The sequence below is a fragment of the Thermobia domestica genome, chromosome 4 (genome assembly GCF_964235325.1).
Source record: "Thermobia domestica chromosome 4, izTheDome1.hap1.1, whole genome shotgun sequence".
NCBI lineage: Eukaryota > Metazoa > Arthropoda > Insecta > Zygentoma > Lepismatidae > Thermobia > Thermobia domestica.
Window position 1 is genome coordinate 32,512,398 of NC_137457.1, and position 72,089 is coordinate 32,584,486.

The following is a 72,089-nucleotide window of genomic DNA, read 5'->3' on the forward strand; positions in this document are numbered from 1 at the left end:
AAAATATAACTTCTACAAAGTAAGATTGTTTATGACAATACAGTGTATTATTTTCTTCTTCTTTTCCTATTGTATTACAAGTGCATATCTTGAAACACTTTTGCCCTACATACTTTTTTTTTAATCCTCCACTTTCCCCTGCATTTGCCATTTCATATGGTCTTATTAAATGGCAGACGCTACTGCCTCTTACTCGTAATTCTCTCTCTACTACTTTTTTTTTTTTTCGTATGATTTCTCTCCTCTTTTTATGATTGGCCTCGGTTAGGGTGAGGCGAGGCTTAGCTTTTATTGGCATGATACCTAAAACAAAATTTAAATCATGCCCAATTCTTTATTTTGTCTTTCTTTTTTCTTATTGTTTTATTTCCTTTTTTAAAAAAAATTGAAAAGATACACAAAGACGCATACACACACACACATACATACATACATATACATGAGCAGGAAACACCTTTCATGAAATGTAAAGGTAAGCTGAAAAGAGAAAAGAAATAATTAGTAAATAATTTAAACAAGTATTATCAGGATCTTTGTTTCTTTAAATAGTTATCTCCCCTGTATGAATTTATTTCTTGATGTTATTCATATCTGTCTTTCCCACTAAAAAGAAAGTTCTTTGAAAGGAAATCGGACTTCCAGATTTCCAATTTTTCGTTAGTTGTTAGTTCTGGAAATCAACATCAGAACTGTTTTGGTCTGTCTGAATTTCTCTCACCAGCTTTGTAAAGTCTTCTTATTTTCTTTCTTCTTCTAAATCACTTGTTATATTTTAATATCCTGCCACCACTAGCAAAACACTAAACAAGGCACTATACACTAACCCAAATAATTACGTGAAGGTTTAAGTTCTGGAACTGTCATCAGAACTTAGTTTTTTTCTGTTTGATTAGTTTTATTTTCTTCTAATTCTTTATTTCTTTGTGTTTACAATATAGGGTGTGGGTCTTGTTAATTTCTTCTTCTTTCATCGTTTCTTTTCTTCCACAAGTTTCTTGATACATGTCTTGCAACAAATTGTAATTTTCCTAAGGAGGTGGGCGGATAAGGGCCATTTTTCGCCCATCAGACAACGGAAAAATGAAGTGTCCGATTCCGACAAGTTTGCAATGTATTTGTATACTAGAAGATCTGTTGCATATGTAAAAATAATAGATACGTGATAAAGAAAATAGTAAGTCATAGAAATGAGAGCCCAAAAAGAGTTCGTTTCAGCGTTTTGCGACATTTTGGTAATGTTTGCTGTCTTTGATGGAGGCTTATCGGAAGAAGGAGTCGATGAACCAAAATAAATCTGACTCGTCATAATATAACGCTGTGTAACCTTTGATATGAGTACTAACTGATTTTGGTTCAGTGTGTCCTTCTACCTATTAGAGATCAAAATGTATTGCGCGAGAGTATAGAGCGATGAATACCGTTTATACGCTGTAATGTACGAGTTCAACTGGAGACTCCAGCTCTGATGTTAGTTACCGATTGTGACTGAAAATACATGCTCAGCATGTCAATAAAATATATAAAAAATGTATTGTTTGCGCGGATATGTGTGTAGGGCAGCAAAAATAGAGACAGCACGTTATGGAGTATTGAGAAGGCGTTTCATTTCTGAAAGTATGATATGAGTAAAAGTGCGAGCAGGAAAACCAGTCGCAGAATGGCATAACATTCTGTAATAGATATACATATCGAAGAATCATACATACCACGCGTCAATGAAGTACCGATGGGAAGTCATTGATACGTTATATTGCAATACTGAATGAAAGATTAAAAACAACGACCAACAATAGCCGATCCTCCGATCCTTATCCTGATGTATCCGATCCTTACACTCACGAGCACTTAAGTGACAAAGGTATGTACTCTCTGTACATACATCATGACGATGCTTCTGTTCTCCGAGTTCAGTGGTACTGTCAATGTAAAGTAGGCGCACGGGTCGTCGGATGTTGTGGGCATGTTGCTTCCGTACTATGGTTTCTGGCTTACTGGCGCCACAATTCCACCGCAGTTAAGAAACCAAGTCTAGAATATACTCATACACTACAAGATGCCGCAGCTGCACGATGGTCCAGTGGCGATTCGGATGACGACAGCAAGGACGATGCCTAATCTGCAAACTAGCTACAAGTGTCTCTAGCTATCTGATTATTATCTATGCCTGATTATTTCCGATGTAATATATTGATCTCATAGTCGTAGTAGACTTCATTCTTCTTATTCTTGCCGTTAGTGTTCTATTTACTATTGCTTTCTCGGATTCCAACTCATGACATTAGTGTTTACGTTCCTTCATTAACACACGGCTTACGTCTTTGTTTATTTATTTATTTATTTCTTTTACCTCTCACTTACAGCGCTTTCCGTCAAAATATATTTGATTTCTTATTTTTATGAGGTATACTATTGGAAACCATGCATTTCACATCTCGGGCCTGATGGGCGAAAAATGGCCCTTATCAGCCCACCTCCTTTCATTTTATCTTTTATTAAAGTTTGTATATTATCCCTTTTTAATTGGTCTCTTATTTCTCTTATTTTGTTATTTGTTATATAATTATTGCAATTCCAGAATACATGTTCTGGTGTTTGTACTTCATTACATGTACATTTATCGTCATTAATTATATTAAGTCTTCTCAGATAAAATTTATACGGTCCATGTCTAGAGATGTATTCTATTAATTCACTACTTATTGTCCCCATTTCTTCTCTTATTTTTAAGTTTGGGATAATGATTCTTGTTCTTTGTCCTCTTATCGAATCCATCCATTCATCTTCCCACTTCCGTTTAGTCAGTATCGTCTTCGGTGCTTGGCAATTCTCCCGTAATTTCCAATATCTTCGTTCTCTCATTATTCTTTAGCCACGTCTTAATACATCTTCTTAATATCTGAAGGTGTATGGGTTCTTCATTGGCCAAAAGTTGTATTGTTTCTGCAGAGATAGTTTTTATGATGCCATGGGTTCTAATTAGAATTAATCGCTGCGCTCTTATTAATTTTTGTCTTAAGTTTTTGTTTAGAAACAGTCTATGACCCCAGATTCCGGCACAATATTGTGCAATAGCCATTAAAATAGCTTTGTTATACAATTTAAAAATTTTTCTGTCAATTTTAAAATCTTTTATAGCGACTGTTAAGAGTTTGTTGGCTATTTTTTCATCTTCTCTGTTGTTTTAGTTATATGTTTTTCGTAGTTTAGCCGTTTGTCTAGCCATACACCTAAATATTTGAATTCATTCAAAATTCCTATTTTAGTGTTCCTAATTTTGATTATGGGTTCTCTCTGTAGAGTTTGGCCAAATACTGTAATTTTCGTTTTACTAACCGCATAGAGTTAATTTATTTTCTATACACCATCTTTCTAGATCTTCTAATATTATATTTCCTTTTTGCTCTATTTGTCTTCTTGAGGATGCTGTCATCACAATTGCTAAATCGTCCGCATATCCAACTACACCTAATGTTTCTTTTAGATTATTTAGTTTTCTTAAACATGGTTGGAAAGTAATGTCCCACATTGTAGGTCCGCATATTGAACCCTGTGGGCATACTTTGGTGCTTATTGTTGTTATATCTTTTCCTGGAGATTTTAATGTAATCGTCCTGTCAGTACAGTAATCCAGCATGATGTTGTAAAAAGCTTTACTAATTTTTAGTTTTTTGAGTTCTTTAAAAAGTGCGGGCCACCATAGATTGTCAAAAGCACCACTAATGTCGGCATAAATAACAACTTGGTACTTTTCCAGTTTACCTTCTTCTATGAGGTCAATTAGTCTTTTTAGAGCTGTTTCGGTGCTTTTTCCTTTTCTGAAACCATATTGCAATTTGTCATTATTTAAAATCCTGTTTTTGTTTAATCTTTCCACAAGGGTCCGTTCTTAAAGTTTACTTATTACATTTAATAAGCAGATAGATCGATAAGACTTTGGATCGTAATTTTTCTTGTCATCTGACTTTTTGAATATGATTAAATTTCCTTGTTTCCACCCTTTTGGAATTCGTCCGTTTTTAAAACACAAGTTGAAGAGTTTTGCTAGGTATGGTGCCCATGTGTCAGCATTATGTTTAAAAATTTTCGATTTTATTCCATCCGGTCCAGGAGCTTTTCTGCTTTTAAGTCGTTTTATGTGATTTATTATTTCTTGGTTTTCTATTACTTCTATTCTGTCTTCTAAAGGTGGTAATTGCATTTCTCTTCTTATGAAACTTTGTGAGTTATTATCTTCTTCAGTTATATCCTGTGGTAATAGAGATTTTATTAGATAGTCTATTGTTTCTTCCCAATTATTTGTATATGTATCCTCGTCGCCATAAGTGCCTTTACATCGCAGTGACGGGTATGTGACCGCGCAGTACTCCAAGGAAGGGATGGTTGTATAAGAATTTTTTTATTAATTGTGAAGAGTTTTTATTTTGACTAGGGAATTAACATAGGTATAGGGAGTAAAGACACAGATTTGAAGCATCAGTGCACGAAAAGATCCGTATTCTCAGTTTTTCTATTTATTGCTTTATATGTTAAGTTAAACACCACAATATGTATCACTGATATCGCAGAACGAATTATTTTGTAAAATCGTGTCTGTAACCTATTGTCAAAACATTCATCTCAAGACATAATGTAGAGAAAAGAGAAAGAGATAAGACATCTGTAATATATGTATAATTACTCAATAAGTAATTATAAGTAAATTAGACTCAATAAGTAATTGTAGAAATTAGTTAAAGGACACGTAAGAGAGCGAAAAGGAGGTCTAGAAGTCTGAACTTTTTAGAAACGTCCTAGATGGGTAAAAATATAGTTAAAAATTGCAAAAGGTATCATGTAATTTATCTTTCTTTTCTTATATCCTAGTATACTTTTTCTTTCACATCCAAACATCTCTATTCAGAATTACGAGATAAAGATGAAGAGAGAAACATTTCAATCTCAAGAATTATATCAGAAATAAATCTTTTGACTTAGGCTAGATTCGAACTCGTAACCCTTGAATCCATAAGTCTGCGCTCTACCGATTGAGCTAACAATTGCTGTTGCGGAAACCTGATTTCTACAACTACCGGTTGCTGAATGGTGTGTATTAACGAAATTGGCCGAAACAATTGCTTCATATAGCTATTGCAATAATAATAATAATAATAATAATAATAATAATAATAATAATAATAATAATAATAATAATAATAATAATAATAAAGAAAATGATGAACAGAATTTAAAAAGTCGCATTGTTAAAAGTTTAGTGTGCGAAGTTAGTCCTAATATAAGACTTTATTAATTATATATAATAAATGTAAGCGTGGTTTATTCGTGCGTGCTACCCAAACTGCGCAACTCATAAGGGTTGTACGCGTATGGTACAGCAGCCTTGCGTCCTCCAACCGTGAAGAAAGATTCGGTTTGAACCTATGCGTGTCCTAAGAGGAAGGAGGAGATTCAAAGAAAGAGAAGTGGTTTAGAAATTATGCAAAAATAGAATATCTCACGAGGTGAGGTGATATAGAGTTCAGCGTATCTTTCAGCTGTGACTCTCTACAAGATATGAATCTACGACGTAACGTGGAACCCGAACCACACGACTCCTGCCGGGAATCGAAACCCATATCACCTCTAGCTGTATCATGGGAGACACAGGGACATGTAAAAATAATCGAAAATAAACGATATTAATGTTAAATCCATATAGCTTTCGAGGCCTAAAAATTCCTAATTGAAAGATATGAGTGTCTATTCAATAGTTTTCGGGGTCGCTGAAGTGAATAATGACACTCCAGATACCATAAAAGCCCAAGTTTTTATTCTTCGTTAGCGGCAAGTTAATTCATTTGCTCCTGCTGGAAATGGATTCGTACTATTTCATTCCGATTCAAATATGTATTCTACTGGGAAAACTAATCTCAAATATATCTTTGAAATATAAACCTATTCTTCCCGTGCAACGCGGGGTATTTCAATTAGTAAATAAATAATTTAAGAAACAATGAGTATATTTAATGGAAACAGACATATGTATTTTTGAATGTTGTATATGAATTGCTAATTCATACTTTATCTAGCAGAAAATGGTGCATCCATTATATATTCTGAAGCAATAAGGAGAACTATTGGAGGTGTATTTTATTTATCTACTGTCGAATTTAGTGTGGAATAATTTCAAATAATTTATTTCGGAACTATCGAGACGAGACTGAGACCGTTATTTGTCGGTTGAAAGGAGACTAATACTGTAAATAGTCTCGTATTGTCTCGTTTTGATAGCAGTCCTACTTCGGGGTTTGTTCTCTAGTAACTGGTTGCGTGGTGCACCTACAGTATATAAAACGTCGTATATTTAAATGTTTGAGAACTTACCCCACCTCCACTTGACGGATCGTTCTAACTAAAACTACCAGACCGTTTATGTAATTTTGCGTTTAAGTACAGGTCCTATCCTTATGTCAATTATTTTCTTGCAACAGAGAATGAAAAATGTAACAGTTATAATGTTGATCGCGCATAATCCTGTATAGATAAAAGGCACTTTATAGAGTGTCTGACTCCGTGGTGTAAATACAGTAGTTACTGGCTTGGTAAGTTCATCACTGAACGCGTTTCCGTCATATCGTGCAATGACGTCACCTTTGACACATGCTCGGGACAGGACCACAGGAGGAGTAACGCTGTTGTTTGCTTACTCGGTGCTGTTTATTCTCTTTGGAACCTGGTGTGAAATTACTGCTTTCTCCTTACTTTCAGCTGTTTTTGCTATTTCTAATTTAGATGTCTATTATATTAGTGGAATTTTATTCCATCATGGAAATATATTTTATTTCTTTTTAAATGTAAATAAAAAGAAAAGTCTATTTGGACAAGTTTCTCCACAACTCTAGAGGTATTGTCTTGGGTGCGCTTTTCTTTTCTTTTCCTTTAGGGCCGCGGTGGCTCAGTGGCAGAGCTTTCACCTCTAGTGCTTGGGGCCTCGGGTTCGATCCCAGTCCCCGCCAATTGAACTTTGTGGCGGACGAACACCGTGTGCGTCGGTTTCCTCGGGGTTCTTCTATTTCCTCCCACTCTCTTCATTTCATTCATTACTCATCATCACCGTCTCCTTTAGCCTAACCGGCACAACCGTGGGACATAAAACTTAAAGATTTCATTTCATTTCTTCAACACAAATGCAATTAAAACCTGACTCTGAGAGCGCAACAATGTTATCTTGTTCGAAGGGTCAGTGATTTTGTGTCGAAGGTAATGCCACGCGAAGAGACAGGCTGCGCGTGGGCTTACATTGTCTTACGTTTAGCAACATTGCTCTTGGTCAAGTGGTCTATTGCTTATGCCTTTAGGTATTTGCCCTAAAGCCATACAGCGAGCTGTGTGCGTTCTGTTACTCCCTCCCTGCCCCTCGCGGTGTTTGCGAAAATATTATTTGCTTTTCATGCATTGGGATAAGGGGTAAGGCATAGCGTCGGACAATGGAAGGAAGTAACATATAAAATGATCGAAAACGACAACCGATGTTAATGTAGAGTTCATAGTTTCGAGGTCACTAAGATGATTAGGCGTAAAGCTATCAGCTACTTTCTGTTAGTGGTTTCTTCATATACGTCTACCAAGTTAACAAACCTAGACTTATCCGCGTACAGTAGTTGGTTAGTGTGTCCTCGATGGCTATTTTTACTTTTTCCATGATCATCCCATACCATACAGTATTTTTTTATGTTTTGAAAAAGCTTGATTTTATCAATTCGTTAAACAACAATGTTTCTTTTTTTCTAACCATGTTTCTTAGTATTATCCTCTTCATTCTAACTAATTTAAATATTTTCAATAATTCAGAATTTTGACTAAAAACGTTACAATGATCAAGATTTGTATAAGAAGAGGAGCCTTCATTTCTAATCATTGTCATAAACGGAAAGGAAAACTTATAAAAAATTGAAATAACTTAGTAGACGTAGAAAATCGATAGAAATAATGAACATCAACTATTAGTTGACTGTTAGAAGTATAGTAGATATAGTTCTCAACTCAAGTAGAAGATGCACTCTTTGCTTCATGAAAATAATAAACATTTTTGAAAAATAATTACAGAAAAGTAATTTGAAGACATTTACTGAGCGAACGAAGGTTACTGGTTAGTGTTGACTCTTCGTAATTGAGAGTCTCCCGGTTCAAATTTCGATACGAGGCATCCTGACTAGTGATTTTGCAGTACCACTGAGCGAATACCAGGATACCTTTAATACATAAGCTTTGGCAAATTTTCTTGAAATCTTTGTTCTTATGTTGTTAATGTTTCAGTGTGAAATGGCATTTTGCTGCATGGAAAATATTTTTAGTAAACAAAATATAGTAGATGAATGGTTAGTGTAAAGAACTTCTACTTGTATGTCTTAGTTTCAAATCCCGACTGTTCTTATTGATTTTTTCTTTTAGCTACGCTCATATGTTGCTCTCCAGAAGTTTAATTTTGAATTAAATGTAGTCGCAGCTAGTTTAAACTGAAATTATTTTCAAAACTATTTGCTATTACATGTTTTTGTTTTACTTGCGATGTTTCAACTTTGATATTAGATCTTAGAACCCTAATGTAACTCATTTCCCTACGTCATATCATGATGAATGTTTCCACAACAACGATAATCGGGCGGTAATACAGAATTTCATTGTTACTGCAGGGTCGGATCTTGAAGCCTGCGAACTACGCGTTCGCAGGAGGTGCCAGGTGAACAGGGAGCCAAATTAGAAAAATGAATTTTGTTTTAAATGTAAATATATTTTTTTTAAAAAATGTTATGATGTAAAATTTTCCTCATATAGCTTCAAATAAATATTGTACAGACTGAGATATGGATAAAATACATCAAAAGGACAATGTCCTTTACAAATGAAATGGACTCGTACATCAATTGACGCCAATACCACACTCACAAGTGATGCTAGTTTGAGGAAAATTTCCACGGCACAGGATAGACCTTTTTAAAGAGGGAAAAAGAGATATTTTACGAATATGAGATAAAATGAAGGTAAATTTAGCTTTCCAATAGATGTTGTATTAAGCACTATGACCGTAGAGCTAAAGACAGTGGTATTCTTTCCACAATCCCACCATATGCACAAAATACAAATATAACAGACTCTTCATTCCTTCCTCAACAATTCTTTCCTACACCTTGCTAGAGAATATCATTGCCAAATATGTCTTTAAAATCCGAATGGATCAACAAACGAAAGGAATTCAACCGCAAGTATTGCTTATGGATTTGGTGGCATTATCACAGTAAAAAGAAATGTCTCCAAGGGTGCTCCTCCATCTTGTCTTAAACAGTGTCTTCGCATAGTACTTTGGTTCAATGACCTCAGTTAAGGGTTGAGAAAGATCACCGTAAATGAAATTCACATTATCAAAGTTGAAGCAAGTATGGGCGCCCAAAAGGGGACTAGGGGGCCGGGCCCCACCTGGCTTACGACAAGTATAATATATATGTATAATTTCTTAAGATTTTCTTAATACCAATAAAAATACCAAACGTAATATACCAACCAGGAAGATGACCCCTCTAAAAAATTCTTCGGGCCCCCATGCAAGCAAGTAGGCTTTTCTTGTCCATTCGCCCAGGGAGTGGAGCGAATACTAAGAAAAGACGGGCGGTACAAATGGATTTTTTTAAAAATCATTTCTGAGGGAAATTTTAACTTAAGTTCCTAATGGCTCAAATCGCTGTCCACTGCTTAATGCTCACTTTGTTTAATATCTATTAGTTCATTTGTCGTTCGTCAAGATTTTCATTTCTATCATAAGTCATTTCGTTTTTGTTTTATTTTTTAAATTTATAATGATGTGCTTTCACTTTTTAATAGTACTTTGTTTTTCATGTAATAATAATGAGCAACGATATAAAACCAAGTGAGCATTTTATCGAAAAAAAAAGCTACAAAACATGAAAGAAGATAAGAGGCAACCGAAGGCTCTAAAAGGTTTCTTTCGCGTTCTGGACAAAATCATACAATTGTTGAGGTGGGGAGTTGTCAATACCAGTCACTGTTAACGAAGCATTTGCAGGTCGACATTCTTTTGAAACTGTAAGGTTATTTTACCTGATTGCAGTAATTTAATTGTTGAATTAAAATGGGACGATACGGTCATTCTGTTACGGGTCTGAATTAAATTTCATGTATTTCAAAATATGTTTACACGCGGCATATAAGTATATAACTTGAAAGGATATAATCGAAAGCGATGAAAGGTCATTTGGATGACAAGTAGGTTTTTTTTTAGTACTCTCACTTTCAATCACAGCAGCATATAGAGATGCTTGTTTTATTATAACAGTATAACAATAATTATTAATCCATTCTCTGTTATTAAATTTAGATGGAGCGATATTTTAAATTAGTAATAATTCTAATGCAAAGTAGAGTTTTGATTATTAGTTACTTGTGTTCAGGGATGCACCGACATAGGTGCTAGGGATGCGCACGAGACGAATCGAGACAGGATTTTCCAGACAAAATTCGAGTCGAGACACGGTTCTTCCAACAGAGAAATATATATTTTTCGAGTCGAGACATCACTTTTACAAGACATTTTCGAGACGAGACAGCTACACATCTTTTCTCGTGTGCATCCCTAATAGGTACAGTGTTCCTTTCAGAAAAAATCTTCCGGGGGTACACTTAGTATTCAGAGAGCCACTGCTGCTACTCTTTTAATTATTATTATATTACAGACGTATTATTTTGATCTCCTCCCGGGGGAAAGTGGCCCCCTAAAAATATGTGTGGACGAAACACTGCACAGGTAGTCTGAGTCTGGATCCTTCAATTAGCACAATTTCAGCGGCAGATACAAAAAATTATTTGCATTTGTAGGCTATTCCGAAAAATCTTCGAACCCGAAAGAAAAATCTTGGGTGCATCTTTGCTTGTGTTTACATTGTGTTACTGCCTGATTTCGTACGTTTATGTTGGAAAGAAACATGAAAGAATTGAATTGTTCTATAGGCCTAAAGGGCCCTGAAAAGAATTTTTGCGAAGGAACCTGATTTTAAAGTGCTGCCACGGGATCGAGGACAAATTAAATATCAATTAAGACACACACTTTTGTCATTTGTTGTGTATTGAACTAGTTTAACTAAAATTAATAAAGAATTATTTGAAATCAAGTATATCTCAAGAACGATTAAATGGACTAGCTTTGATGGCCATTGAAAATTACATTCTGAATGAAATTGATATTGATACAATAATAAGAGATTTTGCCAAATTGAAAGTCAGAAAAGTGTCTTTATAACATGAACTTTACAGTAACAAAGAAAACGAGAAATTAAGCTAACTACCATATTTGTATCACTGGAAAACACTACTTAAATTTGCTTTTAATGAAGTGTAAGAGCATATCTCCTTGTCAAAATCAAACCTGTGATAATGTTAAACTTAAAGCAAATTAGTTTTATTCTGTTTCGACTTTTATGTTTCAACTGTATTTGCCAAAATACATCTTAGGTATACATTTTAGTTGTTTCCTGTGCTTATTTAATAAAAAAATATATAAATTATTAAAACTGGAACTTTGGTCATGATTCATCCACAGTTAATTAGGTTTAATTTCGCCATTTTCCTTTAATACTCACAGGAAGACTGAATTATTATATATTGAAGAAATTTGTAATTGTAACAATTATCTGAAGAATTTTTGTCCATTACAGCATTCTATTCTTTTATTATCATTTAGGCGGGGGCGACTAAATATTGTTTATTTACACTTACAAAATGTCTACAACCGATTATGTTACTGTTTTATATATATATATATATATATATATATATATATATATATATATATATATATATATATATATATATATATATAGAAAGAGAGAGAGAGAGAGAGAGAGAGAGAGAAAGTTTTGATTCAGAAAAAGTACAGTTGAACGTACGATGCAACATGGGCTCCTGGAGGGATTTCAAACGAATTTAGTATACGTATACATTACCATCTGAACAACTTAACCCTAAAAATGCTTTCGATCACTGAAATAAATTCCTGCCTACGCTCCAGTAAAGCAGTGACAAGAATTTTAGGGACTGATCATGGGGTAATGCCTCCCTGGAGCAACGACAGTTCCCCAGAAATCATACCTCTGATAGGTCCGGATGTGACACCAGTATTTGTGTATTACCACTCCTCACTCCTCACTGCGAATGGGGCCAACCTTGGTCATATACCACATCTGGAATATTACCGTTTATGTCAGATATCCCGAAAAATATATATTCGACACAAATAAAAAATGTTTTCGATTTTATTTTATTTTATTTGTTTGCCTGTCACCCTCCCACTCTGACCTTCATGCCAACCAAGGCTTAACTTGAACTTAAGCAACATCGACAGCGTCATTATTCATCTGCGACCACGAAAACTAATACCATAACGATTTCGATATTAATATTGTTCATATTGAGTACTTTTACATGCCACTTGCCCCCTTATTACGGATGGCTTCAGTATCTCACCCCCACAACTATGGAGCAATTTCAACAAACTTACGTATAGCTATAAACCACCATCTGTAAAATAAATGTGCGGGTGACCTTTTTCGGGGAGGAATTCATTAGCTACTTTTCCAATGTCAATGTGGTGGCTTTTTTTTCTTTCCATGCTAAAGATTGCCAAAGAGCTCAACTGCATTTGCACCACTGTCCTATGAATATAGATTTTAATGGCATTTACTTTACTAAGTGTTTGCTTAGGTGTTACAGGAAAAGTGAGATTCTGTTATAAATGAGTAGGGGTCTAAACAAATACGGAAAACTATTAGCAATGACACTACTCGAAATGAGATTTCGCAATATAATGGAACATTATTTTATTCGAATGTGAAGGAAATCATTGCATAAATTGGCCCTTCCCCTCCTTAGAAGTCTAAGCTACAATACGTATCTAATAATTTTGAATTAGAAATATATGCATCGAGTTTCATATCCTTAACTTTAAGGTCTCCTGAGTTAAGTAAATGAATAACCTTCCTGCTAACGAAAGAGTAAAGCTTTGGGCTTTAATGGTATGTGGAGTGTAATTATTAATTTCAGCAACCCCGAAAACTATTGAATAGATACTCATATCTTTCAATTAAGAATTATTAAATTTTCACCCCTCCCATTAAACCTCCATGCCGATAATGCTAAACTTTGATGTGAACGATATAGAAGGTTTCATAATTAATGTACTCAAAAGCTATGGATTTAACATTAATATCGTTTATTTTCGATTATTTTTGCATGTCCCTGTGTCTCCAGGGGCGCCCATTAAGGGAGTAAGAGGGGGCGATTGCCCCCTCTAGAGGAAATTATACTTTGCAAGATCGAAAACCCAAAAATTGTTTGAATATTTACTACAAAATTTGGAACTATATTTGAAATGTCGCTTATACTTACCCCTTTGAAAACCTCAATATGGGCGCCCTTGTGTCGGCAGGAGTCGTGTGGTTCGGGTTCCACGTTAAGTCGTAGATGCACATCTTGTATAGAGTCACAGCTGAAAGACACGCTGAACTCTATATCACCTCACCTCGTGAGATATTCTATTTTTGCATAATTTCTAAACCACTTCTCTTTCTTTGAATCTCCTCCTTCCTCTTAGGACACGCATAGGTTCAAACCGAATCTTTCTTCACGGTTGGAGGACGCAAGGCTACTGTACCATACCCTTATAGTTATGAGTTGCGCAGAACCCTTATGAGTTGCGCAGTTTGAGTAGCACGCACGAATAAACCACGCTTACGTTTGTTATATATAATTAATAAAATCTCATATTAGGACTAACTTCGCACACCAAACTTTTAACAATGCGACTTTTTAAATTCTGTTCATCATCTTTATTATTATTATTATTATTATTATTATTATTATTATTATTATTATTATTATTATTATTATTATTAATATTATTATTATTATTATTATTATTATTATTATTATTATTATTATTATTATTATTATTATTATTATTGTTATTATTATTATTGCAATAGCTATATGAAGCAATTGTTTCCGCCAATTTCGTTAATACACACCATTCAACAACCGGTAGTTGTAGAAATCAGGCTTTTACAACAGCAATTGTTAGCTCAATCGGTAGAGCGCAGACTTATGGATTCAAGGGTTACGAGTTCGAATCTAGCCTAAGTCAAAAGATTTTTTTTCTGATATAATTCTTGAGATTGAAATGTTTCTCTCTTCATCTTTATCTCGTAATTCTGAATAGAGATGTTTGGATGTGAAAGAAAAAAGTATACTAGGATATAAGAAAAGAAAGATAAATTACATGATACCTTTTGCAATTTTTAACTATATTTTCACCCATCTAGGACGTTTCTAAAAAGTTCAGACTTCTAGACCTCCTTTTCGCTCTCTTACGTGTCCTTTAACTAATTTCTACAATTACTTATTGAGTCTAATTTACTTATAATTACTTATTGAGTAATTATACATATATTACAGATGTCTTATCTCTTTCTCTTTTCTCTACATTATGTCTTGAGATGAGTGTTTTGACAATAGGTTACAGACACGATTTTACAAAATAATTCGATCTGCGATATCAGTGATACATATTGTGGTGTTTAACATATAAAGCAATAAATAGAAAAACTGAGAATACGAATCTTTTCGTGCACTGATGCTTCAAATCTTTGTCTTTACTCCCTATACCTATGTTAATTCCCTAGTCAAAATAAAAACTCTTCAAAATTAATAAAAAATTCTTATACAACCATCCCTTCCTTGGAGTACTGCGCGATCACATACCCGTCACTGCGATGTAAAGGCACTTATGGCGACGAGGATACCATTTGTTCTTTTTAGAGTTGAGAGGGTGGTAGGTATTTTAAATTTATTACTTATAATTTTGTAGGGTTCACCCCAGGGATCTAGATTTAAATTAGTTTCAATGTATGTTTCCAGAATTTTTCTTTGATTCTATTATTTTGTTTTCATATTTTTGTTTTAACTCTCTATATTTGTTTAATCTGTTTTGTCTTAGATTATTTTCTGTTGTATGTTGATAAAGTTTCCTAACTTAACGTGTTTTTCTTTTCAGGTCTTGTAGTTCATTGGTCCAGAAGGTATCTGTTTTAGTTTGTAATCCTTTATTTGTCTCTTTTGTCTTTGTTGAGTTTTTAATTGCTAATTTTATTGTATCTTCTATTTTCTGGGCTAATTCATCTAAGCTGCTCTCTTCTTCTATCTGTGGTAGATTTATCATTTGCCAGAACTTTGTCCAATTTATCTTCTCTGGGTTATATATTAATGTTTCGTCTGAAGATTGAAAATAATTTGTTTCTTCTTGTTTGGTTGGTTTTACGATATCAAATATTATTATATTATGATCGCTTATTGTTGCTGAATCGAGTACTTTCGATTTTTTTTATTTTATTACCGAATCTTGTATAAGGTATTGTCTGATCAATGTTTGATTCCCCCTAAATGTTCTTAAAAGTTGGTGGATTCCCTTACTCATTTATTGTTATTAGGTTATTATTCATGACCAATTCTTCAATCCTTTCCCCTCTATTGTCCGTTTTATTGCCGTGCCATAGTGTTGATTTGGTATCTGAATCCATACATATTAAGATGTTTTCTTCTTTATACATTTGACAAAATCTTTCTATATTATCCAAAACAGGTTGTATGTCCATGAAAAATTGACAATAACAGTTGATTAATTTAATATTCCCTAGATTCGTTCTCAATTCCACATATACCGTCCAATTATTTCCAAATTCTGTTATATTTAATGTTTTGATGATTTTATTTCTGTTTATGATTGCAGCTTTTGGTTTCTCACCTACGTTTTGAGGAATCTGCATCTCTCCTGTGTGTTTTTTCGCAATAATTGTTTCACGTCTCCCATGTCAATCAACTTGTCATTTCTTGTGTAAGGCTCTTGTACAACTATTATGTCTGCTTCTACTTTATTTACTAGTTCTTTAATTTCATCCATAGCCGTCTTTGCTCCCATAGCGTTGATATGAATGACTGTTAATTTTTCTTCCTTTAAGAAATTTGCCATAAAATGCTTTTGAGTTTTTCATAATTTATCTTAAAATTGTTTTATTTTCTTTTTTCTGTTCTTTTTCTTTTCTTTTTATTTTTTCTTTTTCTTTTTTTTTTTTTTGTATTTAAAAGTCGATTTTTGCGATTGTGCGTTCGTATAGCATTTTATATGTTGCACACTCTTGTTCGGTTTTAGCATTGCACTTTTTCTTTCTCTTGGAGCATGAGATACAAACCTTGGCCTTGACTTCAATCGTACATCCCGACTTATCGTGCCCCCCCCCCTGTCCACAGAAAAAACAAACTTCTTGTTCTTTGCAGTGTTTACTGATGTGACCATAATCAAGAAGAATATTGCATTTTGAGACAGTAATAATCTTTTATTCTATGAGCTTCGAACATTAGATATACTCGTCCTTCTTTCAAAAGTTTTCTTCTGATTTGGGAAGTTGCTTCACTAACTAGATGGCATTTACTTTGGTTTTTTGGTCCGGTTCTAAATCTAGGTTTAATATCTTTGATTGCTTCTGTCATTTCTTGCTCTTCAAAGCTTTGCTCCACTAAAGTTTCGACGATCTCTTCATCTTTGAAATCAGCTGGAATGTTGTATATAATCAATAATGGTTTCTTCTTCTTCGGTTTTAATATTACAACGGTTTCGTTTAGGTTGTTGTTATTTACTAAGCTTCTCATGTCTTTTTCAGTGGCTGTTTTTACAATGATTGCATTTTTCACTGTTTTGACCGATGAAATTTTGATTTTCTCTTTAGCTGGATTGACAGAGTAGTAATTGCCCCACCCTATCGAACTGGACCATAGTCAATGAATCAGGGATGTTTTGGCCCGGGATTGCGTCACCTATTGAAATTTTGCTTATGCTTATTCAGGGGCCGCACGCTGGTACGAATGAGTCAGAGGTACTTTGGCCCTGCTATGACGTCATTGAATTGGGAGTTTTGGATCAGAGGGCATGATGATTCTTTATATTTACTAAAAATACGGTTTTGATGATTCATTACGTTATGAAATAGTACAGGTTTACGAATGCTTTTTATTTTTCGTTCCCTTTTATGGCATAAAATTTGGAGATTGTTATATCTTTGATGAGATGGACTAACACGGGTGCAAATGAAATCTTTAGTTTTACGTCCCACGATTAGGCTAAAGGAGACGGTGACGATGAGAAAAGAATGAAAGTGTGGGAGAAAATTGGAGCATAATGTTGTCCACCACAAAACTGTTTTGCGGGGTTTGAACCAGGGACCCCATACAGCAGAGGTGAACGCTCTACCACTGAGCCACCGCACCTCTACTGGTATGAATGAATTAGAGGTAGTTGGTTCGAGCTAATATGTTCGTTTGACGTCACTGAACTGGGATTTTTAGCTTGGAACTTTTGATGGATTGTTTCGTTCCCTTTTATGGGTATAAAATTACCAAAACAAGGTTTGATCTCTTTCTTGATGACCTATTACATTATGAATTAGTAGACCCCAGTAATAGTATAAATTAGTATTAGTATAATTATGAAACTCGAAAAATTTGAAGTTGCTTTGTGGCTAACCGGTTAGCGTATGCGCCTTTGACGTGGGAGACCAGAGTTCGATTCCCGGAAGGAGCTCATGCGGTTAATTAGTTAATCTACGTTAATTAGTAGATTCTATTTTCGCTGCTGAATTTTGGGAGGAATACTTGATTTTTGGTTCTTATCCCTTTGATGAGATGGACTAACACTGGTGCAAATGAAATCTTTAGTTTTACGTCCCACGCTTATGCCGGCTAGGCTAAAGGAGATGGTGACGATGAAAAATGAATGAAAGTATGGGAGAAAATTGGAGTATCCCGATCATAATGTTGCCCACCACAAAACTACTTTCGCGGGGTTTTACAGCAGAGGTGAACGCTCTACCACTGAGCCACCACGTCCCTTATTGGTGCGAATGAAGTAGAGGTATTTGGTTTGAGCTAATATGTTCGTTTGACGTCACTGAACTGGGACTTTTAGCTTGGATGTTATGATGGCTTTTTCGTTCCCTTTTATGGGTATAAAATTACTAAAACAAGGTTTGATCTCTTTCTTGATGACCTATTACATTATGAATTAGTAGACCCCAGTAATAGTATAAATTAATATTAGTATTAATATGAAACTCGAAAAGTTTGGAGTTTCTCCGTGGCTAACCGGTTAGCGTATGTGCCTTTAACGTGAGAGACCTGAGTTCGATTCCCGGAAGGAGCTCATGCGGTTTGGATTTCACGTTAATTAGTAGGTTTTTATCCTCGCTGCTGAACGGGACGTTAAACTCAAAATCAACTTAACTCGAAAACTTTGGGAGGAATACTTGATTTTTGATTAAGGTATAGTTTTCATTCACGGGACTTATGGGACTCGAACCACGATATTCAATTGTCAAAAAGTGTTTCCAGGAAAGCATACATTTATTGAGACGCATAAAAGAGGGGGAGGGACGATCCCGGACCTGGTTAACAACAATAATTTATATCGTATTCGTTTGTGGGTTAAATAAAACTGTTGGAAAGATTTAAAAAGTTTCTTCGTGTATTGACTTATAATCATATGTTGAAAAAGGAAACGTCAGCTATATCGTGTTACCTATGCTTACGTATTTGTTGTCACAGTATCGTTGGCATTGTTTGTTCGAACAAATACGGTGTTTAATTGTCAAATAGTGTGTAATGGTTTACTTTGAAAGGATATATTTATTCTTTGAGAAGGATAAAAGGGATGGGATGATGTGATTTTGGACCTCGTTAGTACTTCTCGTTTTCGTTTGTGGCGTCACATTTACTTTTCGCTTAAATCTGATTGGTTCATTGTAATAACGATTAATCTACTTATGTAACGAGATAACATTGAGGAGTTCTTTCTTGTGACAAAACAAGAACATATATGTGTAATGGTTTACTTTGAAAGAATACATTCATTATTAGAGAAGGTAAAAGAGGGAAGTGATGAGCTAACTTTGAATCTAGTTACTACCTTTCGTTTCCGTTCGTGGATAAATAATAAGGACGTTACATTTACTCTTTTCTTAAATCTGATTAGTTCATTGTAATAACTCTTACAAAACATTGTTATTGGTTTGAACGATTTAAACGTTCAGCGTTTGTGTTTGGTTTAATTAGCAAGGGCTTAGCTGATGGAAAAGTGTTCCGACAGCACTTGTTATATGTTGTTTAGGTTCATGATTAAAATGTTCTCAATATTGTGTAATATTTCTAAGCTTGATTGGTTCTTTATTACAGTATATGGATGCGTATAGGCTTTTATAGAGCAAGGGTACATGGACGAACGTGATTGGTACCAACTTTTTGTGGGTTAATTTGGCAGAACCAAAGTCATGGTCCCCAGAACTAATGTTAGTATTTGATCACCTAAAATTGCTAAAGATATACTTTGGGAAGCTTTCTAGCCTCATGTATTCTCTTTATTACGTTATAGACATGCACGGTCTATATTTAGTCTCCGAAGGTCATGAGTTTGATTCTCGATGAGAGTTTATATGACTTTGATATTAACCTAAATTCTTGTGCTGTTTAGGATTTATGTTCACATAGACGTTATCTGAACTCTTCAAAGTAGAGTTTGCTGTTGCTTTATTTACATATAATGAGGATATGCGTACCTAAATGCACTCCTCTTAAGCTTTTTGATGAGGGAACCACGATACTTTAAGGTCATCTTCTTGGTCCTGGTGTTATTTCGTGTAATTTATATCTTAAATAAAATTGACTGTTTAGTTTAAATCATCATTTCAAAAATATTTTAGTATGTGCCAAAAATTTTCAGTGAATGCAAAGAGGGAATCGTTTCACGGTTAACCGCCAAACGTTATCCGGTTTTTAATTATTCGATTAAACAATTATCGGTTTTTAACTATTCGATTAACAAATAAACGGGTTTTAACTATTCGATTAAATTTTGAGTCCACTAATTTCCAGTTATTACAAAAGTTCAAATGAAAATTTGAAACTCAATTTTTTTTAACTTAAATTTTTCAAATCTAAATATTCAAACTGAAATTTTCGAATTAAAAAAATCAAACTAAACTTTTCGAACAAAAAAGTTGAAATCAATATTTTCGAATTCAAATTTTCAAACAAAAGAAACAAACAGAAATTTTCGAATTATAAATATCGAACCAAAATTTGAAATAAAACTTTTCGAATTCAACTTTTCAAACCAAACAATTTCACACTGAAATATTTTGAACTAGAAATTCTAAACCAAAATTATTGAATCAAAACATTTCAAACCAATTTTTAGAACTAGAAAGTTGAAGCTAAAATTTTCGAACAAAAAAATGTAATAAAACTTTTCGAATTCAAATTTTTTCAAACCACATAATTTCACACTGAAATTTTTGAACTAGAAATTTTAAATTAAAATTTTCAAAAAATGAAATCAAAATTTTCGAACCAAAACATTTCAGTCCAAATTTTTGAACTAGAAAGCTGAAACTAAAATTTTCGAATTCAAATTTTTGAAACCAATTAGTTTCACACTGAAATTTTTGAACTAGAAATTTTAAGCTAAAATTTTTCGAAAAATGGAATCAAAATTTTCGAACCAAAACATTTCAATCCAAATTTTAAAACTAGAAAGTGGAAACTAAAATTTTCGAATTAAAACTTTCAACCTGTTTTCGAACTAAAAATTTTTATAACGAAATTTTCAAATCAGTTTTTTAGGACCTAAAATTTCAAACCAAAATTGTCGAACTGAAAGTTAAAGTTTCGAACAAAAGAAATAATTCGAAATTTTCAAACAAACTTCTTGAAAATATTTAACCATAGTCGTTTTACTGATTTTAAAATTTTAATTGTCTTGAAGAAATATTTGGGACTAAGTTTCTAGAGATGAACCGTTTGGTAAGCCATAGCCAAACCGAGACATTGATATTGCTTGAAATAAAGTTTAATCAACCTTTATTTCATTAGACAGTACTAACTTACGATCCGTTTTAGTGCATTTTTGTTTCAGATCAACGGACAGCCATAAACGGACTTTTTTGTTCGTATCATCATGAAAGCACGCAAAGCTTTTTCCGGTCATAGCCGCTACGCTACGACAAACCCGAATCCCTACCACAGAACAAACATAAACGCATATTTTTCAAGACCTTGAATCGAACCTGGGACCATTTTAAGAGAAGGTTACTTATCACAGCGATTCCCATCTGATGAGATCAAGAAACCTTAAAATCAATCAGGCTTGGTACCCCTTATAACAAAACAAAACAAAATGCTAAGATGTACAAATTCTTTCAGGTGACAATCATCTACCGCTCTCTCTCTCCCTCTCTCTCTCTCCTGTAATAAGAAAGTACAACTCAAGATAAGTTGAATGGTTGGATTTCGTAATGAAAACAAATGCGACTTCCTGCGGCAAGGTCGGTTAAGATGATTTCTGCAAGTGTCAGCATCAGCTGTACGATAACGTTTCATGGAAAGACTGACGAATGAAGTTTACGCACTGTTGTGAAACAGCGATCCTTAATAGTAGAACGGCACAACACTGGTATCGTACCTGAGGGAAGAAATCAAACTAACATCACAAACACGTTTTCAAGACATCCTACTGCAGAACACGAAGCAAACTGAGCTTTGAATGATGTCGCAAAACAAAACTGCAAATGCTGCATTCTTTACCGGTGACAAAACTGAGTGATTTCAAATGCAAAAATCAAGATTTCTTTAAATTGAAAGTCGATCAGTTTACAGTATAATACTGTTTCAAGAGATTGGCTGGGTCGATTGATCTCACCAGATGGGAATCGCTGTGGTAAGTAACCTTCTCTTAAAATGGTCCCAGGTTCGATTCAAGGTCTTGAAATATGCGTTTATGTTTGTTCTGTGGTAGGGATTCGGGTTTGTCGTAGCGTAGCGGCTATGACCAGAAGAAGCTTTGCGTGCTTTCATGATGATACGAAAAAAAAAGTCCGATTATGGCTGTCCGTTGATCTGAAACAAAAATGCACTAAAACGGATCGTAAGTTAGTACTGTCTGATGAAATAAAGCTTGATTAAACTTCATTTCAAGCAATATCAATGTCTCGGTTTGGCTATTGCTTACCAAACGGTTGATCTCTAGAAACTTAGTCCCAAATTTTTCTTGAAGACAATTAAAATTTTAAAATCAGTAAAACGACTATGGTTAAATATTTTCAAGTTTACTCAAACCTTGTTTTAGTAATTTTATACCCATAAAAGGGAACGAAAAAGCCATCATAACATCCAAGCTAAAAGTCCCAGATCAGTGACGTCAAACGAACATATTAGCTCAAACCAAATACCTCTACTTCATTCGCACCAATAAGGGACGTGGTGGCTCAGTGGTAGAGCGTTCACCTCTGCTGTAAAACCCCGCGAAAGTAGTTTTGTGGTGGGCAACATTATGATCGGGATACTCCAATTTTCTCCCATACTTTCATTCATTTTTCATCGTCACCATCTCCTTTAGCCTAGCCGGCATAAGCGTGGGACGTAAAACTAATGATTTCATTTGCACCAGTGTTAGTCCATCTCATCAAAGGGATAAGAACCAAAAATCAAGTATTCCTCCCAAAATTCAGCAGCGAAAATAGGATCTACTAATTAACGTAGATTAACTAATTAACCGCATGAGCTTCTTCCGGGAATCGAACTCTGGTCTCCCACGTTAAAGGCGCATACGCTAACCGGTTAGCCACAAAGCAACTTCAAATTTTTCGAGTTTCATAATTATACTAATACTAATTTATACTATTACTGGGGTCTACTAATTCATAATGTAATAGGTCATCAAGAAAGAGATCAAACCTTGTTTTGGTAATTTTATACCCATAAAAGGGAACGAAACAATCCATCATAAGCTCCAAGCTAAAAATCCCAGTTCAGTGACGTCAAACGAACATATTAGCTCGAACCAACTACCTCTAATTCATTCATACCAGTAGAGGTGCGGTGGTTCAGCGGTAGAGCGTTCACCTCTGCTGTATGGGGTCCCTGGTTCAAACCCCGCAAACAGTTTTGTGGTGGACAACATTATGCTCCAATTTTCTCCCACACTTTCATTCTTTTCTCATCGTCACCGTCTCCTTTAGCCTAATCGTGGGACGTAAAACTAAAGATTTCGTTTGCACCCGTGTTAGTCCATCTCATCAAAGATATAACAATCTCCAAATTTTATGCCATAAAAGGGAACAGAAAATAAAAAGCATTCGTAAACCTGTACTATTTCATAACGTAATGAATCATCAAAACCGTATTTTTAGTAAATATAAAGAATCATCATGCCCTCTGATCCAAAACTCCCAATTCAATGACGTCATAGCAGGGCCAAAGTACCTCTGACTCATTTGTACCAGCGTGCGGCCCCTGAAAAAGCATAAGCAAAATTTCAATAGGTGACGCAATCCCGGGCCAAAACATCCCTGATTCATTCGCTATGGTCCATGTGGCCCCCAAATTGGATAATCGACAGTTCGATAGGGTGGGGCTATTACTACTGACAGCTTGAAACAATTTTCTCTTTACCTCCTTTATTTCCTCATTCCCATTCGCTTTTAGAAAGATGGTTGGCTTTTGTTTCGTCCGTGCTGTTCAATTTCCTGAGATCTTTTACTTGTTTGTACTTGTTCCTTTGATCCTGCAGGAATTGCGGAATACAGTGGCCTCTCTTCTGTGGTTTTTCCCTTGTCGTTTTGTAATTTGGTGATTTCGATCTTTAAATTTTCATTTTCCTCTCTGAGCTTTTTTATTTCGGCCCTTATGTATTGGTTGACACCTTCTTTTTTTGATTGTTTCATTAACCATTTGGCTAAATGAATCTTGATGCTTTTAGCTATTGTTGAACTGGCTTTGCTTTTTCTGACTGCTTGGTGAACAAAATCCATGGCCGTTTCGTAGTTCTTATTAATTTCAACATCGTTGTCTTCTTCTTGATCCTTTTCTCCTTCGACCTCACTTCCAGAGATATTTCCCCCTTGCTCATTTAAATTCATGCTGACATTGAGTTTGCTTGGTGAAATTTCTTTTTTCCCTTTCCCACTCTTTTCCTTCTCAGCTAGTGAATCTACCTTTTGTTTTTCACTAAATGTCTTTCATTTATCTTCTGGATTCTCTCTTTGAGTTGTGTTTGATCTGTTTCTGTTCACTTGTGCGTTAGTGTTGGTTGTTTGTCTTTGTTCCTGTTCGTACTTATCTAGCATATCCTCATAAGAACTGCCAGAAAGGTTTGGCCTCCTATCCATTGGAACTTTTGCTTGTATCTTTGTTTCCTTATGATTATATTTAGTTTAGTTAGTGTGGAAAATAACACCTTACTATTATGCAACCCGCGTGCCCATTAGAACGTAGTAGCCACATCTCCTGTATGTGTGCTAGTTTTCCCGCCAATTTCCCCCCTGACAACAGCAAAAGGGGTTATATGTTTAAAGGTATTACTCACTATTGCACCAGTTGCACCAAAACTAAAACTTCAACTCACACAAACACTCACTGTTGTTTCTGAGGAACCACTAATTATACCCTGTGCCTTTGCATGTATACAAAAGCACATGTTTTTACTCACTCATTCACAAGATACTATGTAGTACTATAAACTGCACATGTAGCATTTTCTTCCATTTACACTTCACACACAAACTAAAAAGAAAAAAATGTGTTCTAGAAGAAAGATGATTCTGCGTTTGTCGAACGATAAAAGTCTTTGCTCTTCTTTTCAGCAAGATTGCAGTTTTTACTTTCTAGAGGAAGGAATTTCCTGACAACTTATCGACAGAAAATGTCTTCAATATTGCACTGCAACTTTTTGAAATGGTTATTGTTCTTGTTAATATTTTAAAAACAAAGTTTTTTCTCTAGATTTCACTACACGTAAAGGGTCACTTGATGTTCACGAGGTTGTGGGTCAGCGGATTATAGCCTGCTTCCCCTACAGCCTCTTTTTTCGATATATTCTTCCAGAGCAACATAGCACACGTCACTCGCGGTTGGTTACACGTTACACGCCCTACATTCTAAATAAAATAAACAACGTAAATACAGGTTATGGTTGTAACAGTCTGTTTCCTATACTGAGAAAAGATGAAGTTATTTTCTTCCCCGCCAACAGCCCGCTCGAGCCGGCTACTGGCGGGGAGATCTTCATAGCAGCTTAGAGCCATGCCTCACTTGCACCGAAGCGCGTGTGTGAAGGTGTGCATTTAAGACAATGTAAAGCTAGCAGCTGCAGCTGTATATTTCTGTGTCAGTCCATTTCAAATTCATATGTGAGAAAACTCTTTCCACAAATGAATTTGACGGTGGGATAGTTAGGCAAAAGGAGACGACTTTAAATCAATTTGTTAACTCGAGCTTTTCTCAAATAGCATTTGCCATTTGCTGACCACACTCATGACGACTCATTAAAAATTGCAGGCTTTAAATCGTCTGAGGTAAATTTGTCATTTGGACAATATACAGGGCGCGAGGGATAGCATGAGCTATGACCTTGAAATCCGCCACCAACACACTTGAAAGGATCAGGCAATCGTAATAGTGTTGCTAACTGCCACAGCGGTGAACTAGAATGTGGCGATTTGAAGCATTTCTGGGAAGGGATGACAAAGACACTTTGAATCAATCTGCAGCCTGCATTTCTCATCTTCATTTAGAAAATCTGAACAATAAAGAAGCATATTTATTTAATAAGATGTAAAAGTGCACTCGGTCCGTTAAAGGTTTCCTTACTCGTTTATTTTTTTAATACATGATGATCGTAAAGTAAGCTAAAATAACTAAAAATTATATCACATAACACCACCTATATTTGCAATCCATTCATTCTGGGAACCACGACTCATGTCCTAGCCTTAGAGAAATCGTGGCTACAGACCTGTCAACTCCTTCCCCTCTCATACAGGGAAGTTTGTCATTTTCTCTGGTAAAACAAGTGGTCCTATTCGTACCCTCCCTCCCGGGGTGGTTATTTATGACACAGATGGGGGCGTCTTAAGAGACACACGCAGAAGCCGAACTGGACACAGTGTTCTTGTGTTCAGTGAAGAGTGGTTCTTTGTGCATAGTTCTGTGTTGTTTTAGTCTGTGTTGTGTGCTGGTTTGTTCCTTTTTTAAAATCATAATGGAGGGTAAGAAGAGTGGAAAACTTGGAGGATCTAAAGTAATTCACAGCCAAAGAAGAGAGATTTTGGTTGTTTATGATTTTATGAAGAGAGAGGCTAACAGTGGAAATCCAATTAATGTAAAACAAGTGCAAAAGCGAGTATCTGAAGCTACCGGTGTTTCAGTAAGTACACTAAAACGTGTTTTGAGTGAGAAGGGAAAAACTAAATGACGGGAACGAGCTTTTCTACTCCGAATAAGAAGCGAGCAAAACGTAAAACAAAAATCTCAGTGGATGATTTTGACAAATGCGTTATTCATCGAACAATTAATGAATTTCATATTGTTCACGGTCTTCACGTTGTTCACGACCTTCTGTAAAATCACTGTTGCGGGTACTTCGAGAAAATATTAATTTTAATGGAAACACTTGGTTTCTACGGAAAACAATCCGTTCCTTAGCATTTAGATGGATTAAGGCTGAAAACAATAGACGACTACTTATTGAAAAAGATGAATTTCGTCAAAGAAGTTGGCTTATTTGTGAGCTATAAATCATTACAGAACGCAGAACCACCCCATAATTTACATGGATGAGACGTACTTGCATTCATCGCACACAAAACAACACGCGTGGAGCGATAAGAAGAATACAGGTTTACTCACACCCATATCTAAAGGACAACGCGTAATAATCATGCGTGCTGGCGGAGAAAACGGTTTCATTCCAGACGCGTTAGTTATGTTCAAATCTGGAACGAAATTTGTCGATTATCACGACGACATGAATTATGAAAACTATGAAAAGTGGTTGAAGTCACGGCTAATTCCTAACTTGCCAAGTAATTCAGTTCTTGTGATAGACAATGCACCATATCACATGTCTGTTTAGATCCTTCACCGACATCATCATCTCGTAAAGCTGTAATGATCGATTGGCTTGTAAGACACAATATTCCTTTCAGAGAAAATATGTACAAACCAGAACTTTATAATTTAATCAAAGCCAATAAAGCTCGTTTTCGGACATTTAAAGTAGATCCGCTCCTTGCTGAATATGGACATACAGTTCCTCGTTTGTCCCCGTATCATCGTGATCTAAACCCGATAGGGTTGATTTGGGCTGCAGTCAAAGAATATGTAGCAGCAAGAAATACCACTTTTTCCATTATCGATGCGATGAAACTCGCCAAAGAGAAATTTACAATGATAACAGCGGAAGAGTGGAAGACTAGGTGTGATAAAGTACGAAGATGTGAACAAGCATATTTGCAAATGGAACCTCAGTTAGACGTTCTTACTGAAAACGTTACAATAAACTTAGCCGAGGACAGTGACGGTAATAGTGACTCTTCTGAAGAAAGTGACGACGAGATGGAAGACGATGATGATGAGATGGATTGTATGGACGGTATTGAGCCTTTATAAATACCTGAAGCTACAGGTAAGCGTATCATAAGAAATATAAGTTGCGTTAAGTAGTTATTATCCATTGTTGTTACTTATGTTGGAGGTTAGTATCGGCATGGGTTAGAAACACGACCAAAAAATCTTCCCTCTCTCTCCACTGTCACCCTCGCAGCGATTAGCGTTCTTCCTACCTCCCACTTCTCATAGCTTATGCTATCTCTCGCGCTCTCTACGGGACTTTTCCTGTCCCGTATCGAAGCTCCCCGGGACGCGGGACAAAATCATAAAATAAGGGACTGCCCCTTAAAATATGGGACATTTGGGAACCCTGAGTATGGTGTTTTACGTGATTTTTCCCTTGCTAAAAAAAAAGAAGTCACGTGGCGTGTGCAGGCTCTATAGTTGCATAGTACTTGCAGTATCTTTATGTGGTAAAATTAACAGCACAAAAATTGTTATTTTATTGTTTTAACTATTGTATATTGTTGTGTATCCTTTTGTCTGGAAGCAATGATATGTTGGTTAACAGAGCCATTGTATATACAATGAATCGTATTTTGAAAACTGGATTGCAATCGCTGCCTTCCACTGCAAATTGTACTACTATTTCAAAGGAAAATATTCCCGATCACTTTCCTGATTCTGAAGCAGAGATCCCCATACCATATACAGTTACATAATTGTTAACTGGTCTTCATACTGATCCTAGTAAGTGTTGTTTTTTGCTTGTGTAATTAATTTTATTTATTTATGTTTCTGAGTAGTAATGGGATCTATGCGTAGGTTGGTTCTTTTCTAAAGAAAAAAATAGACCTAAAACCTTTAGCTTATGGGCAAGAGTGCAGATTTCTCTGTAACTGGGGGAGCCCTATGGCAGTTACGCTTTAGTAGAACAAGAAAATGAAATACCATGTACTGTAGAAATTGGAGAACCTACTTCAACTTAGCTTTCCCCCCCCCTCATTAGGGAAGCCAATTTCAACTTCGGGGGGCCCGGCCTCCAAAGCTTCCCAAGATTGAGGCCCTTGCTAATGAGATAGAAGAAGAACCCAGAGCCTTTATTTCAGATACTATCCCAATATTTGGTGTGCAAGTGGTAACCCCAAATTTCCCTAATATTTATCTAGATAAAATGATTTTATTTACTTTTGTGAAATATCGTAGTAATATATTAGTAGACTCCTATTTACATCTTACTAAAACAGATAATAATAATAATATACAAAGATCCCATGTTTTCGAAAGAAATTTATGTATTTCTGACAATCTACAATATGAAACCTACTAATACGATAGTGCCAGGAATAAAATAGTCTATAACCATTTTGCACTAGGAGAAAAATAGACACATTCATTAAAGTGTAAACTAAAAGTGAAATTCAGTTAAATCATAATGCAAGTGAAATCCAATCCTTAACAATTCAGACTGCACACACTATATGCACAATAAGAAATTAGTCAACTCATAATATTTTTAAGAAATTAGTCAATTCATAACATTTTAGTCTATTGTTCACTATTATTGTCACAATTTGTATAATACTTTAATGTTCCCATTTATGGTTTTCTTTTCAGACATTTTATCAGGAACAGTGAAATTAGCTTCTACTGCCTTCTTAGGAAGTTTTGTAGATCGGAAAATTATTCAAAGTATAGATTGTGCCTCATGTCACAAACTTATCAATCATGACAAATACAATTCCACGCTTATGAACTTGATATATGAACAAGACAGTAGAAACGTAATGTGCTGGGTGATTTGTGAACACCCGAATTTCGGAAACTCTTTCCTCCTATATTGTTTCCTTTCTGCAACACGTTTGGTATTTGCAATGCCTCTTTTCGGACAATCATTTATTCAAATTAAGTGTAAAAATTTGCGATGTAATAGTTCCAGTGTTGCTGAAGAAAGCAGATGTTGAAACAGAATGTTTTGAACATGCAAAATTTCTAAATGCTTAGTGAACAAAATCCCACAGATTTCAATGTTATAGGAAGGAATGTCTTTCTTCCTTTAAAAACAGGAAAGTTGGAATGCGTGTTTGCTCATTCTTATTGAGGAGCTTATAGTCAATAATTCACGTCTCTGACTTAGGTGAATCCTTATATTCAATATTATGTGCTTATGAGATCTGAATTTAGAGCAGTATAAGAATTACTGTTTCTTACTTCATGAGCGAAGTGTTTGCATGCTGGATTTCACACATCCAACTCAGGCCCCCAACCACAACATTAAAACAGGGGAGGGAAATATAATTTTGGACGACTAACTCGAAATGAAATCTTTCAGTATTACGTCACGTCCCACGATTATGCCCTGTAAGCTAAAGAAAACGGTGACGTTGAGAATGAATGAAATGGTGGAATGAAGTAAGTGAGGGAAACTAGAGAACCACGAGAAAGTCCACACACACGGTGTGTCTGTGCCACGAAGCCCACTTGACACCAGCTGGGATCGAATCAGAGTCCTCACACACCAAGGGTGAAAGCTGTGTCACTGAGTCATAGCGGCCCCGGGGTTAGGTTGATTCCAGTTTACGTTCATAGTTTCTTAATACATAAATGTTACGATTATGAAATAGATTTTCCTTAATGAACTGTATTAAAACAAAAGCCTTCGAAATTCATTAAACAATTAGCGCGATTTGTTTGTGAACTTATATTAATAGTTTCTGTAAATTTGAAACTGATTACAAAATGAACCCGTAATTTTATTAGGTGGATATAAAATATACCTCCAGCACAAAACAAAACTATCTGGAATTGTCATGAAAAGAAAGATAAAAAAGAAATAGCGTTGCAAAAAGATTAGTAAGTGAAATACATTTGAGACGTGAATTTCGGAAAATAAAAATTACTAAACCCATCCTTCCTTCAGCAGTGCACAGAATCGACGTCTAGCGAATGAACACCTCCATGATAACAGAGAGAAATCGGTGTTAAGTCAATAAGAAAATAAAGCTAAATAAATTCATATTATAAGTTATATCAGTGTGTAAATACGGATACGTACCAAAGCTCCAAAAATTAATACACTATTATTCCTATATAGTCATCATGTATCAAGCAGTTTACTATATGTTCAGCTTCCAAGGATGGAAATCCCGGGCTCCTGAACAACTATGTTAGTAGAGTAAAGTGAGAAATGTATCTTACAGTGAACTGCTTTGATGCCAAGTGGCCTAACTCCAAAATTGAAATTTTCCAGGAGTGAAAGTTAAAGTTCAATATCTCATCCATATTTCTTTATGTTGGGAACCAAAACCATAACTACTGTATGTAGTTTATTGTTTTATAATTTAGTGTTTACAAAAATCCTTTTAAAAAATACCTATCTATAGAAGTGAAAGGTACCTATCTGTACTAGTTTTTGTCATCCAAGCAGTACATTTATTGTAATATATTATGTAAAATAGTCTCGTATCATAATGTGTCATGTACAACAAATGTTACATTATCCGTAACTCGTGATTAAAGCCTCAAAATAGTTGGGGAAGCGAATAATCCAGAAGTTACGTAGCCCTATTGCGTTCATGGGAACGCAAACATAATAATAGCTAGACATCGGATTTTTATGCACTTAAAATTCATGAAATATGCATGCAATTATGCGGTTAAATGTGTTGAAATATGCACTTAATGTTATAGTCTAATGGTATTGGCTCATGTCCCTCTGAAGGAACAGCCATTCTATGACGGTCTCTAGGTTTAGGTGCTATAAGGTTCGTGAAGGGGGGGGTCGACCGTGTACCCACTGTCACTGATGAGTCCATCGTATCATAAAAACATGGATAGAACTTTCCTCATATAAGTTATGTTCGTGCTTTTGGACGTCTATTATGGCCTCAAAAGGAAGTTCGTAAGAAGCATACGACGTAACATTGAGCACCTGATGATTGTACAGAGAAACAGATGTACCCTTGCACTGCATTATCAATATGGCAAGAATAAAATATTAAAACACGCATGCAATACACGTTATTATTTATCCTCTTGAAGAAAATATCGCCATAATAAACGCACAATTTTACTATTAGTATATCACTTAACACAGAAATCACACGATAAATATTATCAATGCATATATTTTAATCTTTAGGAATCACAAGCACATTCGTTTAACACAAAGAACAATATATTCTTGTAAAGGAAATATTGGTCCAAGGCCACGATTTGCGAAGTAACTCGCACGTAAACGATACCGATTAAAACGTACGAATACCAACGATTTCGAAGGATCGTTCAATGCACCCATTATTCAAAGTAAGAGCCTATTGGTTTGTATCACCACTGGAACACACCGGTTTCATTGATTGAGTATTCCTTTAGAAGAGTCCTTAGATGCTTTTCGCTCACTTCGTTGCCTTAGAAGAAGTTGAGAAAAGAAGGGGATTTCATCCATCATTCTCCTTAGTTGATTGGTGATTTCATGGCCACATTTTACATATAAAGTCGTTAGGATTTTCACTTTGAACATATGTAATATTTCTATACTTTACAAGTGTATTTTCAAAGTTCTGAAAACATTACTAATTTATGTGTCATTGTATAAGATATCAAATATTCGGTGAGAATATGCACTAACAATACAATTAAAGAGAGCATTTCCAAGCATTCAGCCAAGTTATGACAGATGTTTTGTAGGTGGATATAACATTGAAAATATACTTTACCTTCCAGGGGCTCCTCTTCAGAACTTATTGTTGTGATATTTATAGTTAATACATTCCAGAACGTTTTAAAACAAACACATTGCGAGATTACAATACACAGTGAGTGATGTGGGAACTTATATCTCTACTAATTTCTTCATGAATTTATTTCAAATTGCATTATATTTACACAAAATCACACGAGCCTGAATTTTCTACATGGTTCCACTGTACAAAAAAGTTTGAGTTTGAAAATTTACTTCTTCCCGTAATTAGCCTTGCAATAAATTACGAGATGCTTCTCTACATTTTCTGGTATCATTTTGTGACTTTTGTCCGTTAGAATGTTTGTAACCAGAAAATGACCTCTCAACGTCAACAGACGTTGCTGGACAATATTTATAGAGAGGACAAAGTTTGGTACGTACAATTTCTGGCAGGTTTGAATCTAACCCTTGAAGATAATTTGCTATGGCTCCAATAGTTTTGTAGTGAGAGTTTCGAGAAAGAATATACCTCAATTTATTTTCCACAGAGCGTCCGAGCTTACCAGGAACTGACCGGAGCTCGTGCTGAATTTTTTAACTAGAGATAAGCATTGACTGAGTAGCACCCCTTGCGTCTCTGATTTCTGAATTGATGTCAGAACAATCTTAAAATAGGTTTCTCCTAATTTCTTGGCAGTTGAAAGCGTCTTTGCTCTGTTGAATGACTTTCGCATCAGAGGAGTCAAATTCTTGTGCAATGTTTTTCTCTTCGTCAAAGTGTTCGCAATAAAACATTGTAGCCTCAAGCCAAGTTTCCCAGCGGGTATGAATTGATTCAGGGGGAATCGAGTATGAAGAAGTGCTTATCGATACGCTAGTATATTAACAGGTGCTTTCACAAACAATTTCTTTGTATTAGATATTAAAGAATTGACGACCGGAAACAGAGATCGAATTTCTTCTGCTACCCTACGAAGTTCATGAGCCAAGCATGTATTGAGGATCATCTGGGGATAACGAGGTATTGTTGAGTAGTTCACCCTATCTACAACTTTCGACGCAATAAGATAAGGCGAACCGGGCTCATCTTCGCAGGGCTTCTCAACAGCCATGTTTGTAACATATCTACCGCAAGCGTCTGTGGTTTCATCCATTTCCCCTCATATGTAGCAATCGCCCAATTCTTTCCGATCACCATGTAATAACATTCGCCACGTCAAAATAGCATTTATGGAGAGTCAGCTCTTACGAAATGCTCTGTTTACAATATTTCTGAACGTACATTACTTAAATTATTCCATGGTATGTTCGCAGCTACCGTTACATGGCATAAATCATGTACAAATTGACTCCGATCATTTGAACGTGTTTGTAACGTTCACAACGTTTGTTTAGTAGACGCTTGTCTACCAGCTGCTTCGATATGAGCCATTGTGTTGGAATGCTGGACCAGTTGGTACTTTTTCACACGGAATTTGATTATTACATAGTTGACAAAGAAATAATTTACCTTCCGTGACGTAGTTGGTATTGCTTTGTACGCATTGTTTAAGCAGTGAGCTTCTTGACGATTTATTTTTAGGCATTGTTGAGACCCACTAAATCACACAGTGAAACTATAGCAAAAGTTAACACAGGCACACGCACACAGTAAACTAGAATAAACACACAAGTACAATGTGAACACTACTTCCCGACGAAGTAAACTCACAACAGTGCGTTCAGTCAGCACGGCAAATTTCTTTCAAGTTTCGTAATGATTTTTACAATAGCATCCCTTCCAACCTCCATCCCTCTTTTGCCCGCATTTGCGGGGTCTCAACGTCTTAACGCCCACTTGTTGCCAGGTTCTCACTGGTAAATAATCCTCTAACTAATGTCAAATATCCCTCATTTTGGAAAAATATCCCTACATTTAGTATGAAAAGATATCACATAGAAGCTATGCACGTGGATGGGAACACTGAATTCGGACCCTCCACAGCAAAGGTGCGTAACTCTTTTTGAGTAATATACTTGTGTTTTGTCTGCACCAAGGTTACATTGAAATCGAAGTTTCCATATTTTTAAATAACATGATAGAACAATACTCCACATAATTTTCATCGAAATCATACCATTTTGATGCAATGTGTCGTTAATTTCTTTGAGGCATCCAACTTATATGTATTATGTGCTCTGATTTTGAATATGGTGTATATTTTTCCTGTGATTTTTTAATCATTTTCAATGCTTTATCAGATGATGAATAATGGAGAAGTGAATTTAGCTTCCATCGAATTAAAATCCGCTAAAATTTATTTTAAATTCTGTGATTGCTATGAAACATATAATTTACTCCTATCGTTTTATTATACTCTTGTCTTGGATTGGAGTCGCGATGACTCAGTGGTAGAGCATTCATTTATCATTTCTCATCATCACAGTCTCGCTTAGCGTCGGTGTGTAATCGTGGGACAGTAAACTATAAATTTCACTTCATTTGTTTTGGATTGAAGTTAATCTAAGGAAATTTTCTAATCTTCAGAAAGCATGTTATATATATTTTTAGATTCCAGGGGAGGCACTCGGTCGAAAAAGTCTGAAACGCTATCTCAGGCCAGCCAGCCTCAATGAGATTTTCTTCATTTTTCCTCATTCAAACCAGAAAAATGCCGGGGTGATACCTAACTTATAGGTAGCAGGTCACTTTCTTCCTTCCCCAATCATTTCTTCCTCTCCTTTCCCCGGATAGTGTACTCGCCGAGGCACGTCCTCCCTCAAAACATGACTGGCTAAATGTTCTTAGATGACCAGAAATCTAAATCCTAAATCCCTAAATATAATTTTAGTTTTTTTAAAAATAGCCAATTTTCATGAGACATTGTGTTTTCTTTCAGATATCCTAGTGAGATCTATTATTATTGGTTGACATCATACCCTAGTCTTAAGATAGTGCTTTACGGTCTCGTTCGTTCTTTTTTTTAACAATATTGAATCAGGGACCATCAGAGCATACCCTCTGCATACGTCCCTACAACTAGCTAAAGGTTATAACGGAAAGTTTCGAGGTAAATTTCATGTAGAAAGTAGGAATACAGACCTCGGAAGAGCCGCAAGAAAATTTGTTTTTAAGTAATGGCTATGCCGGCTAAGCTACAGAAGACGTCGATGATGAGAATGAAAGAAATATTGGAATAAAGAAAGTGGGAGGAAGCGGAACCCGGAGAAACCTACACACAGGGTGTTTGTTCAGCACAATGCCTACTAGGCGGGAGCTGGGTGGAAGAGGGTGAACCGTTAAATTAACAACACTTCAGTAATAATAATAATATTAATATTATTAATAATAATAATAATAATAATAATAATAATAATAATAATAATAATAATAATAATAATAATAATAATCTTTATTTTAGTGCCGCGAACAGCTTTTGGCAAAAATACAGCACTTGGTATCAGAGTATGCGATGGAATAATAATACTACTAAAAATAAATAATAAGAAAGAAAACAATAAAAAGAAGGGTACGAATATAAAACACAATGTAGATAAAAGTCAGTTAAGCAGAAATAATTCCTTGTCAATGCAGTAAAACTTATCAAGTTTTCCATCCATCTAAAACAACAAGAAGCTAAGAACAGCAGTCATAAAATTACATTTGGCTTAATGTTTCTAAACGTCAATGATTAAAAACTATCAGTTAGATCACATAAAACTTTCACATTGTTTAATACAATAAGTCTAAAATGAGCTTAAAGAATATGTCAATCTTTTTAAAATTTCACATTTCCAATTCAGAGGAACTAAAATCATGGTATTTCTTATGCTATGATTTGGCACTTTAAAACCTATGTTTTGTAAACAATATTCACTGATATAAATGTTATCTAGTATTTTTTGCATGCATACTCTGTCGAAATTTTTTCGTCTATTCATAATGCTTTCTAAACCCCAATAATCAATCCAATATTCATAACTATGTGAGTAATAGCTCATTTTCATTTTAAAACATAGAAGTCGAATAAAACATTTTTGCACAGATTCAATCTTGTTTGTCAAAGTTTTAGAAATGCTGTTCCAAATTACCGAACCAAATTCTAATTTTGGTCTTACAAGTAATTTATATAGAAATACATACGTTTTATCTCTTTGAAATACAGGCCACTGTTTAAAAATAAAACCTATTATCCTTCTGGCACCTTGTACAATACAATTTATATGATTAGAAAACTTTAACTGACTGTCAAATGTAATACCTAGGTCTTTAATAATGCTTACTTTCTCAATTTGTACACCGTTGATCTCATATTTACTGACATAATATTGAGTTTTATTGGTGTGTCATAAATTTTGTTTTCTTATCATTAATTTTTAGAAAATTATTTCTACACCACGTGTTTACTGGTGGTTATAATAATAATAATAATAATAATAATAATAATAATAATAATAATAATAATAATAATAATAATAATAATAATAATAATAATAATAATAATAAATATTGGCATTAAAAGTTTTAAAGTTGTCCTAAAATTTGGCTAAACTTACTTAAGCTTAGGGATTTCGGAGAGGGGGTTCCGTACCTTCAAGACACACCTCTGCAACTACCCACATTTTAAACAAAAGCTTTCCATTAAAGTTTCATGTAGAAAGTATTCTACTGAATGTTTTAAGGAAAATAACTGTAATAAAAATAACTGAATACCACTCAACAGTAAGGCATATAATAAACTAATTTTTAGGATATGCAGAGGTAATTATAAAAGCTTTGCTACAAATATTCCTACACAGACCATAATTCAATCAGCTCTGAGATACAAAGTAACAAAATGCCTATACGATTCAGTCTACAGAGCAATTGTTACTTAAAAAATGGTCATGCACTATTTCGAGAATCGAGACGAGAAATGTTTACGATACTTTTCGTCTCGTCTCGATTCTTGTCTCCAAAGCGAGACCATAATTTGAGTTAGCGTTGTCCCGTATCATTTTTTTGTTTGTTTTAGAAACGAGATCAAAAATTCATCTTCTCGTGGGCAACATTAAACAAAACAAAAATATTCTTGCCAAATGTCACGTTTCTGCTTGTAATGTTATGAACTGAGCGATAATTAGATCCTAGCTTTTAATCTTCTACGAGATAATAATTATTATTATTAGTTTATTACTATTAGTATTATTACTCATGAAGATTTGATAGTTCAAGTATTGAAACATCCGAATATTCAAATATCTGAATATAATAAAACGTGTGTCATCGTCGATCAATCGCCATCAAAACTCCTAAAGTTAAAAATGTCCCACCGGGAATCGAACCATGTACTTCTGGATTCAGTGCCTTGACCACTGAACCACGATCACTACGCGGTAAATTATTCGTCTTTAGTCTCCTTACTTTAGGTTTCTTTGCCTCCGCTTGCAAAGTTGTATTTCTTTTCAGAACGTCTTTCGTATTTCTTTTATGATGATATAAGTGAATGATCTTCGGAAAAGTTTATATTAAGAACTTGAGTCGTTCTTAAACCTTTGGTTCACAAGTTTGTTTCTTCTTCACACGAAACCACAGATATGAGTGATTTAAATCTCATGCTCTACATTTGTTTCAAAGCAGTCGTCATTACCTGATCAATGATTTATATCCGCCACGATACATTGTAACTAAGTTACAAGAGGTTTACGTCCTATCTGGAAGGCGTATCCACTGGGTCAACTTTTGGAATATCCCATTAAGTTAGCTTTCAGCGTAGCTAAAGGAAACGTATGTAACGAGTTCATAGAGTTCTCCGTAGCAGAATGGCTAAAGTCATGATTCGATAACTACAAGATTCGTTGTTCCAAACCCGTCTCGAAAGTTTCGGATTTTTTAAATTCTTAATTCCTCAGTTCTCAAGATCTTTCTCTCCATTCGTAATCATCTGATGCTCTAAAAAGAGTTCTCCACCTTAATTCGACAACTGCCTAATGTGGTCCTCGCAGTTCGAAAACTTCCCTTCTTCTGTTTCACAAAATCAAAATTTTCGTCATAATGCGAATGCTGTCCGACCACTTTTCCCCAATTCTAAATCTGTGTATATAAATCATCCCTCTCTGTCTCCATACTTGAATCTCTCTTTCTCCCTCCCTCTCTCTCTCTCTCAATGTCGCCGAGGAACTCATATGGCTTGAGATCAAACCTTCGACTCTTGAAATCAAATATAAGCTCTCTAGCAATGTGCTATCGTAACTCTATAGGATTTTTGCTAAAAGCGGGAATTAGATTTTATTCGGGGGGAATATTCTCAGGCGACATAAGATTTTCACTTTTTTATTAGTGTATTACTATACATTTGAACAAACAATACTTATTTATGAAGCTCAAGGGAGGGGGAATTACACTCTCCTGTCTTGCCCAAATGAACCCCCTGGAACATTTGTTTGCAATTCCTGAAAGAAATGAAATGAATCATTGAATAACACTCACATCTTTCAGTAGATACTTTAGAGCTCTGTGCTTGCATTACAGATTTTTGGAAACACAAGACCTACTGCCGTTATTGGCAATTTCCATAGATTTCTTAGGGAGCATCTTACTAGCTTGCAGTCTTTAAAGAAGGAAAAGAATGAAACTAAAGGTCTTTATGAAGCTCTGGGAACATTGTGTGACTTTTTTTAATTTAGGCTCCTAAAAATATTTCAGAACAAACGAATGGAGAAGACTGTTTTAAAGCTATAACGTTGTAAACTTGATTCCTGTTTCTTTTTCAGCTGAGAGCTCCTCCGTGGCTAAGCGGTTAGCGTACGCGCCTTTGGCGTGGGAGACCCGGGTTCGATTCCCGCCTGGAGCTCATGTGGTTCGGATTCCACGTTAATCAGTAGGTCCACGTCTCACATAGCCTCGCTGCTGAACGGGACGTTAAAGTCAAAATCAACTCAACTCAACTCTTTTTCAGCTGAATGGAAAGAGTGCATCATGTCACACTAACTGCTTTAGGCAAGGAGAGGTGGAGGAGGGGGAGGAAATTTATTGAATACTAGAAGCAACTAATCGATTGAGACATACTTCTGGATGATAAGAAAACGGGGCAAGAATTTGCTATTAATTTTTATTAGAATTTTTGTAAGAATTTCCATGCCGCTAACTGTACCATGTGCGTTTCATTAGTTTTTTCCGTTTCACTTCTCAATTCATTATTGAGCCTTCTGTATTCTTTGTTATCCTTTATTTTCGCCCTTCTGTGTTCCTCTATATTCTTCAGCATTACTTGAGTTATCCATGGTTTTTTTGGTGCACTTTCCATCCTCCCAATGTTACTGTGGAGTGTATCAAATAGGATATGTTCGACTGTTCTCCAACTATTTTCTAAATTGTCGACCATATCGCTTATTGCACATAATTTTTCTTCAATCTCTTCTTACACATATTTGTGTATACTTCTTAGTAACTTTAAGTTCCATTTTCTATTTCTCTTCCCATTTTTGTCGTTCTACTTTAACCAAGTTTGCACTTGCGCCATAAGAGATTGTGATTCGAATCAACGTGCGCTTCCGCTAGTGTCTTTGCCTCTCGCACACTATTCCTGAAACGTTGCTTGAAAATAATTTATTTGGTAATGGAATTTAAATACATCAGAAACTATGTGCTTGTAAAATGGAAAAAATGGGTGACAGCATTAATTTCCAGTAATAATTTTAAATTTCTATAATCTTATTCTGTATGTGACCACATAAATAACATTTTAATTTCGATTCTTTTACAGAAAAAATATTTTGTGAAATGTAACGGAAATTCAGACGAAGCCTTCTTTGCAAATTTGTCAAAACCTTCATTCTCACCGTCATGATTAATCTGATTGGGTAGAAAAACGTGATTATCTAAGTAAGCTCATCATCATCAAGAGGCCGGACACGTATTTCAAACTTTGACGGTTTCTGATTTTGAAAACGCTTCTGCGTAGACTATAAATCATTACTCGTCACCTTGTATATCACATCGCCATTAACAAATCACATATAATAACTTTTTTGTAAAGGTAAAATCTAAAAACTTGTTCTGACTTGTGTTAAAATGTTTGGGTTACGAGCGGAGCAAGGAAGAAAATTTTTGACAAATCTATTTCTTTGCAGACCGACAACAATATTGATTTAATAGGGCGCCAATACGTTTTCGGGGCGACGCGTCGTTTACTAATTTCCTATACTTTTTTCTTCTTCTTGCTCGTTCGGCGCACTCTTCCAATCAGCGCCTTGGGCGACCACCCCGCTCGCCTCCCCTAGCTACGGCTCTAGAGACCCAGGTTTGATTCCCGGCGGGAGTTCATGTGGTTCGGATTCTACATTAATCAGTAGTTCCCGTCTCATATATTCTCGCTGCTGAAAGAGACGTTAAACTCGAAATCAAGTCAAGTCAACTCTTTTAACCGAACGTGTGCACTTCTTACTAGTGGCACAGTCATTTAGTCTTTTAACCAAATATGAACACATCTTACTGGTTACACGGTCTTTTAATTTTTTTAACCAAACGTGGGCACTTGTTACTGGTGGCACGGTCGTTCATCTTTTAACCGAACGTGTACACTCGCTTAATATTAGATAAACAATTGAAAGATATAGGCAAATACTTACAATTTCAACGACTCTCAATATGAGTAGTATTAACTTTTTATTCATGATTTATCAATGTGTCTGCAAAAGAAAAAAAAAAGTAGTTAGTTGTACAACAAATTCCATGTATCAGTCTCTCGTCACCCGGAATCAGAACGGTGACCCATTGATAAAAAATATTGATACACGTAACTGTACACATAGAAAATATGTAGAAACTGTTAGTTAAATTCAATGAAATAAAATAAACTTCTTTCTCTCTTCTCAATAAATCTATAATTTTCTTTCTGTCTTGTGTACATGAGCTTGCGTTTGCCAAAGCATACACTGAAAGATAACTGCAAGGTTTATCAAAATTATACAGAAGAGAGCCACAGAAAAAGGTTCGTGTTTCTTAGGTGGTACAGTGTTTTGTTAATATATATAATACAGTGTCCCAAAAGAAAAGAAATGCAGCCCAAACTTTGATCGAGTATATTTTTTTGAATAAAAATTAGAGATGATTATTGTGACGGAAGTTAGTGTTTTCTATGAAGATATTTTATTTATTTATTTATTTATTTAGAACAGGTTTCAGACACATTACTAGTCCATTTTACACTGAAACATTTTAACAATTTGATAACACAAGTATTTAATAACAATTTGACGTCAAGATGGTACAACAGATCAGAAATATTACAAAAATAGCTTATTTATAGATGATCTGAAAGTATACTCACTTGGAAAAACGTATACAAGTTTCTGGTAACTGATTATAGGTATTGAAAATTCGGTATAGAAGGGACCTTTAGACAATATGAACTCTCATCGCTCGAGTATAAAAGAGATTACTAGACCGTATTGTTCTAGCGGCAACGCGAAAATTGATCTGATTTAACAACTGTTCACATGATATGTGGCCATTTACAATTTTTCACAAAAATATTGGGTCAGAAATTTTGTTTCTCACTAGGGGAGGTTTGATATTGAAAGATTTTAAAACGTCATTTTTGGAAGTGTTCAGAGGTGAGATACTCGGTAGGATAGAATGGCTAAAATGAAATTAATTACGGAATTTATTTTTTTTAAAACGAGTAGGGCAGGCCATAGACCAGATAGGAGAACAGTACTCAATAGTGGGAGAAACATATAACTTAAAGAACAAGCAAAAGGAATTAGGATTTTTTTATGTCATTGAAGCGATAAAGGAGCCCCAGTTTTCTCATAGCAGTACAAGATATTGTGCTTATATGATCCGCAAAAGTAAGCTTACTGTCAATGATAATACCAAGCTCTCTGAAAAAGGAGACAAGATTTATGTTCTTATGACCAATTTTGTAATGTGTTTTATAAGTTCCTTTTTTTGGAGAAATCGTAAGAGAAGCACAGTTTTCGATGTTTAAGGTAAGTTTCCCAGTTGAGAAGAATTGAAGTATCATGTTGAAGAGCAAGCGCATCAGTAGTGAATAATATACTTATGCAAGTTTGACCCCTGTGGACCTTTTGTAATTTGATTCCCCCATGGGAAAATTTTGGCCCTGGGAACCTGTTGTTGCTATGCTCATACTCTTGGACGCCTACCATCTGTAGAAACAAGATGAAACATGCCTTTTCCTCTTCATCTTCTTCTCGTTGTGTATTGGCTAGTTATTTGAATCTCCCACACCCTGGCCCCTCTTGCAAAGCTAAGAACGGAAGCTTCTCATAGCATTGGGTACTATTTTGGACCCCACCCCAACTCTCTGATATTCAGTGATCGAAGCTTCCCAATTGATTGGCCTTCGTCTGCTCGTCTTGTATTGGATGGCTATTTTGGACCTCTTAGTCCCCTCTGGCAAATTGATTGATCGGTGTTGGGTCCCCTGTAGTATAGCAAAGGATATTTATCGTTGAAAGCTCTTCATTTCGAAGCACTATAATGATTTAAATGTTCAATTCTCTCTCTTTCTTTCTTTCTTCGAGAATTGAACCCGGATCCGCATGGGCTAAAAGAAGGTTTTTTATTACTAGTTGTCCTATCCCCTTCCAAAGCCTTCGGCTTGCTGTACGCTGTGTTAAAATTGCTTAACTGTACGTTCCAACTATATACATTTGACTTTTTAAGTTTGTTCACTAACTTGCGGACAAAATGCTCCCACTAAAGGCACATATGCGTATTTTCTCAGCTAGAATCGATCGCAGGGAGGAACTAGAACTTGAATCGAACCATTACTTTATGTAAGTACTAAAGGTAAATGTATTAATCAGAACAGTACTGAAATTAATTTATCGGAGTTTTGTGGCTTCCTTAACTTACGATATAAAGATTCTGTACGCAAAAATCTACTTTGGTGGGGAGCTGGGATCGAATTTGGTACTTCACGGTTTAGAGTTGAATTAGTCCTTGCATGAAAAAAAAAAAAAAAAGAATTTTACGTATATAGCACTTCGCATTGATTTTCGTTTCACCACAGAAAGGAACGAACTAATTTAATGTCTGAAAATATTTAATGCTTTCTCACCGAGAATCGAACCCGCAACCTAAATATGCTTTCATTTTGAAAGCTCTGTCAACGGAATCAAACGCAAGACCGTGGTTCTTCGTAAGTGTATGGGACACGTATAAACATTTTCGACTGACTTTCACGTCAGCGGAAATGATCTCCCCAGGCCTCCAGGTGGACAGGGGGCCTCCACTTTAATCAAAACCTCACCTGGCTATCTAAAAGGGTCATGAAGATATACACTCACTGAACAAAAAATTAGTCACCCTTGTGCAGAAGGAGAGATGAATTGTAAAGCCTGTACAGATGGCGCAGCAGTCTGGTGACGTGCACAACTGTGTGCGCACTGCCTCTACGCAACCATAAGGCAGCTTCAGTCAGTGAGACAAGTGTGTTACAAGTGTATAGTGTCCGTCAAAATGGGTAAAAGTAACGATGTAACAGAGTGCCATAAAGGGGCAATTGTGTTTGGCCGTGCCCAAGGCCACACAGTGATAAATTTGCCCAATTTGTTGGTGTTTTGCGGCGGACTGTTCAACGCGTCACACACGTGGCAATGAAACACATCGCCAGAACTGTGGTCGGAAAAAGATTCTCCAGATCGGACCCGAAGACGAGTTGCCAGGCTTGTGAATCGAAATCGCTTCCAAACCCGCCAGGAATTACTGCAGTCCGTGAATGCACGCCCAGCCCAAGCTGTCAGCGAGAGAACATTGCGACGGGAACTGTATGCAACAAACATATGGAGTTGGGTACCTCGCAAAAGGCACTGCTCACACAAGCACATAAAGTTGCTCGTCTGCTGTGGGCCAATAATCATCAAACATGGACAGTAGCAGACTGGCGCCGTGTCATATGGTCTGACGAATCACGATTTTGCCTGTATTTAAATGACGCCCGGCGTTGTGTCCACCAACGGCCACATGAAGCATTTCACTCGGAGTGTGTGGAAGATCAGGTGCAGGCTGGGGGTGGGTCTGTCATGTTCTGGGGGTATTTTTCGTACTATGTGGTGGGCGCACTCATTGAGGTGTCCACAAACATTAATCAGCACGTTTATTTAAACATCCTGGACGAGTAGGTGTTGCCCTTCAGTCACTTTCTTCGCGATGACTTTGCTAGAGACACATCCATTATTGAAGACGACAACAGTAGGGCTCACAGAGCTGAACCCGTAAGTGAGTGGTTTGAGGAACACTCAGGTATCCTACCACAACTCGAATGGCCTGCAAAATCACCGGACCTCAACCCAATTGAGCATCTGTGGGACCAATTGGAACAGCAGGAACAACAGGCAGGGCGATGCTCTCCCTCCGGAAATCGAACTCAGGACCACGTTCACCACAGGTCCGTGCTAGCTATTAGACCAGCTGGGAAAGGCTAAAAGAACTTAGTAACGGGAAGGCGGCCAGGTGATACAGCAGCAGAGCGCTTACATTTGGTGTACGGGGTCCCTAGTTCGACTCCCGGGTATATTAGCTCATGGTGCCCTTAGCATAATGTTCAAAGTTTGTGGTGTACAACATCGTGTCCGTTGATTCTCATGGAGTACTTCCACTTCATCTCATTATATCTTTTCACTTACCTTCATCTTAGCCCAAAAGAGATATTCGAGGGACGTTAAACAATAGCTATCTCTAGGAAGGCCCCGCCATAGAAACTTGGCAACGCAGCGCGAACGTCCTATCGGCTGGAACATTTGCCTTTCCGTAAATGGTGACAATCGCACTCTGTCAATAAAAGGCGTTGGTATTTGATGCTGTAAAGTGTCACATTTATGGGAATTAGAGGACAGAATGCCAGATAAATGTACTATGCCTGGATATCAACGTAATTACACTAAAACAATTAAGGAGGAAGAATATGTAAAGAGTTTCCAATTTCCAAAGCGTTCCATTTTCAAGCGAAATAGAGGATGATCATTACGAATTTGTAAACAGTAAAGATTATATTAATAGTTTGTTTCTTGAGATTCTAAACAAAGACTATTTGAACAGTATTACATTAGATGATTCTGCATTTCTGTGCGTATGTGGCTGCATATATGTGTTTCAAGGCAGCACACAAACTTAACTGTGATGATATTTTGGTACATAAAGAGAAATCAAAAGGTGAATATTCCACTAAGATAAATCGAAGCAAATTGTCGGTACCGTCAGATTTTATTGTAAGAGTATGCAAACATGTATTTGCAATTATGCAGGCATTAATATCTAAAGAATATGAAAATAAGTTAATTTGAAACAATAATGAGAAATTAGTCTTGCATCACTTAAGTGTATTAGGAATAAACAGACAAAATAACAAGAAAAATTTGTAGGAAACATTGTTTGTGTAATATTCTTTTAAATAACTATTCAAAATTAATGAAGCAATCTGTTATAAAAGAAAAAAATAGAAGGAAGTTAGACATCTTTTCAGCACAAGAACGGCCTTCAATAGACCTAAAGTTCTGAGAATTCTGCCAAATTTGTAAATGTACTCTATATGTATTATCTACAAAATTTAAGAAGATTCTCAATACCGAAGAAAATTTTCTAGGGGGACATCTCCCTGGTTGCTATATTACGTTAATATTTTTTTATTTATATTAAGAAACCCTTAAGAAACTTAAAATAAAATCTTTGAGTTTTACGTCCCACGGTAATGCCGATTAGGCTAAAGGAAACGGTGATGATGAGAAATGAGTGAAATGGTGGAATGAAGAAAATAGGAGGAAACGGGAGAACCCCAAGGAAACCCACGCACACGTTGTTTGTCCACCACAAAGTTCACTTGGTGCGAGCTGGGATCGAACCTGGGACTCCAAATACCAGAGATAAACGCTCTACCACTGAGCCACCGTGGCCCCTTAAGAAATTTTAGTTGTTGTTATAATACAAATTTTCGTGAACCAGGTGGCACCCAGATTCCCCCCTTCCCTTCGTGTAAGTATATTTTATGAATACTTATGTAAACATATATAAAACTAGAATAGGAATTTATACATATATCATCGTCACTCGTATAGATAGCTTTAGTGCTGAAAAGGACGCTAAACTTCAATTTAGTTGTCAATTTAGTTATATAAGCCTATCCTACTGTTCGTTTACTCTTTCTTGCTTTGACTTGCATCTTTCAATATATTTTGTAATCTTATTTTATGAATGGATTTTATATTATTTTAGTTAATTTATTGTTATGATCCTTATACATTAAACATATCTTACTAATTATATTGTATTAGTTAATCATTCTTTGATTACTTATTACTAACTTAGGTAGCCTTCGCTATATTAGTCTCTTGCTTATTACATTCAACAAGAATATTCCATTTGTTTATTGGACAAAACAATCACAAACAGTTGACAAAAGGAAGTGAAAAAAAAACAACCTGTAGAAAAAGATTTGTCCTCGTATTGCTCGCGATGGACGTCGAGTGGTGTTGGGAACAGCGTTGCCACCCCGAAGGCCGGGGCCTTCCTAAAGACGGCTATGGTTAAACTGAAAGATTTCGTCTTTATCGTTGCACACATGTTTTCCTCTTCAATGTTAGTATCATTCTAAAATTTATTGATGTTTCTGTTCTTATGGTTAGCTTTGGAAATTTACATTTTATAAAAATAAAAGAAACGAAAAATCGTCTTAGACGTTCCTTATGTAGAATTACTGCGAAGAGGAAATCTTAATTTTCTGGCGAGGGCACGTCCCCCATGATGCAGTTCCTTCTCGAGACGACACAGAATACTTCGAGAAGCAAGACCAGACGAGACACTGAGTAGATTCGTATACAGTTATCGACATTGATAAATATTCATGAGTGAGGACTTTTTTGACATTTTAGCACTTCCTAATGCACGTTAGAAAAAATGCATACACCCTTTTTTCCCGCATATTAATGACACATAAGGTATGCAGGTGCAGCCGGAGGTAACATGACATATAATAAATGTTTCCGGTGAAAAGAAATGTTAATTGGACAAGCAGAATACAGAAAAGACCTTTCGGAAATAAAATATGCAGATCACACACGTAGAACAAGGTAATTCATTAATATGCAGCACATGTAACGCGGCAGCTGCTGGGGAATATTCTAGAAATTTTGATCGTTGGAATGAGTGAAAGAAAGCGCTGGAAACTTCCAGGTCTTTTTTTCTAAGCTTATTATTGTTGGAATAGGGGAAAGAACACACTCGAAACTTCTGGAAAGGTTTCTTGTAGTATACTTGTTTACTTTTATATGGGAAAGGGATATATTGTAATTGTCTGGAGTATAAGAGGGACGGAACTGTTTGGTTTTAATCGGGAATTGATTACGGATTTTCCGGCATTGAAAATGATATGACTCGGTGTATTTTTATGGAATTATAACGTGACTAAGATATAGTATAATGTAATATGGAGGGTACAGGGAATCAACAATTTTTCATTGCACCGGGAATCGAACCAGGACTCTTCCACGTGAAAAGCCGTACGACAAACATTTTGCTTAGCAGATGTTACTTATATGTAGCTATGAATTGTGTAAGACATAACAGGTATATCTATTATATTGTACAGAAAGTTAGCAGAATGCGCCCCGGGCATTGAACCAGAGCTCTTCCACGTGAAAAGCCGTATGACAAACATTTTGCTTAGCAGATGTTGTTACTTATATGTAGCTATGAATTGTGTAAGACATAACAGGTATATATAAATTATATTGTACACAAAGTTAGCAGAATGCACCCCCGGGAATTGAGCCAGGGCTCTTCCACGTGAAACGTCGCACGACAAACATTTTGCTTAGCAGATGTTGTTACTTATATGTAGCTATGAATTGTGTAAGACATAACAGGTATATATAAATTATATTGTACAGAAAGTTAGCAGAATGCGCTCCCGGGAAGCGAACCAGAGCTCTTCCACGTGAAAAGCCGTACGACAAACATTTGGCTTAGTAGATGTTGTTACTCATATGTAGCTATGAATAGTGTAAGACATAACAGGTATATATAAATTATATTTTACACAAAGTTAGCAGAATGCGCCCCGGGAATTGAGCCAGGGCTCTTCCACGTGAAAAGCCGCACGACAAACATTTTGCTTAGCAGATGTTGTTATTTATATGTAGCTATGAATTGTGTAAGACGTATAACTGGTATTTAGAAAGTATATGGTAAGAATTATTATTATTATTATTGTAAACATTTGTGTTTTGTTTCATAAACGCTAGTGTAACAATGAGGTTATATGGCGACAGAACGTTTACCGTTACCGCAGATTGAACTTAAGGGTTTTTCATGTTGAAAGGTAAGGCAATAAAAAGAGACCCGAGATTGTTTGAACATATTACCCAGGATGAAATGGAGTAGTGAAGTTAAAAGGGAAACTTTATACTTATATTTTGTAATGGAAATCGTAATACAGCAAATAATTATTTTTTAATTCTTTTATTGTTTTTAGGTGGTGAAGGAAATAAAAAAATTTAATAGAAACACTGGAGAACAAACCTTATTTTCCTGAATTGTTTGTTGCGGAGGTTTTTTAGTGAAAAGGAGTTATAGATTAGTTTTAAAATATGGATTCACTGAAACCGTTGGATTTTAGTTGTATGAAATATCGAAAATATTGGATAATGTGTGACATGAATATTGAATACTGAAATATCGACATAAAAGTTATTATAAGTGTTACATCCAACGAATATACTGGCTAGACTAAAGGAGACGGTGATGATGAGAAATTAATGAATATGGTGGAATGAAGAAAGTGGGAAGAAGCAGGAGAACCACGACAAAAACCCACGCACATAGTGTTTGTGCACCAAAAAGCTAACTTGAAACAAGCTGGAATTGAATTAAGGACTCCATGCACCAGAAGTGAACGCTGTATTGCGTACCCACTATAGCTTTTCTATGTATTATATTTGGATGAATAAAGTACACATTTATAATTTGGTGGAAACCGGGGATTGTAGGAGGAAACGGGAGAACTTTACACACAATGTTTAAACTAAAAATACACTTGGAATGAGCGAAAGCATTTAGTTTCAGAAGTGACTTTTTTATGATTAGCGCTATTTAATGTGTATGAAGGAGGAAAGAAACTTACTGTAGCGCTTATTGGAGAATTATACTTTTGATACTCTTTATACAAAACTAGGTGTTTATATAACTTCATACATACTAGTAAAGAAAATATATCTAATAAGACGTAATGTACGTTAGGTACAATTTTGACATTATTTAAACAGTGTAGCTAACGACTCTTTTAAGGCAATACAAGAGACGGACAATTATTTGACAGCGCAGATTGTGATAGTAATGGTGTGCTTGGTTTATTAGGATTAGTCATATGCAGATGGAAACAATTGCTTTAAATAAGAGATAGCACTTTGAACGTATAGTTTGTTTAAAATTGCTTTACTTTAGAACTCATAACATTAAGTACAAGGTAACCAACACCATTGGCGATAACTATTAGCAGGACTGTGAGCGATGGGAATTAGCGTGTTGGAGAGACAGATACATTTTGCATACATAATAATAATGAGTATGAATATTTGACTTTGGCACCTAGAAGATTATGCAATCAACATTTTATAAATGTTTTGACGGTTGCATATAATATTTACAGACAGTCTGATATGATTTTGTATTTTATTTGAAGTGAGATTAATGTTTGTTTGAATTAAAAAGGATATTTTATTTATAGGTCTTGTTTGTAAGTTAGAAAAACAAAAACATATTTTTGTAAAGGTGTTATAGTCGCTAGAAGCGAAATAATTTAATACCTTCTATTACAGGTAGTAGCTAACATTTTCTTTTTTACAGTTGAAATAGATATCTGACAATTTAAACTTTAATAAAAACTAGTCTGAATTTCGACAGTTTTAAACTTTATTATAATTGTTACAAATGCATAAGAAAATAGTATTTTAATGTTTTAGTTGTATGCATATACAGTGCAGATATATTTGTGAGTGAATACATGACATATAGTTATAACATATCAGAAGTGATGTACTCCCGAAATTAGATCTTCCTAAACCTTAAAGAGATTATATTGTGCAGTTTTCACTTATTGAGTTAAATTTGGTAATTTAAGACGAACTGTGATTTTGCTTTTTACCCACTGCAGTTGTATTGGATTGAAATACTGAACTTACTATATCTGGATTTTTAGTTACTGTTTTACTGGTTCTATGAATGATTTGGGAGGGCTGTTGTTTAAAGTGGAATTTGAACCATTACTAATGCTTGTAACGAGAAAGTATATCTATTGAGAAGTGTAGATTTTCTTTGACGCAGATGAGAAGTAACCTGTGTGTAAGACAGCAATACAAAAACGAATATTTGCACAACGAATTGAATCACTAATGCTCACACCAAGATTTATTTTAACTGTACCTGGGACTTTTGATTGATTAGTAAATGAGTAAATTATATTTTAAAGCGGTGTTGAGATTTATTTCGTATTAGATTTTTAACTACTGTTTGGATTATTTTTTTAAATTTATGTTTTATATAACAACAAGGTTATAAGGAACAGTATATTAACAGTAAAATGGGTTTTGAACCACAATAGGGACAACGTTAATGCAGTTGCTGTGTATATGAATTGTTATGGAAGATTAATTTTCATAGCATATATCATTTCTTTTATGTTATCGTAACTGCAAGAGAACTGTATTATAAGACTACCTACCACATGTAAATAATAGTTAGAGCTAAAATACTGAAGTACTGGCAACTGAATTGTCAGTGAGAGTAATGTATTGTTTTAAAGAAATAAATAAATAGATATTAGAAAAATAATCTTGGTTGTTTTCTATGTTATATGAAGAAACTAGTGTTTAAGAAGCAGTGCATTAGAAGAAAAATAATTGGTTTCGAAGAATATGGTAGGAAACTGAAAGTATTTAATACTTAATTTTAGATTATTTTTTACAGACATTACCAACGTAACTGAATGATGAACTGTTGTCCATTGAACAAGAGTCACTGAGCTTGATACCTTGTGTTTACTTTATGATATGAAGACTTTAAAACTTTTCTTTTTAAAACTTTTTTTAAGAAAATTGTGGTTGCAGTAGGAGAGAAATGCGTGATATACTGTAGAAAAGTTGATGTTACAGTACCCTTGTGCTCCTTTCTTATAAAAAGAAGTTAGTGTACTATTTTGTTGAGAATATAGATGAAAATATTATAAAATTACATCTTGTTTTATTGCAAGTAGAATAATGCTACTTCAATAATGCTTAAACGCAGTGACTGTTAGGCTGGATCCACCCTTCAACAAATTTCAGGATGTGCAGACCCTTACTTGGTATATGCTTTTAAAAGAATAAGGCTTAGAGAGCTCAATACTTTGAGGTAAAGGATAAAATGTCTATGAAATGCATAGAAATATACAGGAAAATACTTCTTCTTAAGATGATAACGTGAAATACTTATTCCATTTTATATAGTAAAAGGACAAGATTGTACTTTTGTGAATAATTACCTTGAACTTGAAAATCAAACACAACCCTTTTGTTAGACAACCACTAGAAATCCTACGTATAATGAATTGACACACACTGCAGACGCTTTACTTTTATTGATCCTGATAATAAACACTGTATGGTAACCTCTTGAAACTTGTAGACCCACAGTGAGGTATACTCGGATATGGGGGAGAGCACTATGACTCAGTGGTAGAACGACATTTTGATGGTCGTGATTTAAAAACGACCAAGTGAACTTTGTGGTGGACAACACCTTTTTTCTCCTGGTACTTCCATTTCCTACAGCATTCATTTATTGGCTTCATTGGCTTATCCCTTAACCTAAAGGACGTTCTTCAGAGTAAGGAAGCTATCATGTTTCATAATATATAGTATAACAGGTACGATTGTCGTTGTATATTAAAACCTCAACTTCCTCGATAGAATTTTACAACGACAAAAGATTTTGAATTGAATAATAATACGATTTCTATGCCTTGGCGGGCTAAGATCGAACCATGGATTCATCATGCGCCAGAGGTGAAGGATTTGAAGGCGATGAAGAATATTTTATGATTCCACAGTAGTATTAATGATTGTTTGAGATTCTTAATATACTATGTGATACAAAGGTTACATGAATTTTATTTTGTTCTTTTTGGACTAATGTTTAAGAGGACCAGAATGATAGATTTCAAGAACTACCTATGGTGCACGGATTACAGTTTTAATTTTACAGCTTTATACACATGCATTCAAAATTATAAGGTCATTAGATTTTTGTATAATACTCTTGTTGGACTTGATTTGAGTTTAACATCTCTTTTCACCAGCGAGGCTATATGAGACGTGGACCTACTGATTAACGTGGAATCCGAACCACATGAGCTCCCGCCGGGAATCGAACCTGGGTAGACTTTTGTTGGAATAAATGCTTTCGCTGGAACCTTTTTTAAAATTTAATTTAAAACTTTAAACATAATGAAGAAAATAAGAACATACTAAGGTGAAATAAACTTGAAAACTCCCACCGTGCAAAAGAATTAAGGAAAACAGCCTATGTTTTTAAGCTGAGACTATCCATGGTTGAGATTGACCACCAAATATAACGATTATTTTTCTCAGATGATGAGTTTGTATGCTTATGCCAGTAACTAAAACTGGAAAAGTGAACCAGGTAGTGTTTGCAAATTGGTATTACATGGTTTAATCTCAGAACATGTGCAATTGTGATGGACAAAAATTCCATGGGTAGTGGTGCTGGTGGACAACAACAACTTCACGAAACATCTGTTGGTATTAAAATTAACGATACATGAACTTTCAAAAGACGAAATGTTTCCTTATCTGGACAGTTAATACTTTTTTTGAAATTTCGTCGGAACAAGCATTCAACTTAAACTATAATAAACGAACGAACTATCTAGTTGCATTATAGGAGGGCGATACAGGTGTGAGTGAAAAGTTTACGTATTGATTTTGAATACGAGTTGTGTGCGAGTAATTCAATTTTATTTAACTTTTAATATTAGAGATTATTTTATACGACCATTTAATATTTTATTATTTTTATACATATTCGCTTTCATCATTTGTCCATTGTAATGTTAGTAGAAAAAATGTTTTATTTAACAACATGAACACGAAAACCCACAAGAAAAATATTAGACAATATTCATAATTATCACTGTACGGAATACTTCTTTAAATGGAAACAGTTTGATCCATTGGTAGAGTGCACCCATCTGGCACGAGGATCCCTAGTTCAATCCCAAGACCGTGACAATTTGTGATGGACAACACCCTGTGGATATTCTCGGGGTTCTCCATTTCCTACCACTTTCTTCATATTCAACATTTTTACAATCATTAACCATTCAACGTTGCCTACTTGTAAAATGTCTCGAGTAGATTAGTATATAAGACTCATGCCAGAACAAAATGTTTTCGCTTTGCTCTCAAGCCAGAAAAGAAGAAACTCGTATCCACGAAGTGAAATTTCTCGAGTTGCTACTCGCCAAATTTCACAAGTTTCCAGGAAAATAAGGTTTGTTCTCCAGTGTTTCTATTAATTTTTTTATTTCCTTCACCTCCTAAAAACAATAAAATAATTAACTAATAATTATTTGCTGTATTACGATTTCCAATTACAAAATATAAGTATAAAGTTTCCCTTTTAACTTCACTATTCCATTTCATCCTGGGTAATATGTTCAAACAATCTCGGGTCTCTTTTTATTGCCTTACCTTTCAACATGAAAAACCCTTAACCTTCCGGCAGTCGCGCTGTTGTAAAAAGTACAACAGTATTGTATTGTTTTCTGCACGTCACTACTCGATTAAGTGGGAAAGCTAGCTGTGTTATGTATGCCTTCCTTCCCTTTCTCCTCACCACTCCACCGGAAGTCAGCCCCTGCGACGCCACGGTTCAGTCCTCAGACGCCCATTCGGCCGAGATGGAACGTCCTTGTTGTACAACGTATTTTGTAAAATACTCTCACTGACAATTCAGTTGCCAGTACTTCAGTATTTTAGCTCTAACTATTATTTACATGTGGTAGGTAGTCTTATAATACAGTTCTCTTGCAGTTACGATAACATAAAAGAAATGATATATACTATGAAAATTAATCTTCCATAACAATTCATATACATAGCAACTGCATTAACGTTGTCCCTATTGTGGTTCAAAACCCATTTTACTGTTAATATACTGTTCCTTATAACCTTGTTGTTATATAAAACATAAATTTAAAAAATAATCCAAACAGTAGTTAAAAACCTAATACGAAACTATTTCAAGTGACATTTTTAGGATTTCAATAAACAAAAATGCCGCGAAATTGTGAAAACAGTGCGGATTGCTTCTGCTACGTGTGTGGAGAAGTGACATTTTCCTCACAAAAGCAGACTATAACACCACTAATAAGAAAAGCCTATCAATATTACTTTGGTTGTAAAATTGGAGACCGAGATAAATCTTGGGCACCCCACATTTTGTGTAACACTTGTGCCAGCAATTGGATTAATGGGAAGGGGCCCTCAATGCCTTTTGCAGTGCCCATGATTTGGAGGGAGCCAAGCGACCACATCAGAGACTGTTTTTTTTTTTTTTTTTTGTATAGTTCCTTCCGTCAAGAAGGGAATTTCCACGATGAAGAAGCGGGCCTTGATCTATCCGAACATTCCTTCTGCAATGCGCCCTGTTCCACATGGAGAAGGACTACCTGTTCCTGACCCACCTAAAGAATACGATCTTTTTCTGATGATGATCAAGAAGTTGAAGCTTCTGAATCAAGTACTTCGAAAAGCAAAGCGGAAATTTTAGCGTCACGCTTAAAGCAATGGAATTTATTGCAGGAAAAAGTAAATATTTCAGTGTATCGGAATAGGGAGAAGATGTTCAGTTCATTTTTTACTATGGAAGACATACTTGTGGCATGTACAGATGTAAATGGTCTCATGAGGGCACTTAAAATTAATTACGAACCTACGGAGTGGAGGCTCTTTATAGATTCGTCCAAGGTGAGTTTAAAGGCAGTGCTTTTACATATTGGAAATGAACTTCCTTCAATTCCTCTAGGTTACGCAGTTCATATGAAGAAATCTTATGAAAACTTGAAACGTTTACTTCAAGCCATTAAATATTACGATTTTCAGTGGCTCATTTGTGGTGACCTTAAAGTAATAGCACTGTTGCTAGGCATGCAGTTAGGGTATACAAAGTATTGTTGCTTTATATGTGAATGGGACAGTAGAGATCGTGGATCTCATTACCGCAAAAGTGATTGGAGTACCAGAAAAACTCTTCAGCCGGGAGTGAAAAATGTACAGCATGAACCACTGGTAGATCTTAACCGAATTTTGCTTCCCCCTCTACATATTAAATTAGGTCTTATGAAAAGTTTTGTTAAGAGCATGAACCAAGAGGATGAGGCCTATAAGTACCAAAGAGGACAATTCCCTCGATTAAGTAATGCCAAAGTTAAAGAGGGTGTTTTCATAGGGCCACAGATTAGGCAACTATTCAAAGATCACAAGTTCGACGAAATTCTCCAAAGTGAGGAGAAAGCTGCATGGGAAAGGTTGAAGAGTGTTTGTTCACAGTTCTTGGGAAGACACCGAGCAACAAATTACAAACAACTGGTAGCAAAGTTGTTATTGTGCTACGAAAATCTTGGTTGCAATATGTCTCTGAAACTCCACTTTTTTCATTCACATCTAGACTTCTTTCCCGAAGATTATGGAGCCGTAAGTGACGAACATGGTGAGCGTTTCCATCAAGATATTGCAGCCATGGAGAAGAGATATGAGGGAAAGTGGAGTTCTAACATATTGGCCGACTACTGTTGGACTATTGCAAGGGATGCTCCAGATGTAACCTACAAAAGGCAAGCCAAGCGAATACGCTCAAATTAAAATAAACATAATCCTGTACAAGGGATCACTTGAAACGTTTGTCTACATTGCAGTGTAGTTCTTGCACAAAAAGGTATTATTATTATCGTGTTCAAAACCGAAACACCAATGTCGTTTTAGGTGCATTTAGAACATGTCAGGCACGTCTGGAACTGTACAAGTACCTAGAAATGTTGCAGGAACGTGTTTTATATTTCGACACGGATTCTGCGATTTTTACAGAAAAGCCCGGAGAGCCAACCATTGAATCTTCTACATACTTGGGATGCTTATCGGATGAGATGGAGTTTTATGGACAACGAGCGTACATCAAGACAAGTGGAGAGACAAAAAATTACAGGTTAGAAATATACAATCCAGACACCAACGTCACCAGTTACATATGTAAAATTAAAGGATTTACCTTAAATTACAATGCAGGACAGCAACTAAATTTCAACACGTTAAAAGACATGATTACGAATCAATGCCGTGGACAAGTCACCATTACCATAAACTATAAACTATACAGGATCAAAGACCATACCATCGTCACTGCAAAGAAGAAAAATGTACAGCATCCAGTACACAAAACGTCGATTTAAAGAACTCAATTCTTATGATACGGTTCCGTACAAGTACGTTAGAAAACGGAAGTTGGAACTGGAAAAAAAGATGAAGAAAAAACTGTAAACACCCAATGAGGCCGCCATTTCTTGTTTCCTTTTCCTTTTTTTCCCTCCTTGACCACAAAGCAGCAACACCAAGAAGAAAAAACGCAGTACCCAGAAGAGTTCATAAACCACCAACACAATCAGTGGAAGAAATGTAGTCATCTCGTACCCAAGGGGGAACCTTGCCCATAAAGGAGCAACACCAAGAAAAATGCAGTACCCAGAAGAGCCCATAAAGCACCAACACCACCATCAGGGAAGAAATGCTGTCATCTCGTACCCGAGGAGGAAGATGAAACTAAACACATCCATCTTTTACAAGTAAGTTTTGTTTCTCTCTTATCAATATTTATCCCTTTTTATTGTTTCGAAAAAAAAATCATAAAGTTATCCATTGTTTCTTCTTTTCCTTTACAGGATACGTCTACAAAATTCGAAGATGATGACATGTCCAAAATATTCATTAACTAGATCCTGTATTTATTATGTTAAAAACTTGTATGGGAAGAGCACATACCTTTCGTTAAAATACAACAAGTTGAAAAAAATGTTTTATTATTTCTTGAAACCTTGAACACTTGTTTTCAAATAATGGTGATCTTGGAAATTTAAGGTGGAAAATATATCCAAGATTTGGTTTAAATGATTAGTTTGAAAATACTTTGTTCAAAAAATTGATTTGAAAATTTAGTGTCCAAAATTTGGTTTTTAATTTTTAGTACGAAAAAAGTTTGATTTGAAAATTTTAGATGTGGTTTACATCTTTAGTTCGAAACTTGTTTTTAACAATTGGTTCGAAATTTTTTTTGAAATTTTTTTGGGGTTCGAAATTTTTTTCATATTTTTTGTTCGAAAAAAATTTTGATTTGAAAATTTAGTTGGAAAGTTTTTAGTTTAAAATATTTTTTCGATCGAAAAATTTTTAAATTTTTACTTCGAAAAATTTTTTTGAATTGTTTTTGGGTTCGATATTTTTTTAAAATTTTTTAGTTCAAAAAATTTTTGATTTGAAAATTTAGTTCGAAAGTTTCTAGTTTAAAATTTTTTAGTTCGGAAATTCTTTGTTTGAAACTTTTTGTTCGAAATTTTTTACTTCAATATTTTTGGTTTGAAAATCTTTTAGTTACAAATTTTTCTAGTTCGAAAAACATTTTGGTTTTAAAATTTGTTTTAGTTCGAAAAATTTTTAGTTTGAAAATTCTTGCACTCTGCGGAACCGTTTCGAAAATAATCGGAGCAGTTTAGGTAAGAAAAATCTGGCAACACTGTTTCTATTAACGAAGCGCTTACTGAGCGTTTAAAAATCGCTTAAACTACAACAATGTGTTATAAGAAATTTACAAGCGACAAGGATGGACCCTCTTTCACCATTGTTAAAAAATGTATCCTTTCAGAGACATAGGCTACTAATTCAAGGACAGGATCTCCATACGTAAACATAAAGGCGTATTGGTCTTTCCATCAAGGTAAGAAACCTGGTAATCATCTTATGTGTCAAAGAGAGCGATGATATTTAATGTGAACTTCAGTACAATATCATGATACCAAAAAGGGTTATTTAAGGAGGAGGTTGAACCCTCCATGGGAACTTTAAGGTACCAAAAAGGATAACCATAAAAGGGAACAAAATTCTAAAATCCAGGTCTAGGGTGATCGCCGTCATATCACTCTATATTTCCCTCATGGGCTGGGGGCTAAGATCATGTGACTTCTATCAACCAATCAAAATTGAGGCACCAAAACATTCATCTTACCCGTAAAAGGAAACAAATAAGTGAGGGATTTCCCCCACGTTATACCTTGTAACCTGTTTACCGTGTGGCAGATCTAAGATCATGTGACTTCTATCCTCCAATCAGAATCGAGGTACCGAAGTACTCATCAAAGAGGATACCTGAATTTCAAAAATCCCAAGGTCTAAGATCACGTGACCTCTACCAGCCAATGAGAATCAGGTATCAAAGCACTCATCTTACCCGTAAAAGGAAACGAATTTTAAAAAATCCCAGAGCTTAAAATCACGTGACCTCTATCAACCAATAAGAATCAGGTATCAAAGCACTCATCTTACCCGTAAAAGGGAACGAATTTAAAACAAACATCCCAGAGCCTAAAATCACATGACCTCTATCAGCCAATCAGCATCGCGGTACCAAATCATTCACGTTACCCATAAAAGGGAACGAATTTCAAATATTCCAGGGTCTAAGATCACGTGACATCTGTCAACGAATCATAATCAAGTATCAAAGCACTTATCTTACCCATAAAAGGGAACAAATTACAAAAATCCCGGTCATAAAAGAGAATGAGGGATTTCCCCGCAGGGTGACTCATGACTTCATACCACGTGACTTGGTAATTTGAATTTCCTGCGTGGGCGGGGCCTAACATCACGTGACCTCTAGCAGCCAATCAGAATCGAGAAAAGTTTTGCTGACTCGGCGGGATATACGCGGACCCCTACTACTCCCACCCCTAAATTTTGGCAGGGGTACATAGGTCCACCCCCTTAAATTTCGGAAATTGCCAAATCTAAAAATCGAGTATGATAGCCTATCTCTAGTAGTATTAAGAGTCTATCTCGTTCCCTTTCATGAGTAAAAACTTGCCAAGAAAGAATATTTTTCCTGCTAAATGTCTACTGGACAGATGACAGAAGCAAGAGGAACGTAGAAATTGACAAGTTATTACTACTGGTTTTGTACAATATGAAAGAGTATCATGCATAGAATTTTATGATAAGATTTTATACAATCGAGATATTTTAAAGAAAGTTAAAGGGAGTGAACATTATGTAAATGTTGTGGCATAATCATACACATTTTAGTTCAACTCATGAATACTAATGTATGATCTCATGGGTGCGTATTTCTTTGATGACCATTCTGTCCAGTTCAACTGAACAAGTCTGTGTTTTTAGCTAGTGTATTTGTTCATCTAACCTTTATGTACTCAGAAATGATTGCAAATTTAATTACAGTATCTTTAGCATTTTGTTAGGTTAGGTTCATTATTAATAATTTTCTTTTAAAATGTTTATGCTGTATTTGATATATTGAGAAACCGTGGTAATTCTGTATGTTATTACGATTTCAGGTAGCAATCTTTAAAAATGATTAGAAATTTTATAAGAGATGCACTAAGACTCCTAAATACGTTTTACCTTTCTTATGATGAAAATTTAGAAATTACTTTGTGTTTCTTAAAGAGGAAACCGTATGAACAATATTTGCCATATATCACTTGCTTAAAAAAAAACTTGCATTAAGGCAAGGTTATCCTTGCACTTCAGGTATTCTTACAATTACAGATATATGACTGTAATACTTTACAATTCAAGACTCAAATTTGTTGAACTTAAGAAAATATAAAGGCGAGAACTAAATTTGCTTTACTTTAGTTCCATTAGAAAAGTGCATTGACAGTGTTACTTAACAAAGAAATAACTTTAAAAAATGGCCCTAAGGATCCCAGGTCAGTATATGTAATACATAGGTTCACATCAGTACTTACGGTTTAGAATCCCCGCTTTTCTAATTTTAAAATACGGCAACCCTATGGTAACTTCAACACCCGGACTATGGATATCTGCTTCGACTCACACTAGCGGCAATCCTTCGGCGCGTCGCTATATCGAAGACCGACATTACCGGCAAGTGGACCACTAGGTGTTAGCGTCGTTTACGGCATGGGCATACAACGATAAACAAAACAGAACTGCATCAAATCTTAAGCTAACCTGAACTAGGGTAACTTAACGTGTCTTTCATTAACTGGCGAACGTTAACCAAATTTATTTCTATTCTTAAGCATATGTTTGTGTGAAATTGATTTGCAGTCTGGTTTTTAACCCTTGTACTTCGAACTTTTCTTTAAATTCATAGGTAAAAGTTGTACATAAATGTTTAGGTCGCAAGGAAGTACCATTTTTATTTAGGAACCTCTTAAATCTTAGTATTAATATAGCGGGTCTAATTCATTTGTTGGTATTCCGAGGAGGATTCTTACGAAAGTAATTCGGTGTCGTTTCTGTGGTATGTTGTCATTTTTAAATTATTAGCCATAATTAATATTTATTGATTTTAGAAAGGCTTATGACTCTGTTAGGAGAGAAACATTATACAACGTTCTTACAGAGCTTGGAATACCGAGAAAGCTAATTAGATTAATTAAGATATGTTTAAGTGAATCCCAAAGTAAAGTCCGGGTAGGAAAATTTTTGTCCGCGAGCTTCCACGTCGAAAATGGCCTGAAACAAGGAGATGCGTTGTCGCCATTATTATTTAACTTTGTGCTGGAATACGCCATAAGGAAAATCAAAGATAGCAACCAGGGCCTAGAGTTGAACGGCATTTACCAGGTTATGGCATATGCTGATGATGTAAATTTAATAGGGGATGATAGGAGAACAGTAGAAATAAATGCAGAGATATTATTAAACGCTTGCAGGGACATGGGTTTAGAAGTAAATGTAGAGAAAACTAAATACATGGAAGTGCGTCGGGACCTTAATACGGCAAATTGTGGAGGCGTTAAAATATTAAATAATACTTTTGATAAAGTGGATACTTTCAAATATTTAGGATCAATATTAACAGACGAAAATCATATTCACGAAGAAATTAAATGTCGACTAAAAGCAGGGAATTCGTGTTACTATTCGGTTCAAAATCTCTTGTCGTCGCGAGTTCTGTCGAGGAATTTGAAGCTTAAAATATATAAAACGATAATCATGCCTGTTGTTCTGTATGGTTGCGAAACATGGTCGCTTACTCTGAGGGAAGAACATAGACTGAAAGTATTTGAGAACAGGATCCTGAGAAGAATATTCGGACCCAAGAGGAACGAGAATGGGGAATGGCGGAAACTTCATAACGAGGAACTACATAGTTTATACGGTTTACCCAACATTGTTAGGGTCGTCAAGTGTAGGAGGCTTAGGTGGGCAGGTCATGTAGCTAGAATGGAAGTAAGTAGCAACGCTTTCAAAGTCTTGACTGGTAGACCCATAGGAAAACGACCATTAGGAAGACCTAGGCGCAGATGGGAGGATAATATTAAGATGGATCTCGCAGAGATAGGAATACAAAGTAGAAACTGGATCCAATTAGCTAAGGATAGAAGTCAGTGGAGAGCTTTTGTGAACGCGGCACTGAACCTCCGGGTTCCATAGGCCATAGAGTTAGTTTAGTTAGTTAGTTAGTTAATATTTATGATAATAGTAACGTTATAATTACTTAGCTTGTGTTGTAGAGTTAGGAGCCTTGTCCCCTCAATGTCTGAACTATTTGCTTTATTATTACCTTGTCATCAATGTCTTTACTATTTCAGTTGTTCCTATTACTAGTAGAGTCAAAATAAAGTTTCCGGTAGATATTTAGAATTAAAAAAATGGGACGTTCTCGAATTTGTTCGTGATCTCCTCCTCATTAACCTCCAGAAAAACGCAAAAAATCTAGTTGCGGGTTTTCCGCCATTTTGAATAAATAGTCTGCCATCTTGGATTTCTCACATGCACTTAGTTTATGCCACATAACTTCTGAATTAATTAACGTAGAATGATCATTCTTTCCTTATTATACTTCTAATATTATAGGCAACGTAACAGGTAATCACTTTTCCCCGAGCAATCATTTTTACATAACTTTGGGATAAAGTGAAAATTGGGATCTAATATTAGGATCTGTATTAGGGGACATATTCCATTTATTGCCTTATAGAACTTAACAGAGTAGAAATATGAAAAAAGTGTTCGAATAAAAGTTGTTGGAAATTGAATAAGCTTTCAAACGATGCATATATTGTCACTATATACAATTTCAGGAATGCGCAATGAAACTTTAAACGTCATCGGACTGCGCACAATTTCTGTAGAAACGTATGAATAAATCAGTTAACATGAAGAAATATATATTTAGTGATTTGAGACGGTTTTTCATTGCAATTTCAGGTAAGTATCAACAAGTTTGGAAGTCTGGCTAGTTTAATAAATAGTTCGTAAACAGTGGCGGCGGTAGGGGTGCGCAAGAACCCTGAAACAATACTTTCGCACCAGTTTTCTGTGGGTAGGCCTATGTGTCATTTCGGGTTTCAAATGTGGGGTCCAGACCACCCTTTTGGCTGAGTGCCTACGAAATTCCAAAAGTTCAATGTACCTTAAAGTTTTACCTATTAGTGTTTGAAAATATAAATTTGGGAAAAAAATAAAAATGGTGATTTAAACAAGGCATTAATTATTAAAAATGAAGGCAAATACACTTACCGGAATTATTTGAGATGAATTTTGTATCCGATTTACAGAAAATATCACCATATCCTGTTTTACAAATTTCTCTATTTCACTATACGTACTAGCTTTCATAATTGAGCTTAGATTCTTCTGCGCATCTATTACACTGCTAAACTTAAAATATTGTAGATATAAAAATGAAAACAATATACACTGATCGCCAGTTGAATTATAGACACCTACCTAATAGCATGTAACACCATCTTTCGCTTTGATAACGGAGGCTACTCGCCGCTGCATGGACTCCACGAGGCGTCTGAAGTGTGTTCTGGAACCTCAATCCATATCTGAGGCAAAGTCTCCCACAGAGCTTGCAGGTTAGCTGGTAGAGGGTCCACAGCCAAAGGCGTCGTTCCATAGCTTCCTAGATGTCTTAGATCGAATTGAGGTCCGATGACCGTGTTGCCAGGGAAGTGTTGCCCAATCAGAGTAGTGTTGACCAAACCAGTTTGCTGCCATCCTAGTTCGGTGGGCCGGCGCATTGTCCTGCTGCAAGATGACGACACCCACTAGCAGCTGAGCAAATGGCATGACATGGTCATCCAGAATATTGCGGCGGCGTTTACTTGTAAGGCACCATGTTACACGTGTTAGGGGACCCATTTCAGTCAACGAAAACATGCCCCAAATGAGAATACTACCACCACCGGCTTGCACCGTTCTCTGTTGTCACGATAGATCCATTTCCTCTTGGGGTTGGCGACTCACCTTTACCGGCTCATCAGCATGTACCAATATGAAACTGTCCAGGCAACCTTTTCCCACATTTCCATGGTCCAGAGCAGTGTTCCTTTGACCATGCTAGACGTGGTTTCCTGTGTTGTGTTGTTAGAAGGGATATTCGCGAGAATCGATGGCTTCTGTACCCAATGGCGAACAGGTGGATAAGAATTGTGTGGCTGCTGACACGACGTTGTTGTCTTGCATTGAACCTTCCCACGATTTGACGCACTGTGGCTCATCTATCGGCTGTTACGATGCGGGCCACTCGACATCTACCCCCTGTCGACACGCCACTGACCGCGACAGTTGCCCTCGTGAGTGCTGTTTTACCGGAAACCAGGTATTCACGATATATCCCTGACACAGTTGCCTTTGAATATCTGAGTGCCGTAGCCACTTTCGAAGACGAGGTACCCAGTCGTCTGGCTCCTACGATTTGACCACGGTCAAATGTACTCAGGTCCTTCGTCTTGCCCATCATTTTAACATACATAGAACACATTTTAACAGGTTTAACACCAGAGTTGGCGTGGGTCAATGAAAACTTGACCCACGACCCACGATCCACCGTGACCCAACCACCCACCGTGACCCACTCTGACCCACTACCCACAATGACTCACTGTGACCCACCACCCACCATGACCCACTGTGACCCACCACCCAGGGTGACCCACTCAGACCCACCACCCAACATGAACCACTCTCATCCACTTTGACCTACTCTGACTCACCAAAATCCATCGTCATCAACTCTGAACACGATCCACGGCCTCTCCTAAACTGACTAAAGAGTTTACACTTGTAATAAAACAAGATTGTGAAATTGTTACTAATCGGAGTTTGAATTTCTAGTCAATCGCTCAAGCACCACTCTGTTACAATAACAGTGGATCTGACCTTTACGATATAAAATGGTAAAGTGTTTGTCAGTGAGGAAATTGAAACAGTTCGAGGTGGGGGGAAATTAGTGTGTGCCTAAAATATAGTTGTACTAAGAGAGTATTCTTTCATGTGTTAATTTCTGGACGCATTCCACAAGAAACTTTTATTCGCAGGAAAATACCCCTGTACAATATAGCCCAGTCAATAAAGGTTTTTGCAAGGAAAAAATTTGAGTAAAGCTGATTTTCTCCCAAGTGATAGACTACTATGAGAGGAACATTTTCCCGAAAGTCCCCGCCCCTCCCCCGGGAGCTTTCCCCCCACGCCCCCTCAAAGTTAAAAAATGGGCGTTTTAGAAAAAAGGCCATATCTTCAAAACTAATGGACATATTGACATGCTTCTTTTTTTTCTCGTAATCTGTGAAATGTGCTCTACAATTTCGTCTTTCTTAAAGTTTTTCATAAACCTAATGATTTCTTGACAATTTTAACCTAAAGAGTAAAAAATGAAAAATTCGCCCGCGCCATTTTGTTTTTCCTCTTATATTTTCTTAGTGAGTTGTGATATGGAAAAATGTTTCAAATAAATTTTAAAGACCATAAAATTATCTTTCCAACGGTGTATATATTGTGGTTGTTACTCTTAAAATTAGCCATGTAGCGAGGTAAGTTTGAAGACGAGCGGGCTCAAATTTTCGCCTCAAATATCAGTCACTATGTTTCATTTCGAAAGAAAAAAATAATAATAACAAAGCTTTTTTTTTCAAATAATAAACCACTGCATTGTTAGAAAAGCATTTTTGTTTAGTCCTGGCTCCCCTGTGAATCTTTAACCTTACTCTATCCCCATTACCATTCCAAATTTAAAAATAAGCGTTTCTGACAAAAGGTATTATCTCCAAAACTATTCAACACACTGATAATTTTCACATTCTGTTTTATTCTTAAAAAGTGATAAAATTATTTTATTTTATTTTCTACTTTTTTTATAAATCTAATAATTTCTAGATAAACAAATAAACTATAAAAATTTGAAATATTTTGTTTGCTCTTCCTTTCCCTATTTTTTGCCTTGGATCTCCTCAGTCAATTAGCATATGAAATTATATCTATAACATTTTTTATTATGTTTCCATCTTAATTTTGAACATGTCCCCTATGCTTACTGCAGTATTTTTAACTTAATCTTCCGTAGCAATACAGTATACTATTTAATTTTCGGATGATGATTCTACAAGTTCTTACTCGGAATAGAAATGTGAATTTAGGCAAGACAGCCCACTACAGTGCTCACACATTGCAGAGCAATCTTTTTTAGTTATTTTACATTTACAGTATTGGCCACATCCTTGCTTACACGAACATAATATGTACAGAAGCTCGCCTGGTGCAAATGGCTTGGATGTGGGAATAGGTTTCAATGTCTTTTTGGAGCGTCCGTTTTCTTTAATTAATTCTATCCTCCAACCCCATTCTGTGTTAGGAAGTTTATTTCCTAACTATTTCTGTACTTGCAAGAGCGATTGTCCATTACCACCCTTCAGAAGTTGGAGGTAGTTTGGCCAGGTCAAAGTTAGATCTTAGTAAACTTTTCTTTGTCAAAGACAAAAATCTGTGATATCGGGCTTCATTCAAATTTGAGTATTTTCCCCAAACCATACAAAGCCGAAACTAATTTTTTACCTGTAGATAATATTTCTCTTTTAGATTTTGAAATATCCAAAAACAATTTGGCCCAGTTTTGAAATTCCGGTGATTTGAGCATATTTATTACTTTTAGTTTGCCCATACCATAAAAACACGATGTCGTGTCACATCCTGTAAACGCATGACAGAACAAAAGTAGTTGCCGGCAATCTCCAAACTTTTCAATCAATGTTTCAATCCTGAAGTACCGTGTGTTCGGAGTCACGCCACCTTTCTCTTTACAGAAGTAAACAAAAACACTTTCTTCCTCAAGAGACAAAGCAGTAAGACTACCAGGTCAGTATCAGATCCTACAACAATAACTTATGAAGCAGTTTTCAACTGTTGAATGGCCGTCATTACAATGTCAACATCTGCGTCTTCCTCTGCTGTAATTACAGACAATCCCCGTTTCACGAGTTCAGACCCCACAGCCAACGATAATCTCTTATTGTTTCTATTACCTAAGAACTCGTCTTTTCCCGTGGCACAGACTGTGTTTTGACAAATATATATATATATATACATATATATATATATATATATATATATATATATATATATATATATATATATATATATATATATATATATATATATATGTCTTGTGAAGATTGTTTCGCCGCTCTCCTGTTTTGTTCATTTTTCGTGGTAGGCTCACTAGGGTAACCATCAAAAACAACGATAGATTTTTAACCATATTTATTAAGAACATGAGTACAATAGTTCTCTAAGACAGCTTCAAAGGTACAATTTTTTGGCCATGGCAGTGAAGAAGAAACCCTCCGTCTACAATATATGTTGCATCCTTTACATCTAGGTCTTCGATGATTCTTCTTCAAAAACTTTCATCAAGTATGATTTTGTACCTTTTTCGAAGAGAAACTTCGTCAAACAGAGCTGGTGGGCGTACTGCCAATTCATATTCGAAATATGTCTTTAATTTGCTGGCGCTATCACAGACACACAATATCCGAGACTTGCACAAGCAGTAAGGCTATATGCTCGGACAGCTCTTGCGTACGCGTGACCATTCAACATGTGGTTCACAGTCAGTTTACCGTAAACTGTAGCCCATAGGTCTTCCAAACCACTCCCCTCCATTATCTTTCCAATAGCACCCATAAAAGACATTAATAGATGGAATCCTCCTAGTGTCATAATAATTTTTGACACTTCACTGTTGGGATTTGCTGATGCTACAATTTCAGCCGCCTATAAAAACAATGGTTGATCGAACGTAACAATACAGGCACGGCGTTGCTTCTGACATTGTTCTGCAGCATAGCTGAGAGCAGAGAAAATTGTTGATGGATTGCTAGGATCCATCTTTATAAAGGGAATTCCTAATGTATATGGATCCTCACAATCTTCTCTTCTACTCATTACGGAGGTCATGAATCCCTTCCACCCAGGCTGCATATCTGCGCCTCCAATCCACAAAACATTCATTGGAAATATGGGGTGTACCGTTCCTGCAATATAGCACAAAGTATTTCACAGAGACGCTGAACACAACAACCTAGCTCACCAGTTGTTATGACTCAACTGACTCGCACAGACAACGGATAAATCCTTTGTCTGTGCTGACTCGTTTGTTCTTCACGAAATCTGATAAAGATTGAGTGGAAGGGGGCAGTGTTGCCAACAACGAGAACAATAATGTCACTACACATACAGCCTACATAGTCTAAACATACTGCAAAAGTCAATAGAAACATTAATTTTAATAAAGTAATGCTCATTTAGTCATTTAACCACATTAAAACTACATTTTTTAAAAATATTTTCTTATTAATACCAAAATCGTATGACACAAATACAAAACATCTTTTGATGGATGACGCTGACTTTAGAATGGGAAGGGGGTAAGGCGGGAGATCCAGAGGAGAGAAGGGATATCACGAAAATGCTTTTCTAACAATGCAGTGGTTTATTACTAAGCTTTGTTTTTTTTTTTTTTTTTTTCTAAATGAAACATAGTGACTGATATTTAAGGCGAAAATTTGAGCCCGCTCATCTTCAAACTTACCTCGCTACATGGCTAATTTTAAGAGTAACAGCCACAATATATACACCGTTGGAAAGATAATTTTATGGTCTTTAAAATTTATTTGAAACATTTTTCCATATCACAACTCACTAAGGAAATATAAGAGGAAAAACAAAATGGCGCGGACAATTTTTTTCATTTTTTACTCTTTAGGTTAAAATTGTCAAGAAACCATTAGGTTTATGCAAACTTTAAGGAATATGAAATTGTAGAGCACATTTCACAGATTACGAGAAAAAAGGAGCATGTCAATATGTCCATTAGTTTTGAAGATATGGCCTTTCTTCTAAAACGCCCATTTTTTAACTTAAAGGGGGTGTGGGGGGAAAGCTCCAGGGGGAGGGGTGGGGACTTTTCTGAAAATGTTTTTCTCATAGTGGTCTGTCACTTGAGAGAAAATCAGCTTTACCCAAATTTTTTTCCGAACTTTGATGCTTTTGACCTTCATTCACTGGGCTAATATGGAAAAGGTTATGGTTTCTCAGTTCACAGTATTTTTCTCACAAAAGACTTGAAAAATCAGTTGTTCATAGGGTATAAAGGTGCTCGGGTACCCTCTGTGAGAGCATCTCCATTAAGTATGCTCATAATTGTAATTTGTGTAATCACTAAAACACCACGTTAAATTTAAGTTACAAATATGCATAATTGCAATTATTATGAATATTTATTCAAAGTAGTTTACCTAAAGCAAAGAAGAGACTTACTAAAAATTAGGTACAAAGTTGAATAACACAAATAAGCCATTAGTAATACAAGTATACATTTTCCGTAACTCGTAATTTTCCACCTTAAAACAAATCTGAAATCGGATTTATTTCCTGTTGGTAACTTTTTCGTGGTAAATCATCCGCAGTGGAATGATGTCCATCCTTCAGCCAAGAAATAAATAGCTCGTCTACTTTGAGTTTGTCTAGCGGTGGGCCATTAACATTGATGAGCAACAAGTTAGACAATGTTCGAGCACTTAGCGTATTTCTAATATTAGTCATCTGTAAATTCATTAGGGGAAATTCCCGTTCGCACTCTGTCGTGGAAATTAATAATATTTCTACCCGATTTCTATAACTTCTCATCGACAATCTACTTGTTAGACTTAAGTCTGATAACGAATTTTCTTGGCCAGGTTTGAAATATTCAGCAAGTAGTATCATCTCTCTATCACCATACAACATCTTTTCCATATCGACCATGTCAGTTGGCAATGTCGACCCATGTAGAACAGAAATTTCATCTACCACGCCTTTGATAGGGAATCTTGTGAATAAATGATCAATTAAAGCCTGATAAACTGATGATTTCTTATTTGTTTATAAATTTAATTTTTGTAATTACACATGAAGGTTTGATACCATTGCCAAGTTCCCTCCCCCGTCGAGAAAGCGAAAGGAAACGAGGTTCTTGGAAAGTGTTCAGAGTTGAATGGGAAATTCCCTCCTTCTTCAACTTCAATTACCACACTGCTGTTTGCCATGTGCCAAATTACGATGAATTTCAATTATATTATCATAGTATAATTATTTCCTTGTTGAATTATCAATACTTTTCAGTGGAAAAAAGGATGAAATTTTAAAGTTCCAAATCAAAGTAGACCAACGTAAAGGGAGAAAAAGTGTAAAATTTTCCATACAATTATGCGTACAATGCAAACTTCAAATTTCCGTGTAATTAAGCTTACAGTACAAATTTTATGCCTATTTTTCTCACAACTTTATGGGTTGATTGCTCTGTGGTGTAAACTCTCCATATAATAAACATAAGCTTCAGCAATTATTATAGCAGAATGCAATCGATATGAAGCCAAGCACTGTATTTTTTGTTTCTAATTTTTTTCTTAAATAACATCGATCGTTTTCGATCATTTTTACAAACCAACTCACTATCAATTTTCCATACATAGAAAGTGCCCTCCCCCCCCACATAAAGGAGAATTTTTAAAAATGCTAGGACACATTCTGTTTATTTTCAATAAAGAGTTAATACACTGAATTTCAGCTCCGTAAGTTTAACGGCTTGCGAGATACTCATTTTTTTTTCGCAAAAATTCGGACCCTCACTACCTCCTTAGGATATTATGCATTATAATAAAAGCAATATAAGATCCCAATTTGGATTAAGGCCTAACTATATACCAAAAGTAATTTCATTTGACTTTGTAATTTGACCGTGATGATCAGGCACACATAGTTACATTCAATTTTTTATATAATAATTTATATATTACAGTGATTCAAAAATGTATTTTTTCCAGTAGTTACCTCTAAAATCTCACAGGTCTCGAAAGCCAAGTAGTAGTGTAAGTCCTATTGCTATTATTACTATTAAAAATATCAATATCCAAAAGTGCCTGAAGTTCTTTTTTCACTTGGTTAGATATACTCACCTCAGGTAAGTAGACAGAAACAAGTGTAAAAGAAAGGGAAATGAAGGTCTTGAAAGTAAAACGGAGACAAATTTACGTTCTCAGAAGATACTGTCTACAATGCAGTGAGCAGAGAGAGTCGGTAGATCATACTGAGTCGGTGGGTCACTGTGGGTGGTGTGTCGCAGTGGGTCATGGTGGGTGGTGGGTCGCAGTGGGTCATGGTGGGTGGTGGGTCGCAGTGGGTCATGGTGGGTGGTGGGTCACAGTGGGTCAAGGTGGGTGGTGGGTCTCAGTGGGTCACATGCTGTTGACCCACGACCCACTGACCCACCCAGAAAACTTGACCTACTTGACCCACCCAGAAAACTTGACCCACTTGACCCACCCAGAAAACTTGACCCACTTGACCCACCCAGAAAACTTGACCCACTTGACCCACTGACCTACTCCATCTCTGTTTAACACAAATCTTTAAGTTAGGTCGATTTTTGTCGTAGTTGCAATGGACTAGGGCTATTTATTTAAAAAGGCGGAAAACCCGCAACTGGACTTTTTTGCAGGCAAACATCAGTAAAACATATTTTAATAGATTTCATCTTTTTTAAAGACGTTCATCTCAAACACTAATTTTTATGGACACATAGGCCTACATACAGAAAGATAGCGCGAAATACTTCTTTCAGGATTCTTCCGCACCCCTACCGACGCCACTGTTTACGAACTATTTATTAAACTAGCCGGACTTCCAAACTTGTTGATACTTACCTGAAACTGCAGTGAAAGCCGTCTCAAATGACTAAATATCTTTTTCTCCATGTTAACTGAACCATTCATATGTTTCTACAGAAATTTGCGCAGTCCGATGACATTTAAAACTTCATTATGTACCTCTGTCATTGTATATAGTCACAATATATACATAGTTTGAAAGCTTATGAAATTTCCAACAACTTTTATTCGAACACGTTTTTCATATTTCTACTCTATTAAGTTGTATGAGGCAATTAAAGGAATATGTTCCGTAATACAGATCAACATTTTTCACTCTATCCTAAAGTTATGCAAAAATGGTTACTCGGAAAAAGGTGATAATAACCTGTTACATTGTCTATAACATTAGAAGTATAATAGGAAAAGAATGATCATTCTACGTTAATTAATTCAGAAGTTATGTGGCATAAACTAAGTGCATGTGAGTAATCCAAGATGGCAGACTATTTATTCAAAATGGCGTGAAACCCACACTTGGGCTTTTTGGGATTTTCTGGGGGTTAATAAGGAAGAGATCACGAACAAATTCCAGAAGGTCCCATTTCTTTTTATTCTAA

At 35.7% G+C, this 72,089-nt stretch overlaps 1 protein-coding gene across 1 annotated transcript; it reads left to right on the top strand.

Annotated features, from left to right (window-relative positions):
• The first annotated feature begins 27,081 nt into the window (after positions 1–27,081).
• Positions 27,082–27,582, top strand: LOC145682720 (uncharacterized). Its single transcript, XM_081754106.1, has one exon. The coding sequence runs from the start codon at positions 27,082–27,084 to the stop codon at positions 27,580–27,582; it is 501 nt and encodes a 166-aa protein (XP_081610232.1).
• Positions 27,583–72,089: the final 44,507 nt, after the last annotated feature.

Coding starts and splice junctions, on each gene's coding strand:
- LOC145682720 (XM_081754106.1), top strand. CDS start 27,082: ATGATCGATTGGCTTGTAAGACACAATATTCCTTTCAGAGAAAATATG.